Here is a 55,221-nt window from a genome sequence, read left to right on the forward strand (position 1 = left end):
CGGACGCCAATTGCAAAGCTTTGATTTGATGAAACATTTTTTTTGCATTTGGTGGCACCCCAAACTGACCCAGATTGCCTGGTTTTAGCAGCCTATCAAATTTCATGAAGATTGATAAAAGCATTAAGATTCTGCTGTTTAAGTAAATAAAGCTTCACCTCTGAACTGTTGATTGACTTATGACAGCTGGATTGTAAAAAAAAAGTCAAAATATTTGGATAATTATAGAGGTTCAGACTCCTGTGAATATTTTGGCACCAAATTTGTGGAGATCTGGTGAAAAAACCTGGGACTCCTTCTCAAAAGTAGGTTTTGCATATTAGTAAAAAGCCATCATGATGGAAATGAATGGGAGGAGCCCATAAAAAAAAGAAGAAAAAAAAAAAGAAAAAAGTTTGAGAAATTATTGATCAAAATGTTTAATGATGCATTATAGTGTCACCATCAAGCCAATGAAGCATGCTACGTTCTGTTATGTTTGGTGATTCTGGGCCTTAGTCCTTGTGGGCATTTAGTTTTGGCCAACAAAAAGACAACAATGAAGATAAATTCCAGCAATTACAGTACTATGTAGTACTAAGTACTAAGCCCTTGTACTCTCACAAAAGCTGCTGCTGGCATTAGTCACACTGAAAAGCTGTACATACCGGCTAGTAACATCAAAAACATGTTTCCTTGCATGCATTAATCTATGTGAAAATGCAGTTTTGAAAGGAGAAACAGGTAATCTGTTTAGACAAAAAAATTAATTTTAGGCCAAAACCTTGGCCATCAAGCAATGTATTCATAGATATTTGTGTTATAATGTAATGAAATCGTTAAAGCTATTAAATGCTTCAAATGTCAGGTTCCTAGTACTAATTGGGAACAATTCTGACAGTCAGTTTCTCTAGAAGTGTATTAATATGTGGTTAAAAGGTGTTTATAAAAAGTTAAATAAGAGTCTAGATGTTACTCAAACTCATGACAGTCATGCATTGTATTGAAATATACAATTTTCCTTCAAATGCAGGACTTTCTTTTAAAAAATGGAAATATACCTTGATAGCAACTTTTTCATGTTTTTATGAAGACCTCATCACATTTTATTGCATTTTGACCTGCACGTCACTTTTTGTTTCCTGATGTGGATTTAAATAAACACTGACATTCCTGGTTCTGACAATGTTTTGCTGGAATTACAAACATCGCTATTATGTTCTGGAAGTTGCTTGAGTCTCCAGCATTTTTCTAAACTAACTCTAGCATAGTGCTAACTATCGACAAAGTAGGCTTTTAGTGCAGCATGGCAGGCTAGCTTGGCAAGGTTAAGATACTATTTTAGCCACAGTGAAATGGCTCCAAAATCCCTTTTTTTTTTGTTGAGAAACTAGGAAATTAACCATTTTTCCCATGAATTTAGTAGGCCTTAATTATAAAGTATAAAAATACAAATTTGTATAAACAATGTGAGTATGCTACATTACAAACAAGAATTGGACAGTTACCAATATTACTGGAATTTCCACTGACAAACTATAACTCTTTACTCACTGTAATTATGCAGCCTAAACAAAACTTTTAAATGTCCAGTATTCATTTATAAGACAGACCGTCACTGCTCATATCACACATCCAAAAAGTGAGGTGAAACTATCTAGTGATATTCTGTTTACATTATTTGCATGAAACAAGGTCAGAAAATATAATTCTAGCCTTCTGGCTGTGGAGAGGTCCAAAAATCACTATAAAACCAAAAATAGGTAGACACCCATCCATCACACTTACATGTAGAGCTGCGACGGTGACAATAACTGCATGATTGCAATACTGTGGTAATGTGATGCCTACCATGAGGTTTGGCTCATTAGCATCATAACCTCAATTTTTTTCATGTCTGGACATTTTCTGAAGTGTGAAAATGCATGCCTAGCAGATTTTTTTTGTCAGACTTATTTTCACTGCTGGAATTACTTTGGCAGGGGTGGCACCCGTGAACAGTGTGCAAGAGGCATGGCATAAAAAGTATACTACAGAAATTATTGTATGTTGTATATATTGAAGATGGTAGATGAACAGCAGCAGAGCTTGCATCTTCAGGATATAGGTGCTAGTGAGAAAGTCTTGATACAGGCTACAAAAACTGCATAAAGTCTACAATATCCAAATATACAGAACAGTAAATCTAATGCCAGTAAAAAAGCTACTGTAAATATATGAGAAATCATGCTGTAAAAATTGTCGCTACTTTGTAAAAAGCATGAACAATGAGGTTACAGACCAATGTATGTTTTGTTGTTCAACCACAAATGTGTTTAATGCAATAACAAGCAGTAGTAGGACAATTCATGTATCATACATATTCTAACTGTTGTAACTGACTCTTAAATGGGCTGCATGATTCATGGAAATGTTTAACCTAAGCCTAGCAGTGGAAGCTCTGGAAACAGTATGTTTGAAACTGTTTTTACTATTAACGTGCGAAAGTAGACATTAAAATAACTGGAAATTTATTCAATTACTTATTCAATGGTTAATCCTAATAGGATCCCCCCTTAAAACTGGACAAAGTTCATTTTCCTTTGCAAGAAGCATGAAGACTGAAAAAATTAAGCTGCAGGATATTCAGATTCACTTTAGCCTTTTTTTTTTGTTTCATTTCCATTGCTCCAGAGTCCAGTGACTTGTGTTGAGCTGCTCATACATGGAAACCCATTTCAAGAAGCACTCTTCAAACAGTTCTTATGCTGATGTTTCTTACAGAGGCAAGTTAAGACTCAGTAGTAAATGACAACAGTGCACATGTGATTTTTATATATTAAATGCTTCAGCACTCAGTTTTCATACATTAGCAGTTCATGGCTCAGCAGTTGTTGCTCCAGGATGCTTTCATTTCATAATAATAGTGCTTACAGTTGACAGGGTCAGCTCAAAAAGAGCAGACATTTCATGAAGTGACTTGTGGAAAAGGTCGACCCTATGACAGTGCCATGTTTAAAGTCACTGAGCTCTTCAGTACAACCCAATATACTGCTTTTCTATGGTTTTCTATGGAGACTGCATAACTATGGTTTTATACACCTCAGCACTGGGTATGGCTGAAACACCTTAACTCAATTATGATGCCCATACACATTTGGCCATATACCTGAAGTATAGTGTACCTGAAAAAACTGAGTACAGTATCAGATTGTACCATCATTCTTGTAAGACCAGCAATAATAAATCCAACTCAGTGGCCAGATATATCAGTCATATCTGACCAAAATTCTTTTATATATGATAATGAAATATATAACAGTTAAAAAAAAAACAAAAAAAAAAAACATACAAGACACCTAGAAAGAAAACCAGACTGTTTACATAGAAGCAAGATCCTTACTTAGCAATTAGCTTGCTTACTTACATCAACATCTATGTACCTGAAATGTAGCAGTCGATTGAAAGCTACATTTTCTGAATGAATGACTTCTTTTAAAAATTGTATAGCCTAATTCTGGAGTTATTTATGACCTACTACAAACACAGTGATCTCATCAGTCACCTAAATTAGTCTTTACTACTATTTATGTGCCATGTGATTTGCTTGCTTTATACCAAGATGTGAGACAGATTATGTCTATGCCAGTGCTCCTTAAAGGATGATAAAATGTCATTCCATTTTATTTGCATGAATTCATGTCAAAAAATTGCAAAACCTGAGGCACCCTTCATCATAGGATACAGTTTTACACAAATGCATCAATTATCAAATGATGCACTGGATATTTGTTGTATCCACAAAATAACCATGTTTAAATAAAGGAGAAACCAATTGCATCATCCCAAGAACCATGCAGTAAAAACACTAAAAAGTCTGCATTAAAAGGATTGGGATAATTTATAATTACTGCTACATTCAAATAATGGATATAAATTGAAATATATATTACAATATCATAGCAATTTAGATAAATCATACATTATTGCAGCAGCAACTTGTTCGCTGTTTAAATTAACTTTAAACATATAAATTATAATTCTCAATAAAATACCACTAACGTTACTAGAAATGCTCATCTTGTGCTGACACTTACTGACCACTGTATTAGGTGCATCTGTCTTGCTGGTACATTTTATAAAGGATGCAATTACATCTGTTGGCATGACCACCACTGTCCATCTACTAACCTGTTCATCACTGGTCAGTTCCTAACAACAAGAAGATTAGCTACTGGCTAAATAGTAATTGGGGATGGAATATTCTCAACACAGCATTAACACATACTGTAGAATGGATGTGCATGTTTAGCTTCTACAAGTTTGTCAGGTCCAGCAGTGTTGCTAGAATTTTTCCCAGTGTTTAAATGCCACTGTTGGGTCGACAGCGGGCCAGCCACCCAAAAATATACAAAAAAGTGGTCTCAGGAAAAGAAACTGATCATTGACACTACAGGATGGCTAACAAAATGTGCATGGCAACAGATGGGCTATAGACTAAGACTATAATAAATTGATTGGTACGTGTAAATCACTTAGTTAAATGAACCTTTTCATTTAAGGTTCAAACTAGCTTTTTACTGTCTACAAATAAAATAGTCTTTGTGTAAACAGAAGTTTAACTTACCCACTGCCACGACCAGCCACTTGAAACATAACGTCATCTACTCTGCATGAGTACCCTAGATGCCTATAGATCCTTTTATGTAACTCTTCTGACCAATGAAAAATTAAATAGAAAACGAACAGATGACCAACATTCACAATGTCAGTCTAATTGAGTTGAGTTTTTTTAACCAGCTACTGAAATAATCATTTATCATAATACAATTAGGTATTAGGTAAAGATGGTGGTATAAATCGTACGTGGGACGTATTTCGACTAGGTTTCTATAGGTACATTAACAGGTAATAAAATCGTTTACTGTAACTCGAAGATTCGGTCTCATGGATATGGCCACTATATAGCCCACAGATAAGCTAGTTTAATTGCACAGTCTCGAGTTATCGAAACTGTCCCAAAGGTACTTTGGGTAATGCTGTACCCAAGTCAGTCGGTCAATCATGTCAATTTTCAACTGACTTAGGCGTGGCAAAAATAAGACAGGGCGAATATGACCAAGACCCAACTAACTTGTGGCAAAGTTGTTTTCACCAACGAAATCCGTAGCTTCACTTCGAGTGCGTGATCACGAAAATGTACAATACATTTATTGGTGACTGCGTATAGAAATAGATATGTTAGCTGTGCAGCAGTAGCTAGCTATATGCAATAAGGTTGTAGATGTGGACCATTCACAGCTTTAAGTTGGTTGTAGCCGTGAAGTCATCAGGGGGAAGGGTTTTAACTACTCCGCAGTTATTACCCCTTATGCAAGTAGGTAGATATAACCCTACAAATCTAATAAAACAAAGTTAGCTACGCGCTCGAATGTCTGGTGGACTTGCTAATGCTAACTTATCTTACATTATGAGCTCTATCGACTAAGGTTAGGCGTCTTGAATGGAGGGGCCTACTAGCTAGCTAAAATCATAGCTAACCAAGCTAGCCAGATATGTGATTATAGCTAGCTAAGCTCTGCTTAGCTCACTATTAAAGCTCATGAAGTGAAGGGCATTTGATTTCAGATTAGCGAGCAAACTAGCTATCTAGTTAGCTAACCAACAGACGATATTAGCTGCGTCCCACATCTATTACAGAAACGGGCCTAACATGAACGCCATCATAATACCCCTCTATAACAACAACTTTCTTTTCATTCACACTTCTAGGTCCTAGCTAGCAAAGTCCTGCATTCCTGATGTCCACCTTACCTCGGAATTTCAGTTCGTGTTGAGGTTCTAGAAGCAGGACCTGCTCTGGCCTGGCCATATCCCAGCAAATCGGGCGTCGTAACTTCAATATTTTATTAAACAAACCGGCCCCTCACACACTCACTACTATGGTGTGTTACGCGTGACAGTTAAATCAATTGGTGTGGAAAATGCAGAAGAGGTACTGAGTCGTACGACTACTGAAAAGAGGTACACTGCTATTCGAGCCACTTAGCTATCTTAGACTGTTGTGATGCAGCAGGAAAGGGGCTGAAAGAGAGGCTAAGCGTGACGTCATACTCCCTGTAATAGCCACTCCGTGATGCCGGAGTGGGGCATGTTACATGGGATATCTTAGCTTCTGATATTTAAGTCGCCGTATGTGTGTATGTGTATATGTGTGTGTGTGTATATATATATATATATATATATATATATATATATATATATATATATATATATATATATATATATATATATATATATATCCTTTGGTACAGGAAGTCGGGGGTTATAATCCTGACCAGGCCATAAATGCTGCCCACCTACTTAATTAACAATGAAAGTTCGGAGCAAGAGAGTCATACTGGCTTGGACGTCGCCCGGGTCAACAAGTTCCACGTCCGATGTTGGGGGACCAGGTCAATCTGATGAAAAGTGGGCAACTGCAACAAATACAAGGCCCTCATGGATGAGAGTGGAGAATAGAAGACTGTTGGAATGCTACTATACAAACAACCCCAGTTCTGAACTGAAATTCTGTACTACATTCGGTTTACCTAAGTACCTTCAGTCTGATCAGGGTTCCAGCTTCACATCAAAACTTTTTGCTCAGGTCATGTCAGAGTTAAAAATTTTAACACCAGGTAGCTAGTGCATATCATCCCAAAAGTCAAAGAGCACTGGAGCGATTCCATCAGACGTTTAAGAATATGCTCCGCTTTTATTGTTTGGAAGCAGGTAAAGACTGGGATAAGGGTGTTCCCTTGCTACTGTTTGTGATATGTGATACTGCTCAAGAGTCTTTGGGGTTCAGTGCAAATACCCAAGTTTTGGTCGTGAATTTCTTTGTCCCTTCAAACTGCTGTATAAGAAGTGGTTAGCTCCAGATACAACAAACTCTTCATTATCTGTGGATAAGTTTGTAACTATGCTCTGTGAATGGTTACATGCTGCCAGTATCAAAGATAGACACAATTTGGATGCAGCTCAGGAATCTATGAAAGGTAAATACAACTGTGCTGCAGTCAGTCGGTCATTTGAGATAGGTGATAGTGTTAGTGCTTTTACTTAAGCCTGGTTCAACCCTTCAGACATAGTTTTTGTTGAGCTTCATACAGACCAGAAAAACATGTTGTGAGTTGAAGTTTACTGCCACTGCTACCGTAGCTCATTCTTTGCCCTCTCCAAATTCTGTAATGTCAGATTAATGTGAGATTAATGTCAGATTACACTCCAGAACAAGATGATTTTAGTCTGGGTAGAAACAGCATTCCTACTGCCAGATTACCAAATTCGGAAGCATTGAAACAATTGTCTACTAAGTTATCATATGTATCTTTATCCATTCAGTCCGATCTTTTCACGTTGATTGACTAGTACCCTTCTCTTTTTGTTGATGTACCTACCTGTACATCGGTTTTAGAACATCATATGTATGTACAAGGTCATTCTCCAATTAAACAGCATCCCTATAGTGTGAGCTCTCAGAAACGATTGTTACTTAATAAAGAAACTGAATATTTGTTGGCCAATAATCTTGCTAAATCCAGTAATAGCTCCTGGTGTTCACCATGTTTGTTAGTACCGAAGCCTGATGGTACTTTCCACTTTTGCACGGACTACCGGAAAGTAAATACTGCTACAGTACCAGATTCATTCCCTCTCTCCTGAATGGAAGATTGTGTCGATAGAGTGGGTTCTGCAAAGTTTGTCAGCAAATTAGATTTACTAAAAGGTTATTGGCAGGTCCCTTTTACTGATTGTGCATCATAGATCTCCGCTTTTTCTAAACCAGACACTTTTCTGCAATACACGGTTATGCCTTTTGGATTGTTTAACACCCCTGCCACCTTCCAAAGTCTTTTGATTATCGGTTTGAAAGGTGTATTGAATTGTGAATCTTATCTCGATGATTTTGTTGTATATTCAGATACATGGGAACAGCATTTGGGGACACTGGAGACTGTATTCTCTAGGTTGCGATGTGCTTCATTAGAAAAGTGCAAATTTGGAAAAATTGTGATTAGCTACATTGGAAAAATGGTGGATCATGGACAGGTGCATCCCTTGGATGCTAATGTACAAGCCATCAAAGCCTTTCCCCAGACAAAATGGGACCTACATCGTTTTTTGGGGATGGCTGGCTACTACTGTTGCTTTTGTAAAAACTTGTCAGATGTTGTCTTTTGACTTCGCTTTTATGCAAAACACTGCTTTTGTATGGAGTCCAATTTGCCAAAATGCTTTGGACTCTGTGAAAAGTTTTCTGTGTAGTTCAACTGTACTCCTTGCTGCAGATTTTACAAAGCCTTTTAAACTTGAAGTGGAACTGGTGCGGTACTCCTACAGGAGGATCCAGCTGGTATTGACCACCCTGAGGTAATAAAATGATATTGTAAGCAGAAAAATAGGGATGGTCCAGAATAAACTGGTTTCCTGCAAGAAAGGCCTCTGTAGGCTTCAACATAAATCCTCAGGAGGCCTCTTTGACAGGCCTCTAGGGGCTTCAGTCAAAGGGGGAGCCTTGGTTCAAGGACGGGATAGCCCGGCCAAGCACCGGAAGAAATAATATGGACATCACCGGAGGAACCAATATAGGGAACCGGTGATATAGAATATGATTGCCTTTAAAAAAAAAAAAAAAAAAAGAATTAGTTCAGGATGAACCTAATGGTACCAAGAACAGGTTGATTTAAGTATTGAATATCAATTTGCATACATTGAATAATATATGGTTTGGAGAACAATAGTGGAACTGGGACAAGTTTTTTTTAATGAAAAAATAAAAATGGTTATGAAGAAAATGTATCAGGTGTGCCCACCTGAGACTGTTAGGCATTCTCCAGACAATGCCTCATTTGTAACATTGAGCTCAGAATCAAGATGAGACCCGCTCTTCTCTTCAGTTAATTCCAAAGTCTGCATCTTTATATCTATGTAGTGTGTATTGAATAAACAGTCTTTAATTTAGGAAGATCTAGGAACGACACTACCAACGAGAAAGAAGCCCTTGCTCTCCTTTTTGCTCTGCAACACTTTGAAGTTTATCTTGTTTTTGAACCAGATGTGTAACTCTAACTCTAATGCGCTAGTCAATGATCATTCAGGGATTTCCTCTCAAGATAGTTCATAAAAAGGGTTTAGAGAATGTGATTGCTGACACCTTGTTGATGGATTAAGGTTTGCTGGAGTTTGTTGTGTTTTTTTTGTTTTTTTGTTTTCCTCCCACAGGTCTCATACTCAAGGGGGGAGGTGTTGTGCTCCTGGACTGCTGCAGTGTGCTCCTGCTCCAGATCAGGATTTGGGTCTTTCTGTGCATCTCATTACTGGCTCCGCCCTACCCTAAGTGATTGCTGTGGCCTATATAAAGACACTGCTGGGAGAGGACGGCAGCTTTCCCAAGCTCATACAAGAGTTGGCCTAACAGTGTGTGATTTGTGAATTTGCATGTTTGGTTTTCATAGTCTTGGCTGTGCTTACCTTGTCTTGTGATATCCATAGTCAGCTTGTGTCTGTGTACGTGTAGATCTGTATGCAAGCATTCATTGTGTTCTGTTTAAATTGTGATTTCTGTAATGGAGTAAATGTTCTAGTGTATTTTTATATATATAGTTACTGATTGTAGGGAGTAGTGCCTGTTTGTTTGGGTTTGTGTTTATTGTCTGTTTATTGTAAGGGAGTTAGTGTAAGATTGTATTTTATTTTATTTTATTTTTGTTCTATGAAGTGTAGTTTGTTGCGGTGTTTCTTTTGGCTTTGTTTATGTTGGCATTCAGCCACTCCTGAAGTTAATCAGTTTTTGTGTATATATGTGTTCATCCTTCAAATTCAATACACAAAGTTTCACCTCATCTACCAGTCCAGTTATTAGTCACTCCACATACCATCGCATTGCTATTGCGACCTTGCTGCCTAGACAGAGTCGTAACAAAGGGGAAGCCAGGATGACAGGTAAGAGGGGAAATATGTCAAATTGGGAACCAATACCCAATGAGTCCATTCACCAAGCTCAATAGTAGAGCTGCTGACCTGAGATTGAAACTAATGGCTAAGATGGAGCAGACTACCAAGACCAAGTGAAGTACCTAAAAGGATACTGGAAGATGTGAATGCAGCCCTAAAGACAACCTCTACTGTGACCCTCACTTGAGATCACTGACACCTGAGATGTTTGGCTACAGGGTGAACACCATCAATGTGCAATGTTATCCATGGAGAAGGAGGTTGGAGGCCAAGATAAAGGCCACATGCAAGGATGCATCAATGCCCAGTGGTTACAGAACTTGAGAGCTGACCACAGCAGGATCCAGTAACCATCACACTAGCAGACATCTAAAAGGATGAAGAGAAAGGAAATGGTCCATGCCTACTGGCTGAAGAAGCTTACAAATGAACCAGCTACGATTCAATGCCCCATACATGGATCCTGAGGCTGTAGAACAAACAGGACTCTGTATAACATCAAGAACTCAATGGAGCTTTGGAAGAGGACAACTTAGTCACTTGGTGTCCTGCATAGGTAGATCATCTCACCAGGATATACAGAAAAAAACATCGGATAAGTGTGGTCGTACAAGGAGATCTACTAGTAGGATCACACTACCTGAAGGTAATATAACAGATGTTGGTACCTTGGACTCATGAAGAGGCCACAAAAATCAGCTACAGCCAAATACTTGTGATGCAAGTCCAGGCAAAGTCAGCTGAATGAGAAAAACAAGATCCGAGCTATCAACACCTATGCCTGGCCAGTCATCAGGTACCTAACTGACATAAGCTGGCCTAAGGAAGAGATAGAAGCCGCTGACATCAAGACAAGGAATCTCCTCACAATGTGTGGAGGGTTTCCTCCAAATCCAGCAGTCTGAGACTGTACACTAAGTGGAAAGGGGGGCCAAGGACCAGTGAGCATTTAAAAAACAAGATCCAGGATTACACCAGAATAAGTGACAAAGTGCTTAGTGACTACCTCAGAGAGCAGAAACCCAAGGAGGAACAGGGATCATCATGGGAGGAAAAACCCCTGCACGATATGTACCACCCGCAGATAGTGGAAGTGGCTGATATGGAGATGTCCTACCAATGGCTGGAAAAGGCTGGATTGAAAGACAGTACAGAGGCACTAATCATGGAAGCACAGAAACAAGTGCTAAACATGAGATCAGGTGAGGCTGGGATCTACCACACCAGGTAGGACCCCAGATGCATGCTGTGCAAAGATGTCCCTGAGACAATCCAGTACATAACAGCAGGATGCAAGGTACTAGCAGGCAGGGTATACATGGAATGCCATAACCAAGTGGCCAGCTAATTGTACAGAAACATCTGTGCTGACTACCACCAAAGGTGGTGGAAAATGACAGTGCTATGATCATTTGGGACTTCAAGATACAGACAGACAAGATGGTAATGGCTAACCAACTGGACCTAGTAGTGGTGGACAAACGGCACAAGAAAGCTGTAGATATAGATGCAGCAATCCCAAGTGACAGCAACATCAGGAACAAGGGACATAAAAAGCTTGAAAAATACAAAGGTCTGAAGGAAGAGATAGAAAAGATGTGGAAAGTGAAGGCAATAGTGGTTCCCATAGTAAGTGGAGCACTAGGGACTACAACACCCATACTGGGAGAATGGCTCCAACAAATACCAGGAACAACATCCTAGATCTCGGTCCAGATAATTGCATTCCTGGGAACAGCTAAGATACTACGCAGGACTCTCAAGCTCCCAGGCCTCTGGTAGAGGACCCGAGCTTGAAGAAAAAAGTGGGAAGGGCAAATGGGGAAATGTTTTATTTATATATTATAAAGGTACACAGCATTAAACATTTTATCTCCTAGCTACATAATTAACACAAACAGATGTGTAGCACCTGGCAGCATGGATGATGATGGTGGTGATAATGATGTTGATAATAATAATAATAATAATAATAGTACTAATTCACATACATATTTGTAGTAAAAATCAAATATGCAATGGCCATTTTTTAATCAGATGTACTTTAGAAATACTTTAAAATCAATATAAGAAGCTGGTGGAGTGCCACAAAAAGCACAGATATATTCTACAGCTTTTGTTTTAGTTAGAACTCATGACCAAGCTTTCCATTTCCAGCCTGGAATAGCCGGGATCTCATATGGATTCCTCATACTACTAATATTTTAGCATTTGCAATCAGTATTACCATATGTCCTATATGCATGTCAGGCAGATGTGTTAAGACAAATAATTTAATTAAACGGCACAGATAGATACCTCTGTGGCCTGACCTACTGACCTAAAATATTATTACATTGTGGTGCCTCATTATCTTTGTCAACTTCATGCTGTTTCAAACATATTTTACAGTACTCCTTCATAATTTCTTTGTTCTTCAATAGTTATTTCATAATCCCATATTGAGTCACAAAACAGTCAAAACTTCACCAAGATGATTTGATGAGATGAGTGATAGAGATTAAATGTACTGTAAAGAATAATTATTTTTCATTTTAGATGTATGCAATGCTTGAAGATGCTCAGTAATAGCCAAAGCCATAACAGCTGTTAATGTAAGATGTGTTACTCCTGTTTAAAATCTCACTGAGACTAAATCAAAGCATCTGATCGTAAGGCACTACAAAGTAGTAGTACTAGTCTAAATAATGGATACACAGGAGAACTGGAATAAAAAAATATTGACCAACCCTCCCTATAAGCTTTGGGTGTTTACAAACTTTGAATGACAATTTCACCCTGCTCAGTATCATTACAAGTGCACCCAGAGTACCCTGCCAAAGAGACTCTCTCCATTTCCATCTAGCTACCTCTGCAAAGGCATGTACAGACAACACTCAATACCTCACCATTACCAAGCCTGCTGATCATCAATTTTCTTTCTTTGTTACATTGAAACTAATATTAGTATGAACTGGGGAAACCTGATCTGATCTTTATGTACTTCTGTGAGATCATAGTTGTGTGTATGCATGGTCAAAGTGATCAAGGGGAGGGGCAAAGATAGCCATAAGTTCTGTAAACTTTTTTTTATAACAGAAAAAAATATTTAATTCCACATGTGCAGCTCTCCCAGTTATCCAAGTAAAAAAAAAAAGTGGAAAAAAGTATTTAAAACGTTCAAAAAGAAGGCAAGACAGAGCAGAATAATTCTGTGGTATACTCCACTTCTAACCCGACCTGGCAATGTAGCCTCCTTTACTGTTCAGACCAGGAACAGGGTGGGAAGGTAGGGTTCCAGGCTGGCTAGTTGCCTGGCTTTTATATGTTGGTTCTCCCGCCATTTCTCTAAAGGATTGAAACAATAACAAGAATTGTACATACATTAGAATCTCTCCATCATAATTATACATTTAAACGGTATTCCAACATAAGTGATAGACCGCAATGTAAAAACCTCTTAGCATTAAACACGTAACAGTTTTTATCCGGCTTTGGTTTCATTTATTTGGTGTTTATGTATCCAAGTCGATGGCGTGTTCCCTTCCTTTATAGTGGAGGATGGTTCGTCCTTCGTCGATTAAAGAGAAGACGCAAGCGCGCCTTCCAGCCTCTTCGCTGTCGACCGTTACGTCATATCCCGGGACATCGTGATGTAAGTATGTTTTTCTTGGTTTCGTGTCTCTGTCTAAGTTAGGGTGAAGTGCAGGTGGTGGCGTCACAGAGATTAAGAGACACTTAGACATACACACACAGACTCAGACTTGATTTTATGCCACTTTATTTCTGATGAAGAACTCAACTTTTCCCTTTTTCACAAGTGACGCTTTTCAGACCTTTGGTTTGCATTCATGACAAGTAAAAATGCAAAAAAAACCAAAAAACAAACAACAACAACAAAAAAACCCCACTACAATTGATTAACTGAAGGAGCTAAATTAGTGCATTTTGTAAATACTGCAATGCAAGTTAAACATATTTAAACTACACCACTATTAATTCATACAACTAATGTGCCTTATGATCTTTATAGAAAACTGAGAAATTAAAAAAAAAACAAAAAAAAAAAAACAACCAACCAACCAAACAAACAAACAAAAAAAAAACCCTTCCAGGTTGTTCACAATACCTTCTCAGGACCAGCCCAAGACTGTTTGTTTCACCATCAACTGCGAGAAGAATCCTACTTGAGTGGCATACCAGTCTATTTGCATGTGTGATAAGGTATACATTCTGAATTCCCCACCAATACTGTAAAAATCTTGAATTCATTTCTCTGAAGGCTAAAGGCTCCAGGGCTTGAGCAGTGTTGTGTTGCTTGATCTGGCTGAGGAACATACATTGTGTTTTAAAGCCTAACACACACACACTTTTTTTTTTTGTGTGTGTGATGCATTAGATTCTGAGCTAGGTGCAAGACATGGTTTTACATCTGGACAATGACCATTACTAATTACGTGGGATGGCAAACATTTCTTTGCCTTGTATAAAGTTTCTCTTTTATGCAGTTTTTGCTTATTTTATATTTACTACTATCATTTCACAAACAGTTCAAAGCAATACCACAAATTATGAAAACCATCACCGCCAAGTAAATGATACACTGGAGCTACTTTGGAACAAACAACAAAATTGAGTACAGGCAGATTATTTAAAGGTCATTTAAAAGTCTAGGCTATAATAATAAACTGTGATTAATTTCTGATAGCTCTGCATATAGTGTAATTTGTGTGTTAATCAATCATTGTCCAATTGCCACAGGTAAAGCCAGATAATTCTACTCTGTTTCAGTCACAATGCTTAATATCTATTCTCACTTTCCACATGCTGAGTCAAGGGCTCGATCTCTATGTACAACACATATGCAATATCTATTTTATATGGTTTAAAAATATATAGCCTTAACATTCATATTAAGATACATTAAAAACCTTAATAGACTACCATATGCACATACTGTTCATTATAGCAATGAGAAGATGGAGCTAATGATTCTACAAAGTACATCATAGTTTATCATGTTGATACACTAGGTACTGGTACTATTAAAAATAGTTGTTTGAATTTGCAGCTACATGTGACCTTTCAAACTGGGATAATTATTTAGTTTCACCTTTTTAAGTAAATTTGTCTAAACTCCTATTGACATGAGGTCATGTGCTGCTATGAAAGTTAATTTTAAATCTGAAAGCAAAAAAAAAAAAAAAAAATTGAAGAGGAGCCAATATTGGTGGAGTCAGTGCCAAGAACAGTGCTAATCACTGTGTTACATTGATTTTGGAGTGTAGGGTCCAAAAACCTAGCTCCAACTAATGCTTTGATTATGTTTTATTATTTAAATATTATACCCACCTAAGCAGTCAAAGTAAACACATGTTGGATGTAATAGACTGAGAACAGAATTTTCCTGTTACAGAATGAGAAGCATGTTTAGGCCATTAGAGCACTTGAACATGAGATGACCTGCCGAATCAGTTAAAACAATCAAACAAAGAACCCCCACCCCTCCCCAAAAAAACACCTGCTGCTAACAAACACAAATGTTAATATGTGCTTTCAAAAACAGGCATAATACATACTTATTTACATACTGGAAAGTGTGAACAGTTGGAAAAGTTAACATACAATATTCAATAATTGACAATGCTCTTAGCATTATGAAAAGTTCATTCAATATGGAGTGAAGGTTGAATTTGGCCAATTATAAACCTTGAGCAGATTGGGCCGTATTTTCCCAATCTTGGTCTGGTTTCTCAGGACTGAGAGTCATTATCGGCTAACGTACCCCTCCAAGGAAGCCCACTATGAGGAATAGGGATGTCTTGTAATTCACAACTTAACGAAGTTGTGAACTTCGAAGCTTACAATAATTTCAGGCATGCATGCACATAGGTCAGTAAATGACAAGTCTGACATCCTTTATGCAGCATGAGTGGTCCCCTAAAAAACAGTTCAACAAAGTAACTAAGTACACACACATTTGCAGATCTACAACTCTTAAATCTACACTTCTTCCTATAACTAAAGAAACAAAAAGGTCCATTGATGGTGATACCTAGAACACACCAAAGGCAAGTAATGTGGTCGACAAGTTCTCAAAGATGAATAAGTCCTTCATAGGTGAGGAAGATACAGCTGTTACTATGCACCACTATAAGATGAAGAAAAAAGACTGCAATGTATCCTAAGGTATTATGAAAAAGTGAGATGCAGCATTTGTCCTTAGATACCTAATATTCAACCATTATAAGAAAAAATCTGTTAACGTCATTTGCCATGGTCCGTGTATTTGCGTGCATTTTCCCTACAAATTGCAAAAAAATTAATTGACAGATTCTAGCTACTATTATGACCCGAAATCCATCTGTGTAAATCAACTCAAATAAAATCCAAGAGCAAAGAATGCTGTTAATTTGCTTACAATTCAAAAGTACCACTCATGTTCTTAAGAGCCAAATTATCTCCAAGTAGTCTACAGCAAGACCAACTTCACTGTAAATTCACTGCACAACTAATAGAAGAAACCATGTCTGGTGATATTCAGAACACTAGAGACTTGTGTAACAACAGGAAATGCTGCTCCATTACTGCGATTACTTAATTTACTTGAAAATGACTTCAATCAGTAGAATAGATCAGTACTAAAAATCACAAAGAACTACTGCTAATGAAAAAAAAAAAAAGCATTGTAAACTTTACTCCAGATCAAAGATCAAAGACTGCCATCTATGCAAAGAATGAAAAGGTTTGCTTCTTAGGTAGGTTCATTGGGCATAGAAAATCTCCTGAGTTGTATTTCTAAGCTCCTTACAAGAAAAAAATTAAAAGCATATAGCCAAACAGATCAACGGCTCAAAACAGAAGTGCTGATCATAGATAAATTTTGCTTCTCTATATAGTTAGTACTGATCCAGAATTAGTAGTGATCATTTTAGATTCAGAATAATTTGCTAACAGCAAGCAATTTTACATTCAGCTTGATTAGAAGATAATGGAAAGTGTAGAACTGACACCATGCAGACCTTTAAGGAAGCACATAAGGGTGTATGGTGACAGATGTATGACAACTTTAGGAGAACAGGAAAGAAAAGAATCTTCACAAAGATCCACAAAATCTTTACTTACCTTGTCATGCAAATAAGGGGTTTTTGAAAAATCCACACAAAGTAGAGCGTGACTAGTGCTTTGAAGGACTACTTTAACTGTGTGGGTTTGGACTGTGACATGTAGACTGACATGTAGTGATTTAAGAAGACAGCTTTTTGAGAAAGTGGGGAGGGTTGGTAGGGACAGTTTCCATGAACAGAAATTGACCTGCATAGCACCCTGAGTGGGGCTGAGATTACGGAGGCTTCCAAGGTGGTAGCACTGTAAAATTCATCTTAACCTTCATCTATGACATCACTGTCCTTCATTCTGTTCTCCTCAATGATGAAGTGAGAGGTGGGAGTAAATTGGAGAAGATCTGGCTTAGTTGCGTTAGACTGCATCAGCAGCAAGTACGTTCTCTGGTTACGTCGGAGGGCTCACGACGTAGCTTCAAGCCTCTGACTCCTGAGCTGCCACCCATGTCTAAAACTGGAATCCTTTGACCTGGAAAAAGGAGATTATATACATAGCACTGGAAAAAGAATTTGGATGGCAAATACTCAATTTCAATAGCAAATAAAGGTTATTTAAACAAAAATCAAATGTGATTTCTTTGCCTTTAAATTAAGACTAATCCTGCTGTAAAACTGCCAGTGGAGAAGAAGAGGAGATGTGCACTGTGAACCACAGTTCTTGGTGAGAGTAGAAATGGCATCAGCACTGATCCTTGTATTTCTACAGATCATTTGTACATTGGACGCTAACCTGCTGTACTGGCTAGGATGTATTCTATGAGTAAATGACAAAGCACTTTTTTAAGTCGCTCTGGATAAGAGCGTCTGCTAAATGCCATAAATGTAACTAATTGAGCTTCCTTACTTATCTCAATGAAGAGTTCATTGATGTTAATAGCATTCTTGGCACTAGTTTCAACAAAAATTGCATGGATGGAGTCAGCATAGTCCTTGGCATCCTTCTCTGATACTTCTCTGTAAAACAAATGACAGAAGTAAAAACATTCAAGAATGACACAAAAGGATGTTTATAACATTAAATAATATTAAAACATGCTATTACAGTTATTAAATTAACAGCAAAAAATTTATTTTTGGTGCAACTCATTGCCCTTAATATTTAATCTGAACAAGATGTATAACCACTATTTGAAATGTCTTTAATTTCTTAAGGTATAATTATGCTTTGAGTGAATTTGTAATGGTTTACATTGTAATCGCGTGTGTATGTATGCATGCATGCATGTGCTATATAGGCATGATTAATGTGTTTTATGGCTAACAAGACACATGTAAGCCACCTGAGACCTGTTACACTCATCAGATTGGACAGGCTTCAGACCAACCAGTGATAACAGGTGCACGTGCTCTCAGCATAACAGGCACACAGCACAACACACACGTGCGTGCACACATTTCTTTCCCAGTAACCAATGTCTGACCAAAGTGTAAAGTGTTTTAATTGTTTAATGTAATCTATTTTAAATATGTTTACAGTTAAAAATATGTTTACAGTTTTGCAACTTAAAGTCAGTATAAAGTAAATTCAGAGATTTGTTTCTAAACACATTATACATGTTATAAAATAATTGCAGAAAACATGAAAAGACTGAACTATGTAATACTGAATTGTGGAGTTAAAAGTTTTTCATTTGTGTTCAGGATTTTTTTGGGTGGGCCTGAAACCATGGCTCGGTGATGGACCGCTCCCATAAAACTATAACACTGCAAAAATTAGAGCACATTTTCCTACTTGATCATAAGTAACAATCTGCACCTATTTTTGCCTAGTACTAGCTAGCCAGCTATGCCTTCATCGCATAAACACATCTTTCCTGGAATCCAGAATTTACAGATCATTCTCCTTACTTAAACTTCCTAAGAATGATGAGATTGAGAAGAGGTTGGTTGATTATACTAGCTTTACATAATTACTTAGCAATTTTAGTAACTTCACAAATTTTGTCAGAGGTGCAACAAGCTAGCTAGCTAATGTAATTTCACATGGTGCAGCCTATCATCACTTTCATGTAACATTAGCTAACTAATGTAATATTCTGCTTATTCCCTGAGCGAAAACAATTTTTTAATGGTGGAGTGCAAGAGGATGTCTGCTAGTTTAATCTGCGACTATACAGGCAAATAAAACTATCTGGTAAAGTGACAAAATAGGTCTTGTAAATGGAAGGAAAAAAGATCATTCTCTATTACAGACTGAGAGGAATGAAGTTGATTCTCAGATAGGTCAGTGTACTCTGGCTCCAAATTGGATTCTGGTTCTGGTAGCTCAAACATATACTTCTAGCTGTACAAGTTCAAAAACGCTGCTAGATGGAGCATATGTTTTTCAGGTTGTAGTGGCAATTGACACTTGAGACAGACTGCACCTTTCCCACAATTGGGCATGGTTCAGCTCTTTCAGTGGACACTCCTCCAATGTATCAGAGCAGAGAATATTGCTTATTTGTTCACAATTTTGAAATGAAACTTTATACACATTACATTTTTTAAATATTTCAAATTTGGCTCATTGGCTAATACCACAAAATTATATCTGTGGTGTGACAAACTCAAACACATTTATTACTGCTTTACAAAATCCTGAAATGGAGACCGTTGGTGACAAAGTTTTTTTTTTCTATGTAGTGCAGAGTCTCATTCCAGTATATAAAATGTAGGCATATTCTATTGCAGCTTGGGAAGAATGTGATTTTATACTCAATGTCTGGTCTGAACATTTGTGGTACAATTGCAGTTCATCCATTTCTCGTTTTCCTTTTCCGGGTTATGGTTTTGAGAAAGAAAAATATGACCACACTGGCAGACCTCTTAATCTGCCAAACAAAACAGCAGTGAACCAAGACATATTGCTGACCCTGCTGGAGGAGTGAAGCTATTCTAACTGGAAAGATGAGTCATGGATCATTAAAAAGGATTTTTTTTTTCGCAAGTTGAGATGATGGTCAGTTTGCATATTTTACTGAGCTGAGCCAAGGTGAGCAGACAGACAGAATATTTTCATCTGCTCATCACAGATAAAAACTGCACAGCAAAGAGACAAGGGGTATAAGAATAAACCTGGCATCAGAGAGATCACACTTGTTGCCAGCGATAGCAACCACTATGTTGGGAGGTCCATGTTGGCGAAGTTCCTTTACCCAGTTCTTCAGAGTCTGGAAGGATTCCTTAGAGAGGGAGAGGGAAAGATGTGTTCAGTAGAAAATGTAATAGTTGTGTGCAAATTGTGTTTTATTGCCTTAAATTTCAATTTGTTCCCACACTTACATAAGTGATCATTTATTATAATTTATTCACCCATGCATATTTATTCACCCATGCATATTAGCTCAAGAACATGAGTTAATAAACAAAGTGTCAAAATATTCTTGCCCAATTCATATCAATGTTGGTCTGGTTTCCCTTTTTGACATCTACTAATCAAATAGTAGATGACAACTGGAACCTGACACAGCAGTACAACAAAAATGGTGTACAGAGTATTTTTAGATTTAATTTCATCTTACTATATATAATGATACATATCAGCTGTTATAGAGCACTTTGTATTTTCTTTGTATTTTAACAAATAAGAAATCCTAAAAGATGGCAATAGTTTATATATTTTAGCTATTAACAGTTGAGGTCCATTGTTAATTTTCTAAAAATCCTATTGGGATCTGTTAGTTATGCATTGTTTAAGAGCACCAGATAGCCATATCAGTTAATCATAGTAAATACCTGTAACACCCTAGCAACAACCACCATAACTACTTTGTAAATCTAGCAACCACTTGGAACTCCAATGCAACAACTTAACAACCACCTAGCAATGACATAGCAGCCATTTAACAATGGCATAGCAGTCACCTGGGACACAAACAACCTGGAACACCATAGCAACTAGTTAGCAACCATCTAGTAACAGCATAGAAAGCACCAGAGACTCCCTAGCAACCACTTAGCAATGGCACAGCAGTCACCTGTAAACTCGTAACAACCTGGAACACTATAGTAGCCAAGTAGCATCACCTAAGAAACAACCTGGAATGCAATAGCAACCAGTTAGTAACCCCATAGTAACAGCATAACAATCACCTAGCAGCTAATGAAAACCAACCACCTAGAATATCATAGCCACCACTAGCAATGGCATATAAATCACCTTGGATATCATAGCAAACACCAAACAACATAATAGCCACAACCTACAAATTACTTAATCTGGGCAATCATTCAAGTTGCTTTTATCTATCCAATATTATATCTCCATTCCACTTTCTTTCATTCTCACAAACATAAAATGACATTCTCAGGAGAAACAGTTCAATATTGTAAGTGATTTTAGTTTTCCACACATTTCACATTCTTTAACATTTAAACTATACATGTATATTTAACTTGCTTTTATAATTTAAATTTCATAAGTCACAGAAAAAACATCACAGGTGTTCAGTCTTAACTGTTCCTGTTTGGTTGAAATTAAAATCCACAGTAGCTATTTGCAGATAAGGCTTGACTCTACATTTTATGATATGACCATGGGCTATTACATATTGAAAGAAATATATAACATTCATAAAACTACATTCAAATCAGTGCAATTATGATTATATCTTATAGTTTGTTCTTTAAAGGATGCAAAGTGGGTATGCCGATTCAAAGTGAACATATCTGTGGGTGTTAATGTTAACTATAAGCATACAGCTAGAGATCTGGATCTTATTCAACTAAGAGCTTTCAATTATTCTAGTGAGAGCCAATATAGAAAGTCATTATGGGGTTTTTCTATTTCCAGGATTCCCATTCTGAGTCAAATGTCAAATTCCCTGAGTTTCCCTGACTAAAAAGCTGAATTTCCATGACATTTCCTAGAAAAACAGGCTGCCCTTGTTAAATGGGCACAGAAAAAAAAATCAAGTTACCATAACAACCACTCACATAATATGGGAGACGTATGAAAATATAATTTGATAAATGGTAACTTAAATTTAAATTTAAAGATGCTACAGACAAAACTCCCAGATATTCCATGACTTGACCCAAAAAGTAATAAAAACCCCTGACTTTTCATGTCTGGAATAAACTTTTTAAAGGTACATTAGATTACAGAAATTCCATAACCTGTGTGACCACCATATTTCATACTTTGTACTGTTTGTCAATTTATGACTTATTCAGTTATGAGTCCCTTATTAAGCAATTCAGTATGAACTGAGAGGTCTACATTTCTATGTCTACTTCTAGGCAGCTATAGATAGAAAAGTGTTGAGTGTACACTATGCATAGAACTGTAGCTGTGCTTTTGAAGCAAGATTTACACAACATCCGCTGTTTTATATTAACCTTATAATGTGTCTTCAGCAGTACAGTCAGTATTAAAATGGTCAAGAAATGATTGTGTACCTCTTTAGTGATATCAAATACAATGATGGCTGCAGCTGAGCCTCTGTAGTACATAGGGGCAAGGGCACGGAACTATATATGGAGAGAGGGGGAGAAGGACAAAGATTAACAGAGATTATTATTGATTTATTTTAAAATATGGTAAAATTAAACACAGGTGTGTCATCTTTGTCCACCATTATGCCTGTGGAGTAACACCCTAGAGTATGAAGACAAGGTTACAAGGATAGAAATTTCTTAAATGGTGAAATTTCCCTTAAAATATCCCCTAATGCTGAAAGAGCTCCAATAAAACCCATTCAGACATTATGTTGCCTCATGTCATTTCTTCCATCGTTTAAACAGAACTCCTGAGAGATGTGTGTGTGTGTGTGGGGGGGGGGGGGGGGGGGGGGGTTAGCCTTTGAATTATCTTTTTGTACATTTTTGCAAAAAAATCTTTTAAACTTGGACTCTGAAATAAATTTATAAATAGAACACTTAATTAAAAAGACAGATTAGTGACTGCACTATGTAGCTGAGAAAACGTGAGACACGGACACAAGTAAAGACCACCGTGCATGATTTTTGAATATTTCTCAAGGTTAAAGTCATGTTATCAATACCCCAATTGTCCAATGCCTTTTTATATTCAGCTAAAATCAAAGGCACATTGACCATAGATTATATAAATGGCAGGTGGTCTGGTTAATTACTATACCACCTTATGACCTCAAAAAGCCACCTTCAGTTGCCATTCACCCAGTACAATTGTGAGTTACATATTGAAGCTTTTTTTTTAAAACTAAATGTACTCCAAACACCTATTGGGTGCCATATCTTAAAGGATGAATAAGCTCAGAATTTTGTCCATTAACAATTTCCAGCCTCAATAAGCCAAACATCTGCAAGTAACTGTCACAAAGGAAGCTAGCAATCCAAATATGGCTGCTAAATCATGCAGTACCAGGAGCTGACTCTGGAAAGGGGCTTCAGGACTGATTGTGGATGAATTTGTTTTGTAGTCCACAGGATTGTAATTTTTTTCCTAAGTGTTACCTACAAGTCTACATGGCACCTTGCCTGAAAGAGTGAAAAATCCAGTGCAAATTTTGGTCAATGACTCAAAGATGAATTATTAGCATAATGCATTTTTAACTGTATTATCCTTAGTACAGCTTTGTCAGAAGAGCTTTCTGGATTTCTAAGACCGCAGTTCATTTCTAAGTCCGGATTCAGGGACCCCTGAGACAAGGCAACTCAGGAAGCCTTGATCTCAGAAAGCCTTGACCTGAACATTAACCAATCACATTTTAAATACAATCTACCCATAACTCTTACCAACCATTGCCTGATAGAATGGCACAATACATCATCCAGGCCTCCTTTTGTGGCTATATTCAGTCACTGTAATTGGAAAACTGTAAGCAAAATTATGTCATAGTATGACAGCTGGACCATGCAGAACACTCTAAACACATGAACGACATAGTTTCTAATAGTAACCTAGCCAAACATACCTAAAATACATGTGCATCACAATGTGCTTCAGACATGGTTTATTTGTTTTCTGAATGTAGGGTACTTCTTGTTATCTAAAACATAAGAAAGGATTATAAAAACAGGTCAGGAAATAAGCGCATCTTAGTCTTCACTTGTAATTCTTGACAGGTGTGAATGAGGTGTAATTATAGAGTTTGTCAACAACAATGTAAAGGAGATTCTCACTCCACATAGGAAAATGTTATGCACCTCTGCTGTTCTCCACCTCTTCTGATAGAGGATTTCACAAAAAGTACAAACTTAGAAAGTCACAATACTTCAACAGACTTCTTTAATGTTTTGGGACTTTTGCAGAAAACAGTATGGTAGCTTTTAAGAGCTCTAATCATATCTGTGATCAAATAGTATTCAGCAATCAACTATACCATGTCAACCACTATGCAGAATGACTGATGTAACTATGATGTTGCTGAAGCAGGTCCATTCAAAGGCCTATAAAGGTCAAATGTCTACTAGTAAACTACAGAATAGGTTGTCTTGACAAAGAATCTCTTCATACGCTAAAGACACTCTTCATGGGGTTACTCGGGTAGTCTATGCCACAGATTTTCAATCCAACCCTTGGAGGCTCGAAGACACATATCCTAACACACCTTGATCATGTAATCAAAAGATGTGCTGCACTTAGTTACCCAAGTTCTGTGTGATAGCTGGAGTAGCTGGAACGTAACAAAAACCTGGGCTTTGGGTGTCCCTCAAAAACTGTATTAAAACCTATGGTGTATGCAATAAGGTCTATAAAAGCATTCATTTAAATAGTATTTCAGCCCTTCAGCAGAACTACAATACACCCCATATTAGGTATCGCATATTTAGTATTACAGGCCAACTCATAAGGAAAACATATTTCTTTGATTAAATTCTCGCTAACAATCATCATCATCTTACAATGTCAATTCAAAAATGTTAATACATATACCCTCCCTGACTGAATAAGCTTCAAATTAACATAAGGAAAAGGACATAGAAATAGTAGGAGCAATACATGAGCAATGATGTGATATTTTAGGAGTGGTATTAAGCAGCTCCATCCAAGAAAAGATAAAAACAGAGGGAAACACTGCCCCCTGCCAAAGAATATCATAACACTGTTGGAAAAGAGAAAAGGAAAGTTTGACAAGTCACCAGTATATTACTGTTTGCAGTGGTATTTTAATGAGATTGATGTGTTTACCCTCTCTTGTCCTGCAGTGTCCCAGATGAGGAATTTATGGAGCTCATTATGGTACTGTACAGTCTTCGTCATAAATGATGCCCTGCAAATTAGACATGGAAGGAGTACAGTATTCTGCTAACTGATATAAAAGCACTTAAAAGTGAGTCACAGGGGCACTCTAGATAATAGCATTTACTCAATTTTTAATACTTTCAACAACACATAGCAAACACAGATCTTAAATATATTTTTTAATTAAAAAAACAAATTCTTTTTTGCAGTACAAAGAAAATTCTAAAGGCATTTGGTTTATTTCTGGCTTCCTGTATCTAAGGATATACAAAGCAGTTTATCACAACAGAAATTAAGTGAAAAGCCATTTGGTGATATATGGTAATACACAGCATGTCCAATATGTGAATGGGCTTTGCAATGATCTTACCCAATTGTGGGATTAATGTTGGGATCAAAGCTATCCTCCACGAATCTCCACACAATACTTGACTTTCCAACCCCCGTGTCCTAAGAGAAAGTGTAACAGTATCAACTAACAATTCACACATTATAATCATTCATCAGCAACACATGGAATGACTTACACATCCAAAATAGGCACTTTTCACCATGTTTCTAGAGTTTGGTAGTCAAGTTAAATATGTAAATATATAAATAAATAAATCTTTATTTATATAGCACTTTTTAAAACAAGTCTCATAGCTTAGTAAAGCTTCAAATAAGCTACATAACAGTAACAAATCACAAGAAGCATGCATAAATAAAAATATGCATCATTCACAGCTAGACATGTTTTATTGTATATGCATGTTAAACTGTTCTAAGTCAATTCAGTAATTAACAACTGAAATATCCATAAAGCCTCCAACTCTAAAAGTCAGACATTTAACTAAGATGATTACGATGCAGTTTTCTATCATTTTTCCCCCCCAAAATAGTTTACAATCTTAATTTTCTCAAATAAACACAAACAATAAAGAAGTGTAAAAAACCTATTTAAAACTATTGTTCCTATTAAGACATCTTATCTTGTAAATGTAAGTAAAATTAATTCTTTGACATCTAGTAAACAAGTCAAAGATCTACATCTGGCTAAATTTGGAATCCTAAAATAAATTATTGACAGACAAATAACCATTTAAGTATAAAACACCTGTTAGGTATATAAAATATATCTGTAATAAGGCATTTTAAAAAGAAAATTATACATATGATGTTTAGTAAAATATTATTGTTCCAGGGGTTCGTATTAAGATTTAGGTTCTTGACCTGTAATCTCTTGACCATGAAAAGATACTAGGCCTAATTCAGGGTGATACTGGATTAAAAACTATGTCCAATAAATATTTTCATACAAAAATGTTTTGAGTGATTTCCATTCATTGGGAATTTGATTTTACATGACTTTTACTGACAATTAGTAATTTTATCTAGGGCTCAGTCTATAAATCTGGAGAAGACGACATGCCTTAAGTAGAAGAGAAAAGGTTACCACGCAGTGTACCTACTTCTCCTGTTTTCTTGCATGCGTTTCCTAAATTGCTACAAGAACATGAAAAATGTCTTGCAATATAAATATCCCTTTTACCTTAATAAATTTCAGAATTAAAGACCGAACTCTCGTGCAGTTCTACACACCTTCCTTCATCAAACGGTTGCAACCTTCAAGATAACGAGTGTTAGGTTAACTAACCTAGCAAAGTTAACCCACGTTATCAATTACAGAAGCCCATCTAGCTATCCTAATTCTCATTATCAAATAATTCTGCCACTAATTATTAATAGTACAAAATCCTATCAGAATAAGTATCGTTAAATATATCTTACCCCAAGAAGACAGACTTTCAACTCTCTGAGCGACATATCGATCTCCAAAATAAAACGTTCCTAAACATTCCAGACAGTTTAATAAAAGCGCACTAGCTACTTTTATTATTTGACGTTAGCTAGCTAGCTTAGCTAGTCAGCTACCCTATGGGGAAAGAAACTACACAGGTGTTTAGTCTTCTAGGAAATTGGAGAATGTATATTTGATGTGAAAATAGGACTCGCAAACATACACAAACGTGAACCTAATACTAAGTCACTAGCTAATTGCGTTATTAGCTCTTCGGGCAGACAGAAACAACACTTGAAGCGCCATCTTGAAGTATGGCTGATATGTCACGTGATATATATTGTCTTAATTTTTCATAAAATATCGATTTGTTAATATTGTATTTCTTCTTATATTTGTGATGTTTTAGTTTTGATGCTTATTGGCTTTTAACGTATAAACTGCGACATAGTATTGTCCAAAAATTGTACCAGGAAGCATTTTCAGGAAGTAGTTTAAACTACAAACTGACTGACAGCTCTGCTGTAGAACTGTGTAAATCAAGATGGCAGGTAACGTGAAATAAATTTAAATACGTTCTTTACAAGATTACAGTGTTAATACACACAATCAATATGTAATAACATATCTTGATTAAGCGATTAATCTGTTATGGTGAACGTATGATTATACAATTGTCATTTCAATGGACTAGCAGGAGCTAGGAGTCAGTAGGTAGCTAGCGTTAGTTGCCTGGTTTGCTCGGGACTAGCCAGCATCGTAGTTCAGTTGTCATGCCAGACAGCATTGTTCAGGATGAATTATCTTTTATAACATTCACTTCGAATTGTTGTGTTTTTGTCTGCTTATTTTTATTCACATTTAATCCTGATTTTGATTTACAAATATTTGCTGTTCAGTGTAACCTATTAACCCCGTGTGTGTATTGCCTGTATGTGAAAACAGCACACAGCTGGCTAGCGTTACATTGGTTAGTTCGGTTAGCTGGCTAACGTTGGCTAACTCATTGGTTGCCCTAGCTATGTCCTTTTAGCTGGTCAACATGTTTATTCATCAAATCGCAAGGACAATAAAATTATAACTTGTAGGTGTATATTCATCCAAGAAAAAAGTTTTAAGGCGTTAGCGCTATCTAACGTTACTGTGTTAAGCTATATTTTGTGATCACTAGTAGTGTGTCATGCATATGATTAGCACATTGATAAACATTTTATTGTGATGCTATTGCTGAGAGGGAGAAAAAAATCACATCACACGTATTTTAGAAGACAACAAATGAGATGTCAAATGATGGATGAAACAGGAGAACGCATAGCATGGTATCTGCCTTCATTCCTTCATGCACTCCATCTTCAGAGGCCTCAGTAATTGGGACTCACTTTGTTCTCATTATATTTAGCAAAGTCTGTCGCTTACAGTGAAAAGAGTAAAGCCTTTCTCCAAATATGGCCTCCAAAAAGTGTGTTCTCATAAAGTACCCATTCTGATCTTCTGAGAATTGTTTTACTTTCAAAATGTCCATTTTATTCATCATATATCCAGCTGTTTTGCCTTTGTAATTACAGCCCTAATAGTGGAAATTTACTGATTGACTTGGCCATTGCAGAATATTACACTTCCATGTCTTGAAAACCTTTTGCATTGCTTTCACAGTTTGCACTGTGAAGTGCAGTCTTATTAATTTTACATCTGAGCCGATAATCAGCCAAAGGAGGATGGGCCCCGCCTTTGAGTCTTGTTTCCTCTCAAGGTTTCTTCTTCATGCTCTAGGGAGTTTTTCCTTGCCACCGTCACCCTTGTCTTGCTCACTGGGGGCTTGGACTTGGACATTTGTAAAGCTGCTTTGTGATATCGGTTGTAAAAAAGCACTATATAAATACATTTTGATTTGATTTGACTTCATTTAGACTTCTTTCTGCAACTGTTGTCAGTAGTCACATCCAACACATCAACAAGGGAACCAGTTCCATTCACAGTTGTACATGCCCGATCCATAACACTGTCTCCATAATGCTTTATCTGTATCATCCATACTTCTCCATACTCCTCTCTTCTCATCTTTCACTATCTGTTCGTAAGATATTGTTCCATAACTGTTTTTGGCAAGTCTAGTCTTGCTGTTTTTGAGGCTTATATTTTGCTGTAAACCCTCATTATTTATTCTCATGAACTCTTCTCTTGATTTTTGACTTTGACACAGATACCTTTATGTTGTGAAGGATTTTTTTTTCATCAAGGAAAGAATACTCTCTTCCACTCGTAATGTTTCTGCTGTCTCTCGGCGTTTGTTTTGATTTTCAGCTTAATGATGGCTTGCTTCACTGGCAGTGACAGCTCTTTGAACTTCATATTGAAAGTTAATGGCAACAGATTGCCACACTTGCAGTCAACTTTAGACCTTATATCTGTTTACTTGTAATTGAGGACGTGCCTCACACCTGGTAATGGATTACATGAGCAGCCAATTACATCTGAGCCCCTAAATATATTTTAAAAAGATAACATTTGACTATTTGGTGGTGATCTAATATGTCAGAACTTTGAATGAAAGCATATTGTTTCATACATTCTATTTTCTAATGTTCCTTCATACCTTCTACATATATAAAATCTGTTTTCTGCAGGTCTGTCTTTGTATTTCGAAGATGGTCATGATGATATAGATGACTGTGAGTATAATTCATATTGGCATGTATTCTTTATATTAAAGCACAATAAGGAGTTGTAGATTATCTATTTATGTATGTAAAAATAGGCAGTTTGATCACTTGTGTGACAGTATGCATTCATTTGTAATATGGTGCTACTGTGTTTTTTTTCCAGAAAGACTAATGATATGCATTTTGTTTTGTGAATATTTCACAATAACTGAATTATGTTTTTGTTCCAAATCTCCCTACCCTAGCTGCTGATACAACATTTGTTAAGGGTTAAGTGTTGGCACTAAAGCTATTCTTTCTGTATAATCTTGATTTTGAATCAAGATTACACACAAGATTATGCACATTTTGTAGAATACATAGAGCAGATTAAGTGTCAGATTAAGAGTACTGATTGAGCATGTTTTGATAAACGTTATAGAAATCATAGAATATAATCACAAAATTTAAAACACAAAATGTATTATTTCATTTTTAAATACTTTAAATAAAATACCTTTAAATTATTTAAAATAGAATTATTTTTTAAAGCTAGCATTTGCTAGCCAAGACAAATATAGTTGAACAATTAGCCAGATAAATTTGTAGGTTTGGAAGTTAGCTAGACTTGGAATGGAGAAACATTAAAGTAACATGATGACCACAAGAATAGCTAGTTTTACAGTTTTGCAAATAAAATACAAATATTTTTGCAGACCTATTCACATGTAACCAGAATATCCATCGCTGTCATCAACACTTAGGGTTATCAACAAATCCTGTCTTGAAGTATGACCAAGCAATGTGGCTTTTATATACTTTCAGGCTGTATTTAGTGTATTTCCCAAGCAGTGAAATCATGGATTCTACGTATAAATATCAAGAAACCTGTTTCTGGCCACATTGATTTCTATAGACCACTGATTCTTTGGTAATGGATGGATCCATGTTGCAGGATATTTTGCCACTCTGTCTGATTGAAGGGGCGTATTCTGGTGGGAAAGTAACATCAATGCATACCCTCTATTACATGGAGAACCATGTCCTTTTTGGTCATATATGTGTGTGTAGCAACAATAGGTTAGATCATTTGAAAATTTGGAATGTTGCTATTGTTGTTATGGTGTATGTTTGTTCACTTAGTATTATCATTATTTGCTTTGAATGAAATTTAAAGGCAGTATCATTTGGGAAGCAGGAAAACATGAAATTCAGCGGTGGTTTCTAACCCCCTATCTCACACCCCCTATCTCGCACCCTATTATTAAACTGTATTTTTTTATGTTAAATTTGCAGTTGGCTTTGATGACTATGGTTCTGAATGTGAAGGTATTCGAATCACAGCTTTCCTGGACGCAGGGCAGGACAACCTAACTCCCTTGGGCCGGCTAGAAAAATACGCCTTCAGTGAGAATATATTCAATAGGTAAGAGGCAGCAGAGTCCTTTCTCAGTATACAAACTGGTAGCAAAATTAATTTTAAAGTTGCTTATTGTATCCCTCTGTGGTATGATGTATAGCCAGTTGGACCTCATTAGGTAATACAAGACTTCTCTGATTGGTTCAGAGTCCTGTTGGGAGTTATTTTACATTTATGACTGACTTACTGTTGATTATCTTTTACAGAACACACATAACTAACTAATTATAAACTCTTTGGTTTCATTATTCTGAGGTTGGGAAAGTGCTAAGGTCAGAAAAGATAAAGTTCTTGGTCAAGCAGCTTTAGCACTTGTTAACTGTTGGTTAATTATCAAGGTCCTGCTGCATTTTGAGTCAAACATTTGCAGGCATGATTGATTGATTGATTTATTGATTTAAAAGTTGAGCTTATTGCTCTTTTTAGTGTGCATCAGTTTTATTTTGTTATATTTATAGTTATTTATATATTTATAGTGATTGTCTGCTCCATGTATTTTTAGTCTTGGGAAATTGTTTTGCATTATAATTTTACAATTAACCGTTATATAATCACTATAACAGGTTTTATATATATATATATATATATATATATATATATATATATAATGTTGGAAAGTATTACAAAAAATCGTGTTGTTTAAATTAAGTTTGCCATGTCTTTGATCATAGAACTCCATGTGAAAGAAACATAGTTATCCAACCAGTGTGCCAAAAATGGGCGAGCAATCAACATGTCTTGAGATCACTTAGAGAAAGTCGCAACTATTCCTTGCATTACATTGTGATTACACATGCTATATTATTATGATATTTGATTTCCCTTCATGTACTGCAGAAAAAGGTGCCTTACAGCAACAACAATAAGCCTGAGTAAAATTGCCAAGTATGGGCAGCAAACTGTCACATATCTTTGAAAATTGAAGGCAAAACATTTTTATTCCACAACATACAAAATTTGTGTGTAGAAAACAGCACCTGATAGCTTCTTAATCTCTAGATATGTATGTATAGAATTACAAATTAATGTTGTAATGTCATCATTAAAGCATATTTATTTATTTTTTAGACAAATTGTGGCACGTGGGTTAATAGATGTGCTACGAGAGTTCAGTGATAATGAGAATGATTTCATCAGTATAATGGAGACTGTAGCCAGGATGTCTGAGGATGCCGGTATGTATTTTTTTGTCAATTCAAAATGAATTTGAAAAAGGAAAAATAGCAAGCAAACTGGACCGTAATGGTTTTATTTGGGTATCCTAACTCAGAATAACTAGAGCATTTTTCATTCGAGTGTTAGCAGGATGCCACTCTCAATATGAAGTTTAAAGACCTGTCTTTTCCAGTGAAGCAATCCATCATTAAGATGAAAATCAAAACAAACGCAGAGAGACAGCAGAAACATTAGGAGTGGAAAATTTACCTATTTGGTATATTATTAAAAGGCTGGTGAGCTCAGAAACTCCAAAAAGCCCAGAAGACCACAGTCTTAGAAAGCATAGAATTTGAATTATCTTTTGTGTCTGTGCTGACAAAAATGCCATGGTTCTTAGAGGCCGGCAAATCTATGTGGTTTGCCAAAATGAGATGACTTTTTGAACTTTGCTGTCAAACTTTGTAAAAACAAAGTTTTAAACTGTTTTAAACAGCACTTGCTGTTTAAAGATGACACCGACCTTTTTTTAATCACTGACTAAAGCCTTCACAATATTGTCTAAAACTTGAGAAACTGTTTGAAGCGAAATGTGCAGAGGAAACTAACAGTTTGTCTGAGATCCTAATAAATATGAACATGAACCATGCCTGTTGACAGATTGGCTCTTTGGCAAGGGAAAGGATATGAAAATTGCGTATATTCCTTTCACACCTTGAACTGGTACATTTCTGTACAGTTATTTTGTTGTGATTGCTCTGTTGTTGCTGTTTTGCTCTTCACAATACCTGCAAAACCTTTGGTTGTTCAGGTACCTGTTAATATCAGTCCCATATACCGAACTGTCTTGTGGGTGTCTGTTCTATGGCAACTTAAATATGTAAACACATCTGATATATTCTGAAAACCCCCCGCTAAATCTGAACCGACAGCTTTGACTTTTTAATGGATATTTCATGTTTTACAGTTATCACAATTATATGTTTTATTACAAGAGAATTTGTCATGTATATGGTAAAAATATTTCTTGTCTGGTTAAAATTCCCTGGAACCTCTTTGATTTAAACACATATGGTAGTTAAGAGTCTGCATATTGATCCAAATCACAATTTTGCAAGAATTTTGTGTATGTGCATGCGTTTTTGTTTCAGAACCTACAGTGCGAGCCGAACTTATGGAACAAGTACCAAACATTGCCATGTTCCTTCATGAGAGTCGGCCTAATTTTCCAGTAGCGTTCTCACGATACTTGGTGCCCATTGTGGTACGTTATCTCACGGACCCCAATAACCAGGTTAGTAGTTAATAGTTGTATTAGTTGTGTAATAGTTGTGTTTTTTACTTTGCTATGTCATTTGAGGTATAAATCATTAGAAATTAGGCTTGAGCCAAGTGATGATCATATTGGGAAACATTACATCTGTCAATGATGGATATCTAATTTGACAGTTTAAAAGTCAGAAGCATGCTATCCATGGCTTCAAGGTACATAAATGTAAATCCTTTTTGTATCATACTGTGTTGTATAATAAAAACACAGTTGCAGTCCTATGTCTTAAACCAACCCTAATATATTGTCAGCCTTTGTAAAAGCACGACACAACAGCCTTTCTTCTTGCAGCACCAGGCAGCATAACTTACTGTGGTTAGACTTGCAAAACAAATAAGCCATTCTCTTCCTTGCAAGATATAAGTATTGGGGTCATGATTTTGATGTCGAGCTTACAAAAGAGTTGTTGAGGGAAATTAATAGTCCATTCTTTCATTATTTCATATAAACATTGTGTTTTGTCCCTCCATCGTTCACAGAAAACAAGTCTAATAACAATGGAAAGTGAACAGAAAGCACAACATTTTATTAAGCAGAAATCATCAGGAAAAAGAATGGGCCCATCACATGCTATATAAACTTAATACCCTTTCCCCACTTCTAAATTGTATAATCACTGATAGTGGCTAATGATCAGGCGATGAAGTATTTCACATGATCTCATAAGGCTTATATAAACACATTGAATAATTTTCATGAGAAGACAGTTACCTTCTTATGTGCCAGAAGATCTGTCTATCAACACCACCCCTCATCGGCGGAACAATGACTTTGCTATATCTTATATACATATATGTCTGCCCCACAAAAAAAAAGGGGGGGATATCTATAAACAGAAAAGTAAGAGAATAAGGGGAACGAGAAGGGGATTGAGGAGGAATAAGGAGAGAGAAAATCAAATTATAATTATTGTAGCAGATATGGCAGGTATAATAATTGACTAATGTTGTGTATGCATGGTCGGAGTGGTCAAGGGGAGGGCCAAGGGTAGCCACAACTTCAGGGACTAAACTTTTTTTTATAACAGAGAATATTTATTTTATAATCCCACGTGTACAGCTCTTCCAGTTATCCAAGTGCAAAAACAAAATGGAAAAACAAAAAAAAGTCTTTAAAACATTCAAAAACGGAGGCAAGACAGACCAGAGTAATTCTGTGGGTTCTACTTCTATCCCGACCTGGCTCTGCAGTCTCTGTTTCTGTTCTTCAGACCAGTATCCGAGTTAGAGTTTGTTTTCCTCTTTCAAAGTCCGACCCCTTTGCAAGCAGCACCATTTGCTTCTCTTGTTGGTCGCCTCTAGAGGATTCGATCCATCGTTCAAATTAGCCAACTCGCAGAATTTATTGTCTTCACCACCGTCATGTCGTCAGTATTCCTTCTTGGGATTTTCCCAGACTGGCTAGTTGCCGGACTTTTATATGTTGGTTCTCCCACCATTTCTTTGAGGGTTAAACCAATAACAACGATTGTAAATACATTAGAAACTCTCCGTCATAATTATACATTTAAACGGTATTCTAACATAAATGATACACCACAATATAAAAACCGCTTAACATTAAGCACGTAAGTTGTTTCCAGTTTTGGTTTCATTTTCTATTCGGTGTTCGATGGCGTCTTCCCCTCCTTTGTAGTGGAGGATGGTTCTTCCTTCGTCGATTACAGAGAAGACGCAGGCGCGCGTTCGTGTCGCTGCCTAAGTTAGGGTGAGGTGCAGGTGATGGCGACTTGATCAGGGTCGTCATCAAACATAATATATATTGACACTTAAACAAGTGTCAGTATATATTATGGATTGATGTATATGTATGTGAGTGGTATGTCTAGACAAATCCATACGTATTCTGAGTTGGGGATTTTTCTCCATTGATATATGCCATTAATAGGTTATTCCAGTGTGTTGATAGCATTTGGCAATAACCAGTGATACTAGGATGGCATTTGCCTTCTTTTCTCATATTGATTGGTTATGTATCTGCTAGTAGACGACAGTGTTGAGAGTGCTGGTGACCGTATAGCTGTTTAGCCCCGCGGTTTAGCCCCAAGTGTTTAATAGATGTAGGTTTAATAGATGGCATGGATATAACAAGTGTTTTGTGTACTAGTTCCAGTTATCTTGTTGAAAAAGTGGGTTGTGGGGTTTTTGTTTGTTTGATTGATTGATTGATTAATTAATTTTTTTCCTGGGTTGTCATCCTAGGTGCGTAAGACAAGTCAGGCAGCTCTGCTTGTGCTGCTGGAACAGGGTCTAATATGTAAAACTGACATGGAAGGAAAAGTCTGTCCTGTGCTTTTGGAGCTCACTGAACCCAACAGCGACGACGACTATAAGATTGAGGCTCTTGCGGTAAGACTGAAAGATTTTTGTTAGAGAGGACGTGAATATAAAGCTCTTAACAAGAATGGGGTATAACAATTTCTTAGTGTACTCTCCTCACACTTGCTGTAATAAAAATGTTTGATTGCGTTTACATTCTTCTATATTCAGTTACGGATAACTGTTGTTAACATTCAAGTGCCACCATCCGATGTATATAAAATTTATCTCATGTAATATTCTCTCATTTGAAAAATACAATTATTTTTTAGACAAGATTAAAGACTAGATGTTAATGGTTATGTTAAGAAAACAACAGAAAATGATGGTCACAAGCCATCCATTAATATTAGTTTTCCTTTATCACCCTCTAAAGCTTGTTTGACTTATAGTTTTAGTCATATCATCTCCTAGAGAGGCTTTGCTCACCGGTATAAACGTGACTTGGTGTGATTGAACCTACAGTCATCAAATTTTATTAAAGGACTGTCTGAGCATGGAAAAAGGTGGAATGTAAAATGGTTACATTACATACATAGTAATTAATTACCATATTTCAATTATGGTAATTAAAGAGGCACATACCTTAATGACTTAATGATAAGGATGACACCTTAGGTAATACCTTAGGTAAGCTATAACTATATAGTACAAATACAATTGATTTTGAGTGAAACATAAGGACAACAGACAAATACAATATTCAGAGCAAAATAGTGTAACGTATTTAGTCATTTGTGATGTATTAATAGAGTTTTGAGTTATAGGTCATTCTTAAGTAGGTTATCTTATTGCGTTATAGATCATGTGCAAGCTGATAACCATGCTAGGTAAAGACACAGTGGAGCACCGGCTGTTACTGCGCTACTGTGAACTCTGCAGTGATAGCAGGCTTTTCCAAGTCCGCAAGGTAATGTTATTTTCTGATTAAAAAACACAAACCTTTTTTTTTTAATGTTGACCTCCTGAGACCTTGACCATTTTTTTGAGAGATGATATACTTTAACTTTCACATACCCTTCTGCATGTTGCTTTAATTTTCATTTCTGTTTCGATGGTTGCTATCAGAGTCTTATTCATTATTGTCTGTGTAGATGTTCTATTCTCTGAGCTGCTTGTATTTACTGTTGGCCCCTTGTAGCTGTCGTCCTAGAGGACTTTCTTACATGCCTTTCTCTTGCCCCTGCATTTCAATGTAATTGGATGTTTTTGCCCCAACAATCTAGTCTAGTAGATCGCAACAAAAAAGTGCTCTGTGCACTAGTGAATATTAAGACAATTGTTTTATTCAATACATTTTAATCTGATATTTTGATGGACCATGTCAGCAATCGAGCTCTTATGAAAATAGGTGTAGAGTTTTCTTTCCTTAGTAAAATATAATCTGTTTTACAATATACAAAGTTTGTTGGTCTTGGGAAATAATGTTAATTTTCATTTGTAATTTGTGCAGAGTTGGCCAGAAATGTATGAATAAATTAAAAACCTTTTTTTGTACTCTTATCTTCAATTACATCTAGGTTTGTGCAGTAAATTTTGGTGAGTTCTGTTCGATTGTTGGCCAAGAAGCCACAGAGAAACTACTGGTGAGGACAGCCTTTGGATGTTACTGCTGGTTGACATTTTCTATACAACTTGTCAATATATCTTGTCGAAAATATGTTTAATATTTGTTTGTGATAATGGGTATTCTAGTTGATACTATCTTAAAATGAACTAGGACATTGTTCAATTTATCCTCATCCACTGTTTTCTCTCTGCCTCCGGTCTCAGTTGCCGAAGTTTTATGACCTATGTTCAGACAGCCTGTGGGGCATTCGTAAAGCCTGTGCTGAGTGCTTCATGGTAGTTTCACACTGTACATCTGCAGTGGTGCGGCGCTCTAAATTGTCTCCCTTGTTCATCAACCTCATCAGTGATCAGTCCCGTTGGGTAAGTGTAAAAAAGGACACAAAAGCACTTGTACACTAAAAAGCATGGCATGAGAACAAAAATTGTCACATTTAATCAGTGTGACACCATTAATTTATTAAAAAGTGGTATTTACTCTCAAAGCCTAATTTTAGATTTTTTAATTAATTGTAGTTAAGACTATAGCCTTTCTCATAACCCCCTCTACTTTCTCTAATCAGGTCCGCCAGGCTGCATTTCAGTCTCTTGGTCGATTTATCTCTACATTTGCCACTCCATCTGGCACTGGTTTCCACTTCCATGAGGACGGAACACTGCGTGAGATCCGAACATTGTCAACAGACAGGTAGATTAGCATAACACCTTTGAGACAGCATAATGTCAAAATATTCCATTAGAGACCAAAAAATGAATTTAAAAAATGAAACTAAAAAATATTTTTAATCTCTTTTCAAAGTTTGACATGGCTGGTTTTACAGTTTATTCATTAATTGATTTAATCATTCATAGGTATGTGTCTTTGTAACATTCTGAGCACCTGCAGAGATGGAGTTGCATGCAGTAAAGTGAATGAAGCTTTATTGGAGAACACGGGAATTCCAGAGTCGTAATCCAAAGTCCTAGCCTGGGTCGAAATCCAGAAATCAGTCACTGAATTAAACAAAACAGTCAGGGAACAGGCAAAGAGAGCAATCCAAAAACGGGCAGAGATCCAACAAACTAGAGGAACAAACACTACGACAAATGGCTCAGAAACATAACACGGGTAAAAGAGACTTCGCAAAGACTGAACACAAACATGGGGTTTTAAATACAGAGACTAATGGGGACTAACATGATTCAGGTGGGTAAATAGCAGGTAGGTAAAAAACTAGTTAAGTGGTGGAACCAAAAGAAACCAAAACAAGGAAACATGAGGAAACAAAGCCAGGAAGTAAATAAACAGAGGCATTGCCATGGGAACCGCAACGCCAGGGAGGGGCGAATGTGACAGTGTTAATAGCACAGTACTTTTAGTGTTTGTCTTTTTTTTTTTTTTTGTCTAAAATGAGACCTATCTCATTAATTGAACATTTTGAACTTTTCTATCTCCACAGTAACAAGCAGCAAGCATCCAGTAGTAGCTTAAGTATCTGCTTTCCTGAGAGTCCCCCTCATCTAGACCTAACTGAGCAATGCTCAGAGAAAGTCCTTTCAGCATCTCAAACCCCAGAGGACACCTACTACCCCCCAGCTCAGTCCTTAAATAAACCCCCAGCAGAGGGTATAATTTTAGTTCGGTCTGAGTGCTCAACCCCCACCTTCAACCAGCAGACAGATGATATGTATAACTCTTTTCACTACTGGAGACCAGTGTTGCCTGACATCAGCCAGGATTTGGAGCTACTACAAAGTGAGGGAAAAGATGAGGAAACAGGAAAAGAAATGTTGAAGGGGGAAGAAGAAGTTCCAAATTTAAATCCTAAGGACCCAGCCATGAGCTGTCAGATCCAAAAAGTACTGGAAAGCCTCCAGCCTCATCTTGATGATCCTGATGTACAAGGTAACTTAAATATTAAGAGTGTAATATGTTAGAAATCCTGTTACATGCTGCATGCATATTAATTTCTAAGGGAATCCTTATTTTGTCAACTTCAAATAGATGTTTAAACTAGGACAGTCTGAAGTAGAATACACTAACAACTGTCAGTGTAGCATTTCTGCTATTTTGTACAAATTTTGATTTAGGATACATCGTGCAACACAGTCTTCCACATATTGACAAATTTAATGCAATGTGAAGCTTTTGGTGCCCATATTTTTTGAAAATCGCCTGAAAAGAGCAAATACTTGCCAAATCTTGGCAACTCACAGAAACTTGCACTTATTTAAACCCTAAGCACCAACTAATTACCCACTTTTACAAACTAGACGTTTGGTGTTTATTACATCAAACTAGAAAAGAGTTCTTGAAAAATACTTAAACTGTGTGTAAAAACACAGTTTCCATTAATAAACAACAAATGTGAAGAGTGATGACAAAGTATGCAGTGGAGAAATATCTGAGAAATAAATTGCCCTTTACTGTCGGTTATCCTTTTGGCATTTTAAAATTGCTCAATGACATACAATGCTACTGTAAAAACCACTGAAATACTGACTAACCCATCCAAGCTATTAACAATATATGGAGTTGTATGCAGTGTGTATCATATTAATTAGCTGCACCACTGCGTAACATTAACACCCATTTGCACAAAATGGGAACACTAGCCTAGGCGTATGTTGTCTTCCATCTGCTTAATCAACATGACAATTCACTATATCTGTTATTCTGTTTTATGTTAGCTTCACTGATAGCTGGTGCTTAGTCTTGACTAAGCAGGGTTTAATAAAAAGGAGCTTATTTGTTTAGAAGCAGTCTGCATACTTGGTTATAAAGGTTTTGGACTCCACACGCTTCCATTGGTCAACTTGCTGCACCTTTCAGACCTTTCGAAACATACATTTTTCCCTCATTTGTCAGGCAAAAATAGCATGTTTATTCAGCACAGGATGTCTTTTTCTGCTTTCATTTTGTTTGTTTTTTCTTTTGCTTTAATAATTTGTATTTCAAACCAACACAAGTACATAAAGTTTTTTCTCCATTTTATTTTAGAAAAGACATTAAATGAATTGATGGATGTATTTGTCCTAGACCTTTGGTAAAATGCTTGTTAATGTTGTTCAGTATTGATTAAATATGTAGCTTAGTATAATAAATACAATATTTAGTGTTTTGTCATGCTTATGTTTGTTTCTCAGCTCAAGTGCAAGTGTTGTCAGCTGCACTGAAAGCGGCTCAGCTAGAGAGTCAAGAAAATGATGGGGATCAGGTTGTCTCAGTTTTGGGAAATGAAGGGATCACACACAAGCCTCCAGAGATGGATGCCCACTTCTTAAACACTCCACCTACCTCACCAGGATCAAGCGTTCTGGTAAATGGAGGACATGTAGCACTGTATTCACATAATACAGCTCCACTATCAAAAATAATTTGGAACTGCTCAATGTCAATGTTATCTATTTTCTTAGTTCTTTCAGTTTTTCTTTCATATTTCATATTGTTTCACACAGCTTAATACATTTGTTAGCTTCGGCATGCTTTCACATAGTAGTGTATATAGTGTAGCATTTTGAGTGTGTTTTTATTTCTTTGATTAAAATGTTTTTTTGTGTGTTTAGGATTTGGAGCTGATAGAGAATGTGGAGGAAGGGAAGGAATCTGATATTAACAGGAGTTATGAAGAGGAGAAGTCTAAAGTTCAGGTAAGTAGCAGTGGTATCTGGTGATTTTTTTTATTATTTTTTTTAAAGGCCACTGTCAATCTTGGCCCAGCTCATTTAACATCTTGGCACCATGTAACATAAATGTATTTTAAGTTATACATGTTCCAGCAGAAGACATTGACATTTCCTTTTATGTCCTTTTTATAGCATATTACGCACGTCTCGCTAAATCACACACTAATATAGATAATGTTTTTAAAATTGACTTGGGTTTACTTTACACCTAGTTGTTATTTTTTGTTGATTTGTTTTTAGAGCACTTTATTCATAATAGACTAACCTGCACATTGTAACCATATCAGTCTTTTTCTGCTATCCACTTATTAATATCAATCACATGAGTCTCTTCCCTCTCACTCCTTCTTCCCTCCTTTTTATCTTACAGAATGTGGTTCCTCAGCAGTTGTTGGATCAGTACTTGTCCATGACAGATCCAGCCAGAGCTCAGACAGTAGACACTGAAATAGCCAGACACTGTGCATTTAGCCTGCCAGGTGTGGCCCTGACGCTGGGCAGACAGAACTGGCATTGCCTCAAAGACACTTATGAAACCCTCGCAACTGATGTACAGGTGAGGATTGTACTACTCTAGGTACACTAACTTGAGAGCTGTCTTCTTGTTTTGGAACAATCTGAGCAACTTGATACTAATTGAATCTCTTGGTCCTTGCCCCACATTCACATGGAAGAAATGGAATCACCTTGACTGGAATTTCAGAACATTTAGTTTGCCTAGGACAACTTTTATGGTGGTCTACTCTGATTATTCTTATGCAATATAAGACCCCTTTTTCCCCTCAGAAGCTTCAGGCCAAATTGTAGCTATAGTAGTATAGATCAATGTAAATATGCTGAAGAAGCAATTCTGATATACTGAGTTTTTAACAGTGGAAAGTCCGTCGGACCCTGGCATTCTCGATCCATGAGCTGGCAGTGATTCTTGGGGATCAGCTGACAGCAGCTGACCTTGTGCCCATCTTCAATGGCTTTCTTAAAGACCTAGACGAAGTGCGAATTGGAGTTCTGAAACACCTATATGACTTTCTGAAGGTGAGAACCTACAGGCTTTGCTTTCTATGATCTTATATAGTGTCATTATTCTGCAGGTTTTCTTAGTGTTTGGATGATGGGGTGAGTGTGCAAGCCTTAAGCCAAAAAATTATATATATATATATATATATATATATATATATATATATATATATATATATATATATATATATATATATATATATATAATATTTTATTTATTTTTTTTTGTTTTTGTTTTTGTGCTATTTAATCATGTAAATTATAATCATCTTTACATAATAATAACCATTATATAACAGTAACTCTTAGTGGTCCAAGATGAACTCTTCATTCTTCTTGCAGCTTCTCCATGCTGATAAGCGCCGGGAATATCTTTATCAACTGCAGGAGTTTATGGTGACAGACAACAGCCGAAACTGGAGGTTCCGCTTTGAGTTAGCTGAGTACATATCATTTATTCGTTTATTCACTCAGGCATTGCTGATTCATTTTCTTGTTTCTTCCTGCTTAGTCTTTTTGTATCATTGCATCTGCCATGTTTTTCTAGATTTATATATTGATCGTGTGTGTGTCTACAGGCAGTTGATCCTGATTATTGAACTGTACAGCCACCATGATGTGTACAACTATCTCAGACAAATAGCACTCGACCTCTGTTCAGACAAAGTTTCAGAAGTACGGTGGATTTCCTACAAATTAGTGAGTGATCACTCTTTGTGTTGCTTTAAATGTGTTTAAATATATAGCCAGGTCTGCCCAACAGTGAAATTGTGAAGTATAATAGTTTTAAAAGATGCAAGACATGTGAGACACTGGCCCTCTGATGGTGGTGATGTGTCATATGGGAGAATCCTACACGAATCATATATCCTGTATCTGGAAGTCACACAGGATCTTAGCTCGGTCATTCTTCACCACCTTCAGGGATGTGTCCCACTTTGACCTTGGACCTTCCAGCATGTACTTAGGACAGATGTTTGTGTATACTATGCCAGCCACTTGGTTATGGCATTCCACATACGCTCTGCTTGTTTCCATTATTTGTCAGTGGTACATACCATGCAGGGGTTTATCCTCCCATAATGACCCCTATTCCTCCTCATTTCCTCCTTGGGTTTCTGCTGTCTGAGGTACTCACTAAGCATTTCATCACTTGGGGCTATCATCCTGGTGTACTCCTGGGTCTTAGTTGTCTCATCCTGGATAGTGGCTCTGAAGCTAGTCCTCCAAGGTACCTCAACATCTGTTATGTTACCTTCTGGTAGTATAATCCCCATTGTTCTAGCTACCTTCCCTCTTCTTGTAACCAACCAACCACACTTATCCAGTCTGAATGTCATTCCAATGTCATTGCTGTATATCCTGCTGAGATGGATTAGTGAGTCGATGTTCATTCTGTCATAGGCGTACAGCTTGAGATCATCATCTATGTAGAAGAAGTGGGTGATCTGTAGCCACTGTTGGTGATGATTTCACTGAGGTGGTTCAGGCCTGTGCATAACAGCTTTGGGGACAGGACATCTCCTTGGTAAATCTCACACTTGAGGGTGACTTGTGCTGTTGGCTTTTAGTTGGCGTCTAGGATTGTCATTCACAGCCACATTGAGTTTTCGATGAAGACTCTTAAAGTTCTATTCGTGTTATACAGGCTCAAGCATTCCAGGATCCATGTGTAGGGCATTGAAGCATAGGCATTCTTGTAGTCAGTCCAAGCAGTGAACAGGTTGGTCTGTCTGGCCTCATAGTTTCCTTCGAGAAACTTCCTGGTATCACCATCCGAAGCTACCCATAGCCTGCGCATAACTTTGGACAACTAGTTGTCGTTCTCAACTCGTGTTTCAAATCTAACCCGGTCTTACAGATTTCTCCTTGGTAACATATGAAGGATTTGGCCCTTTCTCTCACAGGAAGCTACCCAGGTGCTTGTGCAGTTTCTTGTGATTTCAAAGCTAGACTACTGCAACTCACTACTTGCTGGTCTTCCTCTAAGAGCCATCAGACCTCTACAAGTTGTCCAGAATTCAGCAGCATAATTGGTCTTAAATCTTCCGAAGTTCACACGTTACTCCACTTCTGCGCTCCATTCAATGGCTTCCTTTAGCTGCACGCATCAGATTTAAAACCTTGATGCTTGCCTACAAAGCCAAAAATGGACCAGCCCCTTCATACATGAGGTCAATGGTCAAAGCCCGATCCGTACCTCGAGTACTTCGAACCTCAAGTATGGCTCCGCTTGAAATACCATGCTTCAAGTCTCATGGAAGACAAGCATTGAGACTATTTTCTGTCCTGGCTCCCAGATGGTGGAATAAACTTCCACTTGCTGTCCTGTCTGGAACACACAGTTCCTTGCAGTCTTCAAATGCAGAGTGAAGACCCATCTATTCTTGGAATATTTAAGTGATCACTGACCCTGCTCCTATATTGACTAACTAAACTAGTACTTATTGTAGGGTATTGTTTATTACACTGATGTTGTCTAACAAACAGTCACGAGTGACTGTTTTATCCACACGTAGCTGGTGCTTGGATCCTCTGTTGTTCCGGCCAATGCCTTTCTGGGCTCCACTCTGTTGAGCCATGTGCCTATTCATTTTAGCCACAATGATTCCTGACAGGAGCTTTTATGTTGCGCAGAGGCAGGTTATTTTCTGGTATTTAGATGCAACTACCTATTTCTGGGGTTCCTTCAGCGTTGTTTCCATCCGTAGCAGCTGGTTCATTTGTGCTGCCAGGCACTGCATGGTGTGCATGGTGGGGTTACTTGTGTAGTAGCAGTCCAGCAGTTGTCTATTCTCCACTCTCGTCCACGAGTGTCTTGTATTTGTTCCAGTAGCCCACCCTGGTCCCCCAACATCTGACACAGACCTTGTTGACCCGGGCGACATCCAAGTTAGTGTGACTCTCGTTTCGAGCTCTCATTGAGGTAGTCGGGTAGTACTAAGGACCTTGCCTAAGGGACCACACTGGTGGTGCCCAAATTCAGTGGTTTAAGAGAAACTACATACATAACTTTGGAAATTAATGCCACTTTAATTTTGTGCTTGACCAATAAAAAAGTATATTAATATTACATTAATTTTTTCATCTAATCATATTTCATACATAAAGTAAAATAAAAAACATCAACCTTTTCATATATGCATATTCATATATTTACATATTCTTGGTTACTATAGGATGCATTTCTGTCCCAGAATGGTACTACTATTTGAAACTGCTCAATAGTATGGCTGCAGGAACTCTGCTGTGTATGTGCCTACATGCTCTTTCTGGTGATATTTTGAAGGGTTCTGTAATGCAAATCTATTAACAAAATGACAGGAAAACTGACCAATGAAATTTATGCTTTTCACTACAGGGGCTGGCCTATAGGAGCCTGGCCCTTCTCAGTGTTGTGAAGAAGGAGCTACTAGTAAAACATCATTGTCTATGTACATGCTAGTTTAGCCACCGAACTTTGAATGGTGACTACAGTTGAGACAGACATTGTGGCATGCCTAACTGAAAAGCCTTTTTCAGGGCTACCCTTCAATGAAAATATCAAAAATAATTCAGAGTTCAGACAACTACATATATAAAGCCAGAAAAGAAAGTTACATATGTACTTTCTGTAAGCCAAACTAAGTCAACTGTAGTTGCTTTTTCAGCTCTGCTGACTTGTATTTTGTAATTCAAACAATAATTTATTTGTTTGCTTTCTTGCTAGTTATCTCTAAATCAAGTTCTGCACTTTGTAATCACTTTTGTTTATTGAATAGTTAGGCTAATGTTACTGACTGGACACTGTGTCATTATATCTAACGTCTAGGTGGAGCGACAGTATAATATCTGACCTGGACCTCGGGGACTGTGATTTGAATATGTGTGAACTATATGCACTTGTGTGCTATTATAAAATTAATCAACATAGGCAACTGTATTATCATTATTTATTTTGTGTGTGTTTATCTGCGTATGTGCATCCATTTATGTACGTGTGTAGGTGGTGGAGATCTTGCAAAAGTTATACTCTTGTGGAGCTCATGACCTTAGTCTGAACTTCATTAATGAGCTGGTTGTGAGGTTTTGCCACTGTCCTAAATGGGTAGGACGACAAGCATTTGCCTTCATATGCCAGGTGAGATGAACTAAACATGAATATTTTGTGTGTGGAATGTTGTTCTAACTAGAATATGTTTATAATGTTAAGCTTTGCAAAAGTTAAACTTGAGAGGGAGGACTGGAGAATATTTAGCTGATATTATAGCAAAGCAGGCAGTGTTGTGCCGAGCACAGTGTTGAAATATTGGAAAATATATTAGAAAAAAACTTTGTGTTTTGTAATGTTATTTTGGGACAATATGTCAGCTGGAGTAAAAGAACAAAAACCAGTATAAAATGTATGCAATTCAGTAATTTAACATGTTTCAAAAATTGTAATAATTTGTGATTTATATAAAATAAATAACATTTATATTGCCCATCCCTAAATGTAATACATTCCCCTTCTGGGGCTTAGCTCATTTCACTATTTATTTCTCATGCAAATAAAAGTACAAAAAAATGAGCTAATTAAATTTATTTTAATTAATTTTTAGTTCAGTAGGAAGAGCAACGAGTTAGAGATGTAACATGGTTCATGAAAGCAATGGTTCTCTTTTGTTTTTCTCTTCAAAGAGCAGACTCCATGACAGAGCTTGTATAAATAAATAATTGTTCTGTCTGTAGGCAGTTGTAGAAGAGGACTGCATGCCTATGGATCAGTTTGCTCAGCACCTTCTTCCCTGCCTGCTCAGTCTGTCTTCTGATCCTGTCCCCAATGTACGGGTACTGGTCGCCAAGGCATTACGCCAGAGTGTACTGGAAAAATGTAAGATATTCACTTGCACAAACAGCCCGCACACACACAGCTGTGTATTTTCTATAATAAAAATTTTAAATATAATAATAATAATTATTATTATTCACCAAGTTTATGTGGCACACCTCTCACCTTCATGCAAATTATACATTCCAACAAGTTGTGCTGGGGGTGTGTGGTGTAAATCAGCACACCGAAATTTCTAGCATCAGTTAGTTTTCAGCTGAGCTAGGAATGGGCAAAACAAGTCAGTTGCATAGTAGATTCTAACATCTCCCAAAATCATCCAAAAAAATAGACAGGCTACAGCCAGGCAGTTGGTATTTGAATTCCATATTGGTTGGCAGAACATTGTTTCACAGCGCATAATTTGTTGGACTCTCAAATGGGCTTCAAGAGTTTAAGACCATGTTGGGTGCTGGCGTCAGCCAAGATGTACAGTCGTGGCAAAATTTGAGACTGACACATTTTGGTTTTCATGTTTCCTGCCTGAGTTTTTTTTTTTTTTTTTTTAGATCCTTTTGTCAGATGTTTAATTGTACTTCATTATACCATATATAAACATTTCATATGTTTTTTAACTTTTTATTGACAAATACATCTAGTATAAGCAAAGACTAATATTTAGTGTTGACCATTCTTTTTCAAGACTTCTGCATTTCGCCTTGGTATGCAGGATATCAGCTTCTGGGCAAAATCTTGACTGATGGCAACCCATTCTTGCCTAACCAGTGCTTGGAGTTGATCACAGTTTCTGTGTTTTTGTTTGTCTACCCTTTTTTTGAGGATTGACCACAGGTTCTCACTGGAATTGATATCTGGGGAGTTTCCTGGCCATGGACCATTTCTGGAAAAAAGCATTGTTGTTCACCAAATTGCTCCTGGATCGTTGGGAGAAGTTGCTCTTGGAAGTTGTTTTGATACCATTCCTTATTCATGGCAGTGTTCTTAGGCAAAATTTTGATCAAACCCACTCCTTTGGATGAGAAGCAACCCTACACATTAATGGTCTCAGTATGCCTCACTGCTGGAATGACACAGGACTCATGGTAGTCCTCACCTTTTCTTCTCAAGACAGTTGTTTGTCCAGATATCCCAAACAGTCTGAAGGGGGCTTCATCAGAGAAAATAACTTTACCCCAGTCCTCTGCATTCCAATCCCTATACTTCCTGCAAAATGTCAGTCTGTCCTTGATGTTTTTCTTGGAGAGAAGTGTCTTTTTTCCTGCCCTTCTTGACACTAAGCCATCCTCCAAAAGCCTTCGCCTCACTGTGCGTGCAGATGCACTCACACCTGCCTTCTGCCATTTCTGAGCAAGCTCTGCACTGGTGGTGAACCGATCCCGTAGCTGCTTTAGGAGACGGTCCTGGTGCTTTCGTGACTTTCTTGGGCACCCTGAAGCCTTTTTCACTGCAATTGAACCTCTCTCCTTGAAGTTCTTGATGATTCAATAAACGTTCAATTTCGGTGCTATCTTACAAGCAGCAATGTCCTTGCCTGTGAAGCCCTTTTGATGCAATGCAATGCAATGCAATGCAATGCAATGCAATGCAATGATGACTGCACATGTTTCCTTGGAGGTAACTATGGTTAACAGAAAACCTCAAGCACCACTACCCTTTTAAAGCAACCAGTCTGCTATTCTAATCAGCATGACAGAGTGATATCAGCTGCCTTGTCCTCGTTAACACTTTCTCCTGAGTTAATGAGAAGATCACTGAAATGATGTTAGCAGGCCATTTTGTGGTGTGGCTGAAATGCAGTAATTTTTGTATTTAAGTTAATTTTTATGACAAGGAATGACTTTGCAATTAATTGCAATTCATCTTCACAATCTAGAGTTAATGCAAATTGCCACCATAAACACTCAAGCAGCAAACCTTGTGAAAACCAAAATTTGTGCTAGTCTCAAAACCTTTGGCCACAACTGTAGGTTATTGGCTGCCACAGGATAATCAAAACTGAATCACTGAGTTGGAAAAAAGTCTGATAACCTTTGCATGAGGATTAGCCTTTGGCACAATTTGAGTTACTGGAGCTAACCTGTTTTTTTTTGTTGTTTTTTTTTTGTTTATTTGTTTTTGTACCTAGCTAACTAAAATACTGTTAACATAGTTGGATTTACAATTTTATGAACTGCACAGTATGGTAAAATCACTACAATTTCACACCAGTAGATGGCAGGAAATTTCACACATCTAATTAATACATGAGATATTTCTGTTGTCAGCTTACTTTAAGGAGCCAGGCGGTGCTTACACTGATGAGCTGGAGGAGGCTCTGTCTGAGCTGAGAATGGATAAAGACAGAGATGTGCGCTTCTTTGCCACACTGGACCCCAAGAGGGATGTCATTTGCACTGCAGCACTCATCTAGATCATCTAGAGTCCAGCAGTGTCTATGCGCCTAAAATAAACACCAGCATGGACCACTTTCAGCAGACCCACACAAATAAGTGTTTACAGTTGGGCACCAGTCATCTGTAATAACACACACACACAAGCATTCCCTCTCTTCCTTCCCTTTTGATTGTCTCTCTCTCAGTTTGAAATGAATAGTCATTGGATTTACAAGCTTTATTATGTCTGAGTGTCTGAGTGTCTGTGTGTGTGTGTGTGTGTGTGTGTGTGTGTGTGTGTGTGTGTGTGTGTGTGTGTGTGTGTGTGTGTGAGAGAGAGAAAGACAGAGAGAGAGACAGAGGGTGTATATAAGACATACCTCACAATCATTGTGATTGAGCATCCTTCCACATGGTACAAATCTTCAAGCTACCTCTCCAAAGCTAACTATATTTGTGATGATTGTTTTTACTCTCTTCCTTTTGCATGGATTTTCTACAGGTGTGAGTACTGCCTGGTTCAGGGGAGCTCTGATCTTGAACCCAGATTTTTAAAAGGCATTAGGATGAGCCTTGGTGATATACCAGTATTGTTTTTACATCTATCATATGTGTGCAATTATCTCACAGGGTTTTACAAAGAGAAACATTTTTTAGACCACTGCAGCTCAGGAACTCAAACAACATTTTTACTTGTTTTGTTTTATGTATGTCTGTGTAAAAGGATATGAACTGCATTTGTGAACGTAGCAGTAAATTATATAATTCTGTCTTTGTGTTATGTGATTGTGGCCAGAGTTCTAAGAAAGGGTGGGATGGGGAGGGACATTCTCACACTAACCAGTTTCAGTTTTAAAAAGAAATCTGTACTCAGCATGTATATAGTCAGAACCTTCTAAAACTCCTGTTGAGTCTTGGGTTGTTTAAATCTGGCAAGAAAATTTAGTGCCCAGTTAAGCATTAATGGTGCTTTAGCTGTTTCGGAAAATAGGGGATGCAGGAGCAAGTGTTTGGCTGTTATGTCTGAACAATGGAATTAAAAAGTACACTTAATGGTGGATTTGCATAAAGTCTGTACTTGGTATGCTTAGTTCTCTTATTTACTGAATAATGACTAAATAATGGCTTCATAGATTTTATTCAGGGTCATTCATTTTGAGATAAATTTGTTGCACTGACCTTATTGGCAAAGTTGTTTATCTGTTGCTCTTGGACCATTTATCTTTTTCAGCTGAGTGTTAAAGGTTAAAACATGAGTAGAGGATTCTTGATCTAGAGCAGAACTTGGCAAGAGCTTTTGATCCAATAACATTAGAGCTCTCCTTAGGAAATCAATGACAGCATATAAACTTTGTTCAAAGCTGCATTTAACTTCTAAGATGACCTAAACTACATTGAAATTCTAAGCTGACATAAACTACATTTTGTGGTTCTGTCCCTCTCAATGTTTGGGGTATGAACTGGAATGAAGCCAAGCGACTTGACTTTAAGTTTCTGACATATACAATACTTATTATTGGAAACCAAGGCTAGTCTGTGGAGTTTTTAACTGTGGATATATAATGGAAGATATCACCAAGTCATCTTTTTTTCTGACATGCCTTTGTTTTTCTTTTTCACTATGAGTGTTTTGCCATTGTTTTTGTTTTAATGGTGGACCATGCTGACCAAGAGGCAGTTTATTCAAATAAACATTCGGTGCAGTTTAATACTGTATGTACTAGCTAGAACTGAGGCATTGATGTCAGCTAAGCCATTGTTTCTTATTTTAGATTTTATAACCTACATTTTGAGGTAACAACCTTTGGAATGTCTCTTTCATAAGGAGTTGTATGTATTGTTATTTTTAGTATTCTAAATAAAATTCTAATATAAGCAAGGAATTTATACAAAAAGACATGCTTCTTTGATACAAATCAAATAATTTATTGTTTTGTTGTGTTGAATGAATATATAAACTGCAATGGTTTATATAAATCCATATAGGCATAAATAACCATTGTACACAAAGTTAATAATTTAAACACAACGTCAGTCATTGTAACAACAAACAGCACAGTAGTAACGCTACTCATTCATAAATATGATTAGCTTTTGCATCATAATTGGTGATACTGCATTTTCTCCTCATTTGCATATGATGTCAACCTGTCCCAGTACAAGGTCAATGTGGATTGGACAGTCTTTCCTCTAACAATGTTTTCTCACACATGCAAGTCCAACAAAATTCTGCACATGTATCCATTTAGCTAATTGCAAACAAATTTGATTAAAAGGCACATTTTTGGTTTGCATGAGCATAATGGTAAACTTTGCAACTTATGCCTTAAGAATGCCATGATCTTTTGCCATACAAAGAAGTTGTTACAGAGAAAGAGGGCATAAGTGAATTTACTGCAAGATGGCACCTGGTATGGTAATTATTACCATGGTATATTTATGAATATAAATTAAACACACACATTTTACGTGGCATGGTAGCATGGTTATGAATCTGGTCCTATGCGTTTTAATTCAGTATTTTGCTTTGCACCTAACTGTCCTGACAAGAAAAAAATGGTATGCTGTTTTTTTTTTACTTCATTTTTAAGCCTTGCCCACTGGACCCTGGATCTCCAGTGCAGATGGTCAGGCATACACAGCTGATAAAATTTCAAAGTCAAGCTTATTTTATAGCACTTTTTACAACACCCATTGTCACAAACCACCTTTACAAATATGAGTCCAAGCCCCCAGTCAGCAAGCCAGAGGCAACAGTGGCAAGGAAAAACCATCTTACTCTGGGCAATACAACAAAAAAATAAAGAGCAAAATACAAGTAAACAATGTAATTACTTATGAACAGAATAAAATGTAAAATATCCTATACTAAACCATTAGAGCTTAGAACACAGGGCACTGTTGACTCTTCATTCCAGCAACCACATCACAAGCTCTTTTCAGAGGTCCTCAGGTAGTATGTTTCACTGGATTAATCCCACACCACCACCAGAAGGCTCAACAGTTTGGTCTGGTGTCTCAGCCCCTCCCCATCCAAGCTCAATTTTAAACCAAGCCGCACCATAACTAAACCCAGAATGACCTCCCTGGTGACTAAGGCCGTACCCAGCCCCATTAATGCATAGCACCATTAATGCATGGTCTGTGCCACAAGTTCCATATGGGCTTTATGCACTATGCCACTATCATAACCTGTAAAGCCCACAGTGGCCTACCCAGCAACAAAGGCCATACCTAGCTCCACTGGCACCATTAACCCATGCTCAGTGCCACTGGTTCCATCTGAATCTACCACATTACACAATGACCTCAGCCATTCCACCTTTACTGTGCATTTCCCCAACTAGTCAGTGCTCTCCTTAACCTTCTTTACAGCTACCCTTAATTTACATCGTCTAAGGCCGAACTGCACAAGCAATGTGTCAGACTTGGCTACAAATCCCCTAACACCTATTTGTGCCGGTCTTATAGGCGGCCGCGTTCTCTCACCTCAGCAACCAAGTCTGCATACTTCAGCTTTTTCCTTTCAAAAGCTTCATTCACTTCATCCTAAAATGGAATTGTTAACTATGATATAAACTACTTTTTGAGTTACTTTCTGAGTACCTGTAGTTTTTACCTATGTTCACTAGTAATTTCCAATCTCGTACTTTACCCCATTTTCTGCATTGCACTCGCACAATCACATCCCTAAGCTCTTAGCTAACAACTAAATGACTGGTAACCAGAGCCACTGCTTTTTTGGAAGTCTGTTCTGGGTTCCTCAAAGTCCTAGTCTTGGTTTGATAAGTGTAGGCATATCTAAAACTCATCAGCAACAACATGACACCAGGAGGAGATGTACCTCATCAGAAAAAAAAAAGGTTATTAGGTATGTTCAAATACTAGTGTGTAAAATAGGGGTAGATAATGTGCAAGGATGGACTCCAGCAGGTTTACCTATGGCACCACAGATAAAAGGATAGAGCCAGAAGGTAACACAGACATAGGAGCTCCTTGGACCATTAGAATTCTCACTCTCAGCCAACAAATTGAAGTAACAGCATCACAACCTCCCAGTTTACCATAACTCTCAATATCCATGCCTTGATCTACACCTTTAACTACAATGAGAGGTTAATAGAATTCCTGACTAAACAAATAGGTTTTCAGCCTAGCCTTAAATATCTCGAACATTGCCAGGAAGGTTATTCCATAGTGTGGAGAAAAGGTTTTGAACCTAGAAAGGTTCTAGGTCCAATAAAGAGCAGACATGGCGGATCATAATGCACCAAGAACTTGCCAAGGTACTGTGTAGACCATTTAGTGCTTTGTAAGTCACTAGACAAATGTACATAAGACCCCTATCCAAACTATCTCCCACTACAACCCATCACAAATAATGATTTCTTTGTAGTGAATATGCTTCACATATTGAGGGGTGGCTGTTAGAAATCCCTAGACTTGGCTCTCAATAACTGCATTCAATAGCACATGAAATAGGGGGTATTTCTCTTATAAATAGCTAGGTAGCCATTTTCTTAATCCATTTCTTCTTACCTTTTGTTTGGAGCTTACTCCTGTTTGTACAAGCCCTGCATTTTTGAGTGTTACCCCATTTATTTCTAGCACATTTTACCTGCATCTTTGTATCATTTTTTTTTGTAGTTGTGTAATTTGTATATTGCACTTATAGTATGAAATCTCATTCTCAATCATTCTCATGTCACTGAAGGCATCAAAACATGTTTCTGAGTAAGAGAATGAAATAACACAAGGCCAAATTTATTTACTATGTCTAATATTCTGTGAAGCAGGTGCTGTTCTCTCTTTTCTAACAGTTTTCAGCATTTTCAGCAGTTGATATAGCTTTTGTCATTGTTGTGGAATAAAGTTCAGAGATTTTCTGACTTGGGGCAAAGGGCTTTTTTGTTTGGCTAATTTATGCATGGATGCTACATTCATTGGGTTTTACAACATCTCTTCTTTTACATGGAATGTAATGTTTAACAGACTCCAATTATGAATAAGACAAGCTTCTTAAATAAAGAACACTAAAATACTGTTTGCTTTTATGATGCATCCTTGTTGCTCATGCATGTCTCATTATATTGCATCCTTCTACTGTGTACAGGTTTCAATCATGCCATTGCAGAAACTGTGACCAAGGACACAAACTACCTCAGGGTTTCATGTAACAGAATCAAACATTTAAAAACTTTGGACAAACAGCAAACCCCATGTATATGAGTGTATCAAATAATATCAAGCCCATTCATGTTACAAAGAATGGCATCTTCAAAGGCACTGTATAACTTTAAATCAAATAAAGAATACTTTAAACTGAGTGTTAGGTTATGTGACACGGAAGAGGTGTCAAACTGCTACAAGAATATGACAGTGAATAAACTCAAGACAGCAATTGAACTCATTGCTGGAATTCCAACTGACTTTTAGAGAAAGAGTTACTTACTCAAAGACTTAATCAGCAGCCATAAGAGAACACCAGACAGGTCCTTAAAGAACACAGCTCTCAAAACTGTATCAGGATCTCAGGTGTTAAACAGATGACCAGATAGCCAGTACTTCACAGCACAATTAGTTAAATTTTATAACTTTTAACTCCAGACCTAGAATACAGCTGACTGCACATTTTCTAGTTAAACAATGGAATCATAGTTTAGTGATATACTAAGATAATTCATGCTCTAGAAATCAAGGCTAACAAATGGATCACTCATTAATTCTGTTTATGTATTTTAAATTTTTAATCTTAGTAATATAACTATTTCAATAAAAGTATAGACAAAATGATAAGTTATTGATGTGTTTAGAAGAGACTGGGTCAAAATCAAAAAGTCATTGCCTTTAGGAAATTATGCATCAAATCCCCATCTGGTCCTCTCAGCTTGAAATATTTCAATGGTGTTCAAGCTTCTTGACTTACATGTTTT

At 37.1% G+C, this 55,221-nt stretch overlaps 3 protein-coding genes across 7 annotated transcripts in view; 1 reads left to right on the forward strand and 2 right to left on the reverse strand.

Annotated features, from left to right (window-relative positions):
* Positions 1–6,032, reverse strand: part of vapb (VAMP (vesicle-associated membrane protein)-associated protein B and C) — a 19,256-nt gene extending 13,224 nt beyond the window's left edge. For all 4 annotated transcript variants that reach the window (XM_027010750.2, XM_035523915.1, XM_027010748.2 and 1 more), the window contains exon 1: positions 5,773–6,032. In XM_027010750.2, coding sequence (XP_026866551.1) covers positions 5,773–5,830 — 58 coding nt within the window. In that variant the 5' untranslated portion in view covers positions 5,831–6,032. The remainder of the gene's footprint in view (positions 1–5,772) is intronic.
* Positions 6,033–13,700: 7,668 nt separating this feature from the next.
* Positions 13,701–27,304, reverse strand: rab22a (RAB22A, member RAS oncogene family). Its single transcript, XM_027010744.2, has 7 exons — positions 26,983–27,304; positions 25,583–25,662; positions 25,159–25,240; positions 22,443–22,514; positions 20,118–20,224; positions 17,905–18,014; positions 13,701–17,529 (listed from the first exon to the last, which is right to left on the reverse strand). Exons 1-7 carry the CDS (start codon positions 27,016–27,018, stop codon positions 17,426–17,428), a joined length of 591 nt encoding a protein of 196 aa, XP_026866545.2. The 5' UTR covers positions 27,019–27,304; the 3' UTR covers positions 13,701–17,425.
* A 198-nt stretch (positions 27,305–27,502) lies between these two features.
* Positions 27,503–51,167, forward strand: ppp4r1l (protein phosphatase 4, regulatory subunit 1-like). Of its 2 annotated transcripts, XM_027010774.2 has the most exons (20): positions 27,503–27,543; positions 29,617–29,661; positions 30,928–31,057; positions 32,120–32,226; positions 33,358–33,500; positions 35,738–35,884; positions 36,657–36,764; positions 37,375–37,440; positions 37,628–37,786; positions 37,987–38,111; positions 38,863–39,308; positions 40,550–40,722; positions 40,970–41,053; positions 41,460–41,645; positions 41,963–42,124; positions 42,449–42,549; positions 42,685–42,805; positions 46,092–46,226; positions 46,817–46,958; positions 49,181–51,167. In XM_027010774.2, exons 1-20 carry the CDS (start codon positions 27,537–27,539, stop codon positions 49,324–49,326), a joined length of 2,733 nt encoding a protein of 910 aa, XP_026866575.2. In that variant the 5' UTR covers positions 27,503–27,536; the 3' UTR covers positions 49,327–51,167. The 2 variants fall into 2 exon arrangements, with proteins under 2 accessions (XP_026866575.2, XP_026866574.2); XM_027010773.2 differs by having other exon boundaries at positions 42,449–42,805.
* Positions 51,168–55,221: the final 4,054 nt, after the last annotated feature.

Source organism: Electrophorus electricus, chromosome 3, assembly GCF_013358815.1.
Source record: "Electrophorus electricus isolate fEleEle1 chromosome 3, fEleEle1.pri, whole genome shotgun sequence".
NCBI classification, from domain to species: domain Eukaryota; kingdom Metazoa; phylum Chordata; class Actinopteri; order Gymnotiformes; family Gymnotidae; genus Electrophorus; species Electrophorus electricus.

Coding starts and splice junctions, on each gene's coding strand:
- rab22a (XM_027010744.2), bottom strand. CDS start 27,018: ATGTCGCTCAGAGAGTTGAAAGTCTGTCTTCTTGGG. Junction 22,515..25,158: donor ACACTGCAGGACAAGAGAGG/GTAAACACATCA, acceptor CTCCATATATAG/TTCCGTGCCCTTGCCCCTAT. Junction 17,530..17,904: donor TGAACTCTTCATTGAGATAA/GTAAGGAAGCTC, acceptor TCCTTTTTCCAG/GTCAAAGGATTCCAGTTTTA.
- ppp4r1l (XM_027010773.2), top strand. Junction 41,054..41,459: donor AGGAGAAGTCTAAAGTTCAG/GTAAGTAGCAGT, acceptor TTTATCTTACAG/AATGTGGTTCCTCAGCAGTT. Junction 46,959..49,180: donor CCAGAGTGTACTGGAAAAAT/GTAAGATATTCA, acceptor TTCTGTTGTCAG/CTTACTTTAAGGAGCCAGGC.